Source organism: Paramormyrops kingsleyae, chromosome 13 (assembly GCF_048594095.1).
Source record: "Paramormyrops kingsleyae isolate MSU_618 chromosome 13, PKINGS_0.4, whole genome shotgun sequence".
Taxonomy (NCBI): Eukaryota; Metazoa; Chordata; class Actinopteri; order Osteoglossiformes; family Mormyridae; genus Paramormyrops; species Paramormyrops kingsleyae.
In genome coordinates this window covers 15713820-15769461 of record NC_132809.1, presented here as the reverse complement: position 1 = coordinate 15769461, position 55642 = coordinate 15713820, and the positions used below count along the sequence as shown (strand labels likewise).

Genomic DNA, 55642 nt, shown 5'->3' with positions numbered 1-55642 from the left:
CTGAAGTACATGGAAGAAACCTGGTGATGACATGGAGAGGACATGACAACTCCACACACAGAACCTGGGCAGAGACTCGAACCTACGTCCCGGTGGTGTGAGGCAACAGTGCTAACCACTGCACCACCATGTCACTCCCATAGACATATAGCACTATTATTAAATAACATTTTTAAACATTAATTATGTTAAAATGATGATCAGGTGTTATTGTGCTAACATTGAGCTTTTTCTAAAATATAAACCATGGAAATAACATTCCATTAACGTTACAGTAAGAACATTCTCTGCCAATTTTGAGAAGACCTTTAAATAACATTGGCTAAAGTTCTGGGGACATCCCCTGTTACCTGGGATGGCCTCATAAGTGAAAGTGTTTGTTTGAACACAGGTCAAGCATCATTACTTAGTGGAACAGAAGGTACAAGTCAGGCCTTGGGTGTTAATCAGAGCCTCGGTTTACATTCTAGCACACACATTACGCGGCTCCCCAGAACATCTTAGGTGTAACATACTTAGAAATGCAGCCCAAGGCAGGGTACACCAGGCACGCTCAAAACAAAGATGGCCGCCCATCCATGGCGCTCTTGGGCATTTGACTTTAGAGCTGGCCTGTGTACGTTCTGCTACATAAAAAAGACACAGGCCCTGAGAAGTGGGGGACTTACGCAGGTTAAATATTTATAGCTGCTGGGACCACTGGGGTGTGTCTCTGGATGGCCAATTATAACACACATCGAGAAAAAGATAGAGAGAGATGAAGGAAAGAGCGAGAGAGTCTGCAAGGAGCAGGGAGAAAATGAGAGCACCCCAATGCACAGCAGAGCTCTCCTTGGGCTGGGGCACCGCTGAGTGATTAGTGTACTTTAATTAAGGCTCCTGCAGCCATGGTGCGCTGGCCAATTACTCCTTCCAAAAGTATTTTCAGTTAAAATTAAAATGATTTAAATAATACAGTACAATTTATTATTTCCCAGAGACACAAAAATCAATACTAGATTTAGGAAAAAAAGTGTAGTTTGCAAGTTAATGATAGAGGGCATGAAAATGCAGACCAACTTGAGGTTTACCTTCCTCAGCTGGTTTGTTTACAACAGCCGCATTTTGAAGAGGTCCTTTTCACCGAGATGTAGGAGCAGTGTCTGTTGTGAGAAATTATTTAGGTCAAGGTGCTGAATTTGGCCCATAATAGGCGAACAACCAGAGCATAACCACCATCTTAGTGTTTAGTTCACTTTTACCAGACCGGTGAGCGTAATGGGTTTGCCCACCTTCCAGACTGAGAAGTTTTGCCATTTCTGTCTTTTTCCAGATGCTTATTAATCTCTCTTTGAATGACAGGCAATTGTTCCTTCGTTTCCATCATGATTTGATTGCGGAATTGACATCATCATCATCATTATTTAATGGCACTGCATTTTTATGTCTTCAGAATCTAGGAGATTTCACAGATTTATAAGTGTGCTGTGAATCTCTCCTATTTCTGTCCATACAGGAATAAAGAACAGGGACTGACCTCGGGGTATGTGGCAGCGGTCTGCTCCTTAGCCATCGATCAGGGTTTAAAAACACAGATTAAGTCACAGGACATAGACAGAAACACATTCTGCAGTATGTTCTCAGGTCTTTTGGGCACAGCCACAAGTGTTTAAGGATCTGGCGAAGGTACTGTGTTCCAAGTTCTTCACAGGCAGGTTATGCAAATACCAGCCATAGCAGGAGGAAACGCCTGGATGCAATGCTTAAGCCGATTTCTCATCTTCAGGGGTACATCTGTTATTTCTGCCCAGGGACAGCCTAAGCCAGCGTTTTGGTGCCGGTCTGGTCCAATCTCTCTGGCGCTGCTTACCTAAAGAGCAATCCTGCATTTCAGCCCTACATTTGAGCCAGTGTCATGCCGGTCTGCACTGACCTGAAAAGCCGGCGGATGTGGAGCAGCAGGCATAATACCAGCCAGAACTCCATGACCTCATGCATCTTTCATCGGGATGTCAGGGCACCAGGGAGTCAGCAGGGCCAGTTTTATCTCCACTACAGCAAAACTCTCCCAGAGATGAACAGCTTAGGTTCCAGTTTCTCTTCGGAGAACATCAGGTTCCACTTTCTGGAGAACTTCAGATGCAGTTTTTTTAAAGAACATCAGGTTCCAGTTTCTCTCAGGAGAGCTTCAGTTCAATTTCCAGTATTAAACACACATGAAATGACTCCAGACCTTGAACCAAATTACAGTGGGTCTGACTCAGCACATTCCTAGGTGCTGTTACATTTTGTCAGGTTTTGCCTTTAAGAAAAGACCTGTGTTGAAACAGGGTCCCTCTGAGCTACGAGGGTAAATGAGAAAAAGATCATAAGTGTTTCACCTACGGTTCCCTGCTAAAAACAGGGAACATTTATACTCCTTGCCTGCCACCGGGACAATTCCTGAGTTTGTGTTCCATAAAATTTCACCCTTCGGTTACAGACTTAATCTGATATCTCATTACCTGAAATGTAATCTTCACTCACAAGCTGTAAACAAAATTAAACAGGATTGCGCCTGCTTATTTGAATAAATGACATAAGGAGAGGAGTAATGCAATTCATAAGATACGATGAGATCATTACTGAGGCCCCTCATATGATGCCTTCTGGACAGTGGAATTTGCTACATCTTCCCTTAATGACAGGAACCCTGAAGGTTTGTATTTTTAACAGACTTAGTCCAATAATTTTCTGTCCACTAGGATCTGTATGCCATCTAATACATTAGATTACCAACCCCCTTTTCATAAGGGCAAGTTTAGTGTGATTTATCCCAATAGCTATTTTGCAAAGGTGGTTTAATAAAAAGGACAAATCGTCATCACCTAAGTCATCCTGTCTGTCCCTTTCAGTTCTCTGTTCAGTCTGCCATCCCATCAGCAACAGCCAGTAAGTGAGCTTTGGGGTAAGAGACCTAATGTCACAAAATAGGTCATCGCTGCTCACCTCTTACAGCTTCCTGTCCTCCATGGTGGGGCTGATCCTGCTCTTTAGTGGGGGGGTTGATCCACAGGGGTAGTGGGGGGTGGGGGGCATGTTCCAGAAGCAGGTCCGACCTGACTGCCTGGACAGGGCTTTCAGAGGACCTGAGTCAGCACTCTGTTTTCACGCAAAGCAGCATCATCTGAGCTGACCTTCTGAATTTTAAATAAAGTGATGTCATGATCATTTTCCTTTTCTAGTACAGTAAAAGGGGAGGTGCAGCTACTGCTTGGCCGTAACCACTTCTGCATCCGGCACCAGTTAAAAGTGACACATCGCTATCACAGCCCAGATACTGTCAGCACACCGTCCCTTTAAGTCTCTAAGCAGAAGCAGAAATCTAGAGGAAGTAGAGGTCAGCGCTGGATCGGCTAATACTGTCTGATGTCAAATCCATGCTTCCATCTGTGATTGTAAGTCCAGGTTTTCATAATGCTTTTAAAACTTTTATTTTGACTCAGCAAAAACCATCCAAAAGCTGACAAACGAAATACATAATTTGATTACTATCAGAAAGTACCGAAAATCCAAAAACAGCAAACAGGGTCCTGGGGGAATGATATCCAAATGAGCGTCCTTAAAAATCCAGCAGAACCTGTACTGAAAGTGCCACTCATCAGGAAGAACTGAGCGCTGGCAGGTTTGTGAGGCCAGGTAGCAGAGAACGCGCTCAGCAACAACAGTCAGAACTTTTATTGTACTGTTCCACTTACAGCAGTTTAGGTAACAAGCTGAGAATGCTACGTTAAGTCACAGCTCCAGGACCCATACTGGTGGCAAAGGTGCTGGAGCCGTCAGGTCCCTGCAAATTTTTGGAGTACAACTTTAAAGGTTCTCCTACTATCACTTCAAGCGAACCCTCAAAGCATCCACCAAAGGCTGACGATTCGCATCTTCAAACTGCATGTCACCTAAGATATTTAACGCACATATAATTATTGTATATTAATCATCATAGTAAGGGCACTGGGTTGAGTTATACCTTTCAATGTGTGACATAGACTCAGATTCGTAGTCTGTACATTGTTTGTGTTTCTATTGACAGATTGACATGCTAAATCCTCTTCCACCCATTTGGTTCCTGTGTTTTAACTCTGATTGGTGTTAAGCCGCCCATTTCCTGTCAGTCAGCTGGAGAATCGCTATGAAAAAACACCGGCGTCCATGGTCAGCCATATTGGCTCAGCAAATGAGCATCGGTGTGTCTGGTACAGATCCGGCGGCCCGTGGGCAGGCACTCCTGAGCCAGTGGAGACACGTCGCGTTGTGGTTGGCTGGAGCTACCCTTAACCCGACAGGGGTCGAGCGCTCAATAAGGCCAGCCGAAGCAAACCTGCATTCACTCTGCTGTGAGCCGCACCAGCTAATGGCAGAGATCGCATGGATAAGGGAGCCATGTGTCCGGCTTGCCCAGTGTGGCCTCCAGCCTCATCCAATAGGGGGCGCTCTGCCTCAGCTCACAGACATTCTGGTCAGAGCGTTGCCCGATGAGAAGGACGTATGGTGTGGTTTTTGTGTTGTTATCGTAGAGTATGCGATGTGGCTGAGTAATGAACCTGTACCAGTTGGGGATTTTCAAGGAAGCTAAAATAAGGAGCAGAGCGGAGCTCACTGTCGCCCACTGGCCACCGAACAGTGCTCCTACACTACATACATTCACTATTGCCAAGGCCTGTGAGGGCGTCTATGTGATTTTAGCCTTTGTGCTGTTTGCCATGACCTTAGCCATGCCTATTAGGAAAACACAGACCACAAGCCTAATCAAGACGTCATGACAAGCCCAACAGAAAAGCGAAAGCCGAATCACGCCTGCTCGCGTTCCTTCAGTCCGTTAAAAAAGGTTCTCAATAAAATACATAAGTACAAATGATCAGTGGAGTATCTCAAAAAGATCACAGAATGCTTAGAAAACAAACCTTGCACAGTTTTCACACAATACGATACACCCCAACAATCCTTAGCAGAATGACAATTTGTGCTGTATCCTCTGAGGAGCCGTGGAATGCGGTAACAGTACAGCTATCGAACACCTTGGAAGCTCCTGAGCATCAGTACAAATAAACACATTGATAAATTACACTCCTTCCTAGCCTCACAATGAGTACACATGCACATTACTCTGGGCATTGCCAGCGAATGATGAGGGATTACACATGGGGGGGGTGGCTGGCTGGCTCTTGGAACAACTCATGACTTCATGGTGCACATGGGCACCACGATGACCAGGATCACAGTGCAGGCGGCCGCTGCAATCAGCACGCCTATCTTGCAGGCCTTGGCTCTCCGGAACTCTGCCTCCTTGCGCTTCAGCAGCGAATCGTAGCCCGGTGAGTAAATGTCCTCCATCCAGTACTCCAGGTGGTTGGGATTCAAGGACTCCTGTGTCTGCAAGAGACAGGAAAGAGGGTAGACGTGGCTAGGTGAGACATATCTTGGAGACAGCGCCCTCTACTGTTGAAGCCATACAGGTCCACTGCCTGCAAAACCGCTGTCCTGAAAAAGGCTGTCATTCTGACAGTCTAAGAAAAACATTTGACCTGCCAACACATCTGTCAGTTTTTTTTTTCTAAAAATGTGACAAGGGAGGGTGATATAGAGGGGGGGGAGGGCTATTTTTATAATGGAAACATTCATTTTTTTCTGCTGGATTCTTTCCTTGGTAGCTGCAGCCAAATGATGTTTGCAGTTATTGAACCATCAACTTTGAAACCATTAGCAATATGCCGAGATGTAATGTATTCCAATGAAGCAATCTGAACTGGATGCCAGTGGAAATGTGTGTAGATTAATGCACTATGCCAGCATAGCCAGCATAGCCTGGGGCAGGGAGGCGTTCCAGTGCTGCAGTGCTCCAGTGCTCACTAGTCAGGCTTAAAAACGGTTAATTTAACCAGCTGCAACCGTTAATAAACCAAATCCGGGGATGAAACACAAGGACCACGATCGTCGTTTAGCTTGAAAAACCATCTATGTTTTTTTTCTGTTCTGTAGGCTGTCGCTCATGACCTTCACGCTGTTGAAGCTGTTGAAAATTTACAGTGCGACCCCAAAGTCACCTTCATGCCACCAACTGCATGGAGCAGTACAGCTTGTCAGTTTGGGCTGCGTTTGGTGCTGTACTATGATATAATTACTTTTCTGCTGTGACCTGCACGCTTTCTCTTGCCTGTTTCCGTGGGGTCTAACAGGACTGAGCCATAAACGCAATGGTGATCATGAGAGTTAATACCCAGGCAGATGCTGATGATCTCTTGTCAGCAGCGAGTCTCTCACAATACAGCTCAAACACTAGCATTCATATAAACAAAGGTCCATTCAGGTGCATAACAAGGCCGAAAAATCACTGGCGCTATAGAGTCATCTGGGACCCCTCGAGCCCAAGCTTGGAGTCGTGTTATCATAATGCCAGAGCCGAACGCCTCGGTGCGATAATCTTCCAGCCCTTGATCTTGTCACATTCGATTTGCAGTCTAGCACCCCCGGCTGTGTGTGCCGAGCCAGCAGCAAAGGCGTTGCGATTGCATCGGGAAAGACTTTAAGGAGGGTGGAAATTTAACCGTTACCCTTCCAAGCTTGAGCCTGGCAGACTGCGATTCAGCACAGCCAGGCTGTGGATGTCAGCTGTGAGAGCAAACGAACGGTCTGAACTAATCAGCATGAGACGAACTCTGTGTGTCATTTGGAAAAGGGTAGGAATGTTATAATGTAAGTCAGAAACCTGCACATCTAGTGAATCAAGAGCATGTAGGACAGAGTAACAGAGGCAAGCAGCTGTGAAAATAGAGCTACAGATACGTTCTGGGTCACTTCACTGACACTCACGGAACTTCATTATCACAGCAAAGATAATCAAAGAAATTTCAGGGAAGTTCTATGTACTCAGACACGTTTCTGTGAGGTTACCTACAGAGTCAGCTCAGGGAAACTCTACCAAGGCTACAAAGTAGGTCTTTTTCTTCAATGAAAACTACAGTTCTCTTTTTACTTGACCTTGATCATTAAATTAAATGACCTTGGGCTGTGGAAGAGGGTCTGTTAGCGCTCATGTGCCTTATCACGTGTGTAACTGAGATGTACTGAATTGCACTACAGAGTCAGCTTGGTGCTTTAGGAGATCACACACCCCAGCAGACTGTCGTGATCGACCGGCAGCCGGGGCAGATGGAGGATGGGGTCCGGGCCGCACTTGCCTGCAGTTCCAACGTGCTGAGCTTGGCCTTTTCCACAGAGCTCTGCTTGAACTCCTCCAGCGGCCAGGAAGGCGGCTGCGTCCTCTTGCTCTCGGGCCGGTCGACTAGCCGCATGCCCGCATAAACGGGGCTGCTCCTCATGGGAAACTTGGCCGCTGGCGGGAAGCGGTGAGGAGTGAACACCTGCTCCACCAGGTATGGCTCCTTCACCTGCTTGGACGGCCGGTGGGCTTCGCACTGCCGCTCCGCCTATGGGCGAAGGTCAGAGGTCAAAGGACATGCTAAATAGCCAAGCAACAGTTGGCTCTCCATTTATTGTGCCATAAAGTCTAATCAAACATAATTTTTCATGAACAACATTCCTGAGATGAGATCCCACATACTACAACCATTTCTTCCCGCTCCCCAGGAAAACGTCATTAATCTGTAGTTACAAAGTGGCTTCGTAATTCCTCTCTGAGTCACAAAACACAAAAATTAAAACATACTCCGTCTGCAGTCGCATCCCATTCTTCGGTCTTGCACATCCACTCAGCTGCATGATCATTTCTAATGCACTTAATTTCAGCCCTGGTTTCCCAAATGTCCCTCAGTTTGACACACAAACATATATCCCAGCATACAACAATTCAGAGTGTGTCAAATGGATAAATTATTCTCTGTTTTCTTTTGAATCACTTTTCTGTGTAACTGAGACACCTCAGGGGGCCTTTGCCCAGAGTTATTGATAAACATCTAGGCTATACTATGATTTGTTGCGACTAGAGGTCTGTTTCACAAAGCAGAATTTCTTGCTTAGCCAGACAACGTGTTGGATTTGAGGTAGTCTGGGCGAAATGGACTTTACCTTTGTTCGCTTACATTTAGCCCAGGGGGGTGTTTCACCAAGCCGGATTTCTCAGTTAGCTGGGAATTTATTTAGTTATTTATTTAGCTAGAAGTCACAACTGTCCAATAGGAATGCTCTTTACCTAAACTCTTATTGGACAATCATGATTTCTATCTTAAGTTAACCCAGCTAACTGAGAAATACTGCTTTGTGGAACACCCCCAGATTACATTAAATCTGTCAAGTTTTCCGACTCCGCAAAACAAATCCTACTTCCTGAAACAGGCACCTGGGAAAAATGCTTTGCTTAAATATACACTGTCAACATCAACGCTATCAAGGGGCCCTAGAAAACCAATGTTAGAACAAGAGACTGTCTCTCGTTCTCTGGGAGGCAGGTGTCAAGTGGACCATGCTGAGGTGAGTCCAAGGGCATCGGGCTTCAGAAAGCCACAAGGAGTTCATTGCCACGGACATGGAGCAGCACATATTCGTTTACTTAGCAGATGCTTAAATCAAAGGGACACAGAGTTGAGAAAGCAGGGTCAAACAGTCGCGGGAGTAGCTGGGCTCAAGAGCCACTCTCAAGGGCCCAATGGTAAAACCACTCAGCCAGCTGCAGGATTGGAACTGGTAACCTTCTGATCACAGGCACGGTGTTCAAGCCCACAGAGCCACACACCACCCCAGCACACTAGAAGCTAACGTAGGTCATGCGGAGGTGCTGGGGGTTTAATAGGTGTTCTGTGACATGTCCTCTATACCACAAGTCTACCATAATAATACATTTGCTATAAGAGATGGGACTTTTATTATAACCCTGAGACATGTCAGTCTTCTATCCTCTCCACCCCAACTTCTTCCCTTCACAGATTGCTGTTTATTCTTGCATGAATAGCAATGTATCCTGCATAAGCGCATAACTTTGGGTTGAGCATTGGGAGGGCTGAGGTCTCCACCCATTTAAGGGGGTCCAGGGGTTGTATTGGCTGGTTTTTATTATTGAGGGATGGGTACATCCCCCTCCACCACCCCCATAATTTACTCCCCTGATCCTGCAAATTTGCAAATAAGAAGACTCAGGCTCATAATTGCAGGAGATGATCTTCTGCTATTGTCCAATTTCTGTTATGAGGTGTCATTCCTATCCATTAAACATTTCAACAATGGTGGACATTTCAGGTCCGTAGAGTAAGAATCCAGACCAACATTTTGTTTCGACCAACCAGTTGCACATAAAGAGTCACAGTTACAGAGTACTCAACTGGTTGGTTGAAACAAAATTTTGGTCTGCAGTTTTAACTTTCTGGACCGGAAATATCCACCTCTGCATTTAAAGGAACTGTGTGCTCCTCAGCTGCTTTCATGGAGGACCCACAGCAGATCTCCCATGGGACCAGGAGTCCTGACCCCATGCCTCGTTCCCAAAGAGTTCCCTCTCTGATTCCTCTCAACACGAGCCAATGACAGACTCAGTGAAAACTTCACCTTTTCGGTTCAATCGACTGCAAAATATTTAACAACGTGGAAAGGTTAACTACACTAGCTTCTTTGGATAAAAGTGTTTGCTGAGCAAATAAATAATGAATTAAATGAATTACTGTGGCCTCGGGCGTCCATGGAGACACCTATGGAGCTAAAGGTCGTCCTGCAGAAGCTTAGCCTATACCAGCTCCATCTGGCAGCTCAGGGAGAGGTCAATGGAGAGGACTCATCAGGGTAACCCCTGCTGAGGGTAAATGACATTTCAACACGTTTAATGTCAGGGAAATGTGTCAGTAACCCAGGAGATGGCAACCTAAAGGGCAAAATTAGCAGCACCAGACAGACTTTCCACTTTTACATCCTTTCTGTACCTTTTGCAAAAGCCAACAATTTCATTTTGTGACAAACTTGACATGTAATTAATCAGTCTTACATAACTTCTGCTTTCCAGCGAAGTTCATTCACCCACATTCCCTCCCCTTATTTGTACATCTAATTCAAGGATATTAATCTCTGTGTGCCCTTCTGAAAAAATGCCTCGTTGCTCAGTAAGCTGGAGCATGTGGCTTGGAAAGCTTTCTGCCACTGACATCTGTAATTCCAGAAATAGTGTGAAATCCTGTTGCCGTGCCAGTCGCTTCCCTGCACAGCTGTGGAAGTGGATTTATCCGTGCGTAGAGGAGGAGCAGGGAACATGATGAATCATCCCAGCTGGATCGTGGCTCTTCACGTTCTGGGTGTGGTACCAAACAGCGCAAACCCAAAAATAGCTTTGGCTCTTACCTGCCCATTTGGACTTACTGTGCGAAAACAGGGGTTCTCCTCACATGAAGTTCACACCTAATCATAGTTTACACCTGATCATGGTTACATAGAAGCAGACGTAAACTAATAAATGAAGGTCAAACTCTTAACAATACTTTAATGCAGCGGTTCTCAACCCATGGTCAGCAAGTTCTGAAAGGGTTGCGAGGCAGAGTTGGAAATGTAAGCATTTTAAAACCAGCAAGCTCCTATGCTGATCCACGATCAGATTCCCCAGCCCCAACCCTAGAATTAACCCATATAAACAGGTCTTGGGTCTGCAAATGCTTAGCGCAAAACTAGTGAACATTTAACCAATCCAAGGAGCCAAACCACAGATGCTTAATTTAAAATTCACTGGCACATTCAATCAGATTTGTGCGATAGGCATTGATTGGCATAAACTGCAGAGTGCACTGTGTGCTTGATAATAGTGTTCATTTAAACCTATATTTGATATAGTCGCATCTAAGCCAGCATGGTAAATATTGGGTTGCGGTGCAAAAAGGGTTGAGAACCACCGATGTAAAGGAGCTATACTGCACAACTTACACTTACTCTGTGTCCCTACTAACATAACAACAGATTATTTTAGCAAATTGAACCCGGTCAGTTACCTCTTTGGATTTTCGGTGTCGGTCCTTGCTACCACGATCCTTCTCCTTTCCATCTTCTCCAACGTGACTGGCACAAGAGGACCGCCAATTCCTAGGGGAGTTGGACATGCTACAGATCTTCGTCTCGGTGACTCCATTTTCTTCAGCCAAGGATCTCGATGACCTCCTGGTGCAAACAGTCTTTTTTAGGGCTTTGACTCGCAGACTGTCAGTATTGCTAGCACTGGCGTCCGAGCAGCACCAATCTGGACCACCAATTCCACTGGTGTTTCCAGGGGGCTGGCACCGAGGAATGCCAGGAGAAGAGCTGCTCTCTGGGTGAGTCTCATTGGCTGTGTTTGACTCACTTGGCCTGGCACCGACCTCTGGCTCCTGTATCTTTTCATCCAGCTTGTTCAGTTTGGATAGAACCTGAGAGATCTCCCCACGTACCCCGGACAGGGACTCCAGCTTCTTCTCAATCTCTCCGATCCGGAGCACCAGCTTACAGACGCTGGCCTTCAACTCTCCGTCTGTGTTCTCCAGTGACTGGAAGAGACGGTCAAGTTTGAGACCTGCTTTACTGAGCTTTGCAGCATTAGTCTCTGGAGAACTGTCTTCATCTGACTTCGGGGCACGTGTGAGGGATCCGATGCTATTGTACCGTGATGCCTGAAGGATTCCCAGAGAGTCAGACATGCTCATGTCATCCAGAAAGCGGAAGATGTCACTGATGTCATCACTGACTATCTCAGAGTCCTCTTCAGAGAGCTTATATGAATGTCTTTCCCCATATTTGCTGAAAGCAGGGAGGTCTTTAACCTTCCTCTGTTCAGACTGATCAGTCTGTGTGCTCACACTCAGGGGAATGTCTATGCCACCTACCTGGATGGAGGGACAGTTGATGCTTTTGTCTTTAAATCTCTTCACACCTTCTCTGTGATCTACAATCATTCCATTATCCACAGGTCCCATGTCCTGTGACTTCAATTCATTAGACTTAACACTATATCCTGATGGGGAACCTTCCAAATCCTCTTTGACCTCTTGGTAGTTCTGCTCACTCTCCACACTGCCCATGTCATGGAGATGGCATTCTTTAGACCGCTTGGAATTTAGAAAAGTGTCTTCAAAATCTGGTCCCTCATCCGTATTCAGGCTCAGACTCTTCACAGGCCAGGGGGATGGCCTGCTGTGTCTCCCCAATGTCCTCCTGCTGCTTACACTCTCTGTGATGGTCGTTGGCCCAAAATAGGTGGAAGCCTGCAGGTCATCTAGACTTTCGTGCTTCGACCGTTTTTTTTCTTGGAAAGGGGGACTTACTGAATCAAAATAAGGGTTACTATAAGGCAGCTCAAAGCTGTGGTTGAAGAAGGCATGTTTCTGAGAGTCCTTACGCTGGAACATCCCACTCAAGTCATCTCTGGACTTGGATTCCACGGTGATCACATGGGGAGAGAAGGCCACAAAATTGTGGAAGTCCTCCTTAAAAATATTTCTCTTCTCCACACAGGAGTGCACAGAGAACGGTCCGGCTGTCGAGGGAAACCTGTTTTTTAAGCCGGGCTTTAGCTGCAAAGACTCCTGATCGGTGGTGGATTCGCTGTCTATCTCCATCGGAAAGTAGGTGCTCTGCATATCGCAGGACGGCGAGCTGCTGTGTGGGTACTGTGGGAGATGCTGAAGCTTCTCCAGTGAGGCTGCTCTGCATTTAAAATCCCTGCTGACCCCCAGGAGACGGCCAGGGTTGGAGGACGGCACGAACGGCTGGCACTCACCAAAATCCGATTTCGAACACGGCGAAACCCGCGAAGTCGGCTTGTATGACACGTCATAGGCCCTGCTATAGTCAGACTGCTTGTACATGTCAGAATCTGACCGACATGACTCAAACGACTGGTTCTTTTGAAACTTGGGCCGTTGGGCTATGGGCAGTCTGTCTTTTGCAGTACCACTGTTCATCTGGATCAAGTTGAACATGGTGACGATGTCCGCTGCCGCCATCAGCTTCCTGGACTGCTGGTCTTCGGAGGTGTTCCGCATCTTGTCCCGGAACAAGGTGGCAGGAAAGCAGGGGTCCATGCAGGCAGTGTAAAAGAGGAGACTCCGCAGCTTCACTAGGTGGACCAGGTCGAACCTGGCACAAAGCGACTTGCAGAGGTCCTGGTAGGACATGGCATTGTGCTTAGCATCCAGCTCCTCCAGGATCCTTCCCAGGAAATGGGAATACTCCGGCATGGGGTCCATAGCTAATCTGATCTCTCAGATGACTTATTCTATCAGACAGCTGTTACCCTGCAGGAAATATTAGTGGAAAATTGCTAGCTGCACATTTGCTTCATACACGCATTATTATAATAATATAGTCTAATTTTTACAATTAGGGCCAACCACAAAAACAGCATCTTACTTTCCTGTTCCTAAATGTGTGACAAGAGATTAATAGTTTTTCAGCCGGTTTTCAAATTCAATAAATATGTAGGCCTATAGAACAGTAATTTAAAAAGATTTAAATATGTATAAAAGAATGAAGCAGAAAGCGAAGAAAGCATTCAGAGAACTGAAAAAACTAAAGCTCTTGGCAGTCGTAAGAGAATTCAGTAGATGAATACCTGCGCGAGTTTTTGCACGAATAAGCACTTGTACAAAATGTTTTATTATTAAGAAAACCGAGTAATCATGCTTTGCGTTTTGCAAAACATTATGTTCACATCGAGTAACATACCTCGAGTACGGTCCAATTCGCAGTCATCCATGTTATTATTAATAAACTCCTGTCTGTGGCAAACTAACAAACCACCGAAGCAAAGTTAACGAGCCCACTAGTCCAAAACTGAACATAGCTGGTAAATCGCAGAACATGGCAGAGTTTAAACACATATTTTATATCCAGTTTGTCTCCCGGACTGTTATTTTCGGATGTTTTCCTCCTCTAGCCTTTAACATCCACACGGAAAACGGAGCGCTGTCCGCGGTCTGAGCCGACTCCGCTTCTGGATGGAGGCAGGCGGCTTTGTCTCCACCGAGAATGACGTAATTAAACCTTCAGACCAACTGCAGGGGAAGTTAAGCTGCCTTCATTTATCGGGACCACTATAACATAGCGTGCATTTTGCTGACTAATCAAAGTGCTATAATGTTTTCACCTAAGTAAACTACTGAGGATGTTATCCATATATTTTATACATTTTTATAAAAAACTAGTTGTTACACTAAGCCTTATCGCATAAAGTGTATTTTTCAGACGACCCAATCATGCCAGAATACTCAGTCATTTGAACATTAAGGTGAAAAACCCATTTTAACGAGAAAGCACTCACTTAATAAAAGGGCAGGGGAGAGAAGAACAAATGCACAGCCTAAACAAATTAATCAAGGCGGCAGCTTAGTTATAATAATTAGCCTATATATATATTGTGTGGTGCGCGTCCTTTTCTCGCACGTGAGGAGCAGAGCTCGTCCGAGTGAGCCTGACTCCCGCGCGCCTGCTGCAAACCTTTGCCTTTGCGATGGGTTAGTCACCCAACTAATTATACGTTTTTCCTCGTACATCGGCAAGCATGATCGGACTGACACGTCTGAGTCATGTCTGAGACATTGCACTAAGGCATATGATATGCACGCATTTATATGCAATGCGAAAGCATCAGATAACGATGTACGGACTTCGTTCACTCGTCGGTTATTTTTTTTCACACAGACAAGCAGATACTGTTTTGTCAGAATTACAGACATATGGACAGATGTACTCGGCTAAACTTAGTAGTGTCCGATTTGCTAAGACCGGTTTCGGTATTCTTTTACAGTAATGTGTCGTATTCGCAAATGCGAGCGCAGTGGATTTCTGTTTTATAGTCGATTTCAAATTCTATGTAACATAACGATCCCGATTTTCATGTTAATCACTGTGACACGATTACGGGAACATCGCAAAACCTTCGTTATATTTTAAAGCCACATCTCTGTAAATTTTAGTGTTAAAAACGACTCGGTGATCTTGCAACTGCAACGTCCGAGGTTTTAGAAAAGTCTTTAAAAACACGCGAATTTCCCAACCTCGTTCTTAATTTGTGGTTTAAAAAGATAGGACACCCAGGAAAGGAGAATAGACCGGCTGACCTTTGATTTGATTGCAGAATACTATTAGGGTGAAACAGTGATTACAAATTAATGGAGTTTATTACTGAAGTAGCAATATATGGCACAGAAAAAAGCGGTCTGTCAGCCATCCTCTATTAGCTTAATCAAACGGTACAGTGAGACATAGGCTTAAAGAGGCATTAACGTCAGTTTGCGACTCAGACTAAGAAAATACCCGGACATCTATAGCCCATCAGCGCAAATGTGTCAGAATGTCACGAATTTTCTAGTTCCTTTTTTTCTTGCGGGGTGGGGCGCACATTTTAAAATGTGCTACTTGGCATCTTGTGTCCCATATGCTAAGCACTGGGTCTGAGTCTAGGACATACTGGCCTGCATACAGAGACAGAAATAATCTTTATTGTGCTGGGCCTCCCCAAAGCCCAGAGAATTCCTCTTCTTAATTAAGAAATATATAGAAAGGCAAAACTAAAGGCTAATTGATCTAAACCTTAATACTCATAAACATATAAACTCTTGTTAGGTACTCCGAGGGTCCAGAGGCTCACTGTCGTTTCAGCTAAACGGTTAACTGTTTGTGAGTGTAACCAAAATAAGGATGAACAAAGCCATGGGCGCACTATGTACCAGTAAACAGTGAATGTGGGTGAGAACGGTGATCACGGTCAGACTCATTTCACGTTTCACCTGCCTCTGTGAGCTTTGACTGGAAGCAGGGCGGATGCAATCAGCTCACTCAGTGGGGTGGAGTCCGTCCAAACACCCGGAGGCATGTGAATGAAAGCGCACAGCACCCACCGAGGGGGCACGCTGTTGATTAAGATGACGCCCGCAGGGCAAGCGTGGGAGCGGGCGGGAGAGGACAAGGAGACGGCTTCCTTATTGGCTGGGGGTCACATGGTCGTGCTTGGTGGCCACCTGAAAATTTCCATTCGCCAGGAACGCAAAGGGTAAAAATGCCACAGCACTAATCACACCGGCTACCAAAGCTGGTTCCATGCCATGTCTTGTGCAAGTATACGCTCACACACTTACGGGACTAAAACTCAGACCCTACCATTTTTCTCCCACCGGCCACATCTCTCTGCTCCTTGAAAGACCGCCCTTCTCCCTCACATTGTCTCCTCCTCAGAGTCTGCCTCTGGACAGCCTGCTGTTGCAGCACATCACTCCAGGGGTGCTTATTATTGTCCAACTGCAGAGAAGTTGAGGATCACAGCACCAGTCCCCTGTGTCACCACAGGATCTGAGTCAGCCACGGATGTGAGTTGCCGATGTGCCAGCATTGAAAGCAAAGTACAAAAGCAACTAAAAACTAACTAAAACTACCTAAAAAAACAACTCAAACTGAAAACTAACTAAAAGTCAAAAAAACAAATCGAAAAAAAGTTCATGTCCAGTTGCCCCGAGGGCTTTTGCCAGTGTCAATACAGACAAATAAAAGTAATCAGCCATTTTATGAAAATGTATGCAAATCATGGGGAGCCTTAACTGTTTATAATTGGTAATTGTGGAGGTTTGGCAGATGGTCTAAATTCCTGTATTACTTGAATAGTTTAATACTTTAATAGTTTAACACGGTTGTCTCAGATCAGCAGGACTTGTGTGACTTAAATCCACAGTTGACTTAGATCCTGCAGTGAAACCCCTGCACTACATTAGACAGAAGACGCACGTTACCTGTGCATTAGGGATCCATAGTTGTGTTGGCAAGATCCACCAACAAGCACTTCTGCTCCGGTACAGGCTGTGCAGAGCATTTCCCAAAGGGCACAAATCAACTTTTGTTTAGACTTTTAATGGTGTCCCATTTGCACGGTGCTGAAAACTGTTTTTCTGTGCTCAAATCAGCCCATTAAAATGAAAGCCCCGTTTCTTAGTGAAAATGCGACCTCGTTGAGCGGCAGACCCAAAGAGCTGACAGGGAACACCTTTGAATTTTGCCTCACGAGTTTCTTCTGCATGATTTTGTGATCTTGCAGCCAGTATGCAAATTGAACAACTCATTCCAGGCTTAAAATGCCAAGCCTTAGAAACACATGCACATCTATGTGGGGAGAGAAGTGCAGGGCAGAGAGACTCAGATATAAGCATTCATGAGCCTCGCCTTCTGAGGCAGGTCAGAGGCAGCCAGCTTCCTTTCCTCCTTCCCTCTGCTTTGCTCCCTGCTGCTCACCTTCATCAGATCCAGGATTAATTTTAGATCTCACTGCAGCAGTGGCACTTTTACAGGAAAGGCCCGCGCTCGGTCGCTTCATGCTTGACGGGGGGGGGGGAAAGGAGTGATACGTCGCAGGGTCTCCTTCCATCGTGGTTCTCATCTATGCAATTAGCATCCTTAAAATCCTGTGACATACAAAATATAAGATATCTTTGTTGTCACCGTACGACTACAATGAGATGACGTTTGGGCCATCCTATAGAAGCCAAAAAATATATAACAACTTAATAAATAATAAAGAAAATTTAAGGAAGAAAAAACAAAATAAAATTTGATAAACAAGCGAAGCCAATGGACATTTTGATAATTTTGCCAACATCAGTGTCCATCTGTCCTGGTTAAAGGTCCTTCTCGCAAACACTGTAATACAGCCATTCGTATGGCATAAAAAGCTGACTATCATAGCCGCTGCATCACGAGGGGCCGACTCACTAAAAATACCACATAATAGCATGTTAATAAGACGCTAAGTGTAGTCAGACCAGAGATGAGACAAGTCAAGATGCTGTATATTACATAATTTAATAGTGCCGAACTATTAAGCTAACAATGGGTGTCAATTCCAATGACAGAAAGAGTGTAAGAAAAACATTTCCATAAAGCAGTAACTCCGACAATCAGCTGCATCTGTGGATTTGTCCTCATTATGGCAGGACAAGGAGTTTCTGGACATTGTCACCCGACAGAGCAAGGACGGCGACATTCCATTCTTGTCTCTGACACACATTGCTGGCACCTGTTTTTATGTTCATGCACGGAGGAGGGTTAACTCATAACAAAGCCATCCAAAGGGGGAGCCGGAAAAAAGGAGAGATATTTACTGCAGCCCTGCATGCTTTCGGAACTTTGAGAGGACACACAATCCTACCTTGGCCCTGCTGAAGAACATTATTAGCGAGTAAAATGACTTGAATAACTGGCCAGTGCGTCTTTTCGGTGTAAGATATGTGGCAGAGAGCGTCTTTTCTTCTGCTTCTTGCTGTGGTCTACGTAACATACAAAAAGGCCGAGTCACTTTATGATTCAGACCCAATAGACAGGGCTGAGAGTCACTGCATTTTATCATAACAGCTTTGTTCCGTCTGTTTCAAGTTAATAGTCAAACTGCATTCCCAGAAGCTGGGGAGGGGGGCAGTTTTCCAGCCACATTCGAGCAAAAGCTTGAGGCTGTGAGTCTCTGGGCATCACCTTGCCGTTCTGGCCCCTTGCCGAGGGCGATTTCACCTAACACAAACATATGACGCTTTCCCTCCACCAAAGCCTGGAGAGATCTGTCCAGGACGCCTCCGTCATCGTCCCTGCGGCCCCGGTCTTATCTTCCAGGGGCTTGGTGGACTCACAGTTCGAATTATCCAGTGTGTTCTGCATACGGGTTCGAATTATCAGGTGTGTTCTGCATACAGGGTTGAGAATGACTCCTTCGCAAAAAATGCACATTGGGCCGGAACGCAGAGAGAGCAAGAAGGCTGATAACGATTTAGTGTCCCTGTGCTGTTTCAATTACAGCCAAAGAGGGAACGGCGCCCTCAGCACAAGTCATCTTCATCTCTGCTGATGACGGAAGACAGGTCAATTTGGGACTGGAGGGGACGGGGTAGAAGTGGGGGCCACGGAGTTCAACGGCACTCAGGTAATCAGGGCTACGTGTCAGTCAGGGAAGGGAATGTTCGCAAGGGCACCTTAAGTGGCACCGGTTAGACCTTGCCACACCCTCCATTGGTGACATGTCCCACATTGCTCTCCACGGGGCTGTACCGTTTGCTCCTGCCCATTAGCTGTAGATATCACTCCATCCAGGAAAGTGCAGGGTGGTTGTGCAGGAAGGCCGGTCCACATGCTGCCAGTAACCCTGTCACTGGGGGAGAGGCTAAGGTGGCACCATGGTCACTGCGGTGGCCCTGTCACTGGGGGACTGGCTAAGGTGGCACCATTGTCACTGCGGTGGCCCTGTCACTGGGGGACTGGCTAAGGTGGCACCATGGTCACTGCGGTGGCCCTGTCACTGGGGGACTGGCTAAGGTGGCACCATGGTCACTGCAGTGGCCCTGTCACTGGGGGGAGAGGCTAAGGTGGCACCATGGTCACTGCGGTGGCCCTGTCACTGGGGGACTGGCTAAGGTGGCACCATTGTCACTGCGGTGGCCCTGTCACTGGGGGACTGGCTAAGGTGGCACCATGGTCACTGCGGTGGCCCTGTCACTGGGGGACTGGCTAAGGTGGCACCATGGTCACTGCGGTGGCCCTGTCACTGGGGGAGAGGCTAAGGTGGCACCATGGTCACTGCGGTGGCCCTGTCACTGGGGGAGAGGCTAAGGTGGCACCATGTTCACTGCGGTGGCCCTGTCACTGGGGGACTGGCTAAGGTGGCACCATGGTCACTGCGGTGGCCCTGTCACTGGGGGAGAGGCTAAGGTGGCACCATGGTCACTGCAGTGGCCCCGTCACTGGGGGAGAGGCTAAGGTGGCACCATGGTCACTGCGGTGGCCCTGTCACTGGGGGAGAGGCTAAGGTGGCACCATGTTCACTGCGGTGGCCCTGTCACTGGGGGACTGGCTAAGGTGGCACCATGGTCACTGCGGTGGCCCTGTCACTGGGGGAGAGGCTAAGGTGGCACCATGGTCACTGCAGTGGCCCTGTCACTGGGGGAGAGGCTAAGGTGGCACCATGGTCAGTCCTACTGCTCATCTCCAATCCTGAACAAGGCTGAGTAGAAGTGCGTCATGCACAATGTATCATTACATTACATAAATCAATGGACAAATCAAGTACTGCACTTTTGGCGATAAAATAAAATGAAAAGCAATAAAAGAGCTAAAATGAATTGCTGTTCTCACCTATAGGCTGGGCAGAATGCACTCCCTGGGCGAAGGTTGCTGCTGGCAAGAGTCAGCTATGGGTGATCTCTAAGCTGAATGAAAGGGTTTTCAGATCAGGCTGTTTCAGTGGAGCGCCCCCTCGTGGCCTTCCTCACATGATAAACAAAACCTCCCAAACCCTTTGCATTTATCCAAGTATGAGTACAGGTACGTTGGAGTTCTTCTCTTTTGCCTATCCCATTTTGCTCTCCATTGTGGGGGGGAGGGGGGGGGGACCCTGGCATAGGTCTGCCAAGGCTGAGGCTTGAATCGGCAACTTTCCAATCACAGGCACAGAGACCGTGGAGCCTCTCACCAGCCCAGTGAACATATAGGATGTAGCTGAAAGCCCAATGGCCTTGGTGGGGGGGGGGGGGGGCGGGGGTGCAGGCTTCACCACGCGTGTCACTGCTTCAGCATCAGCTATTCGCATCTAACCTTAGCGAGGCAGCAGGCTGCGCGCTAACGATGCAGTAATTACACCCGGAGCTCACTGCGGAGCGGCTGGGGGCACCAGCGGGGGAGAGGAGGGGGGAGGAAATATCACCGCAAGTGGGGTTCACCTTAAATACACATCCACCCCAATTTAACTCCTAATAGAGCTGGAGGACTCAGCCATGGGGGCTGGGAGCTGAGGTGCGGGGGGAGGCGGAGCGAGGTGTGGGGGGAGGCGGAGCCAGGTGCGGGGGGGGGTGGCGGAGCCAGGTGCGGGGGGGGGTGGCGGAGCCAGGTGCGGGGGGGGGGAGGCGGAGCGAGGTGCGGGGGGGGGAGGCGGAGCGAGGTGCGGGGGAGGCGGAGCGAGGTGCGGGGGAGGCGGAGCGAGGTGCGGGGGGAGGCGGAGCGAGGTGTCCTCGGCCGGGAACGCGGGGTTGGGCTCCCAATGGCAGCATTCAGGGCTCCTCCTAAGAGGAGCGTTTTCATTCCAGGAATAACATTCGCGGCATCAGTGAGACGCTTTCATCCCCACTCTAGCGAGATCCTTGCGAGCCCCCCAGAGGCGCTCAGCTACAGGAGGTGGATCTTCTGTGCTCCATCCAGATTAGCCACCATCACGTCCATCATGGCGGCCACTAGAGGGCAGCGCGGGTGACTGGATTGGTTCATTACGGTCATCCTCAACTTTTAAAGGATCTTAAATCATGAAGAAGGTGGCAGCCATGCAGAGATGCTGCAATCATGTTCTGGTAAAACTGTTGGATGAAAAAGAAACAGGAAGGGGGGAAAAATCAGATAGCATTTTATTTTTTTTATTTCCATCTGGAAATAAAGGGATAATTTGAATGGAAAGCTGACAGGTACCAGCTTTAGTCAGAGAAAAGAACAGAAACAATAATTGTGTGGGAGCAGCATTCGCTGTATAACTCAGGCCTGTGTCACACACTGTGCAGCTGTGCTAACACTCATCAGGGTTTAACAGCGTACCAGGAGACCGGTCACAGATATCTGCACAGATCATGCAGTCATGCAGCCGTGAGATGTGCAGTCAAGCTCACAGTCCAGGATTTTTCCATTTCAGGAAATCAAAATTTGGATGGAAATTATGGATACAATTAAAAATCCCCAAATCTGAAAATACTGAAGATACTCTTATCTGATTATTGCAGTTCTTTAGAGCAGCTGCATTCATATTCCCATATTTTATGTTTCTAGATTCTCCTTGATAGACGTAACTGCAGCTTGACACTCGCAGCTCCTCAGATCGCGACAGTAATGATGCTTTAAATAAGATTGTTTTTTTCCTGTGGTATCGGCCTACCTGCTTTGCAGTTTCGTTCAGAACATGTGAGCAGTTTATTCGGCGAGTCGTTTATTGACAGAAGCGGATGCCCAGGAACACATCAACGGTCAGGGCTGCGGCTTGGCAGCAAACAGGGCACCGCTGAGAGCTGCGGGGCTATAAACATTAAGATGGGGAAAGTATGGAGGAGGATCGTTAGCCGCTTGGGCGAGAGGAGACGTTTTAGTATGCAAATGAGATAAATGAAAGCGCTGAGACCCTCTGCGTGGGATTTAACCTCCGAGCTTTGGACATGTACTGCACTTCAGAACGGGCTCCGTGGCGCTCGACCTCCGGGCTGCGTACAGTATGACGCACCGAGGGGAGGCAGAGTTGGCGGATTCGTGGTCCTTTAGAGCTCCGGGACGCTGTCGCTGTGGCGGGCGGCGGGCTTTTGAATTGCTGCTGGCGCCGCCCCACTGGCGGGTAACAGGACAGCAGCTTCCGAAGGGGGTAGGGGGACACAGTGCAGATTCAAATCCTTCTCCTGGGTTTATTACGTCTGTGTCCATATTATAGCATCTCATAGACGTGAAAATTCCCATAGTATCCATCACCTCCGGCATAAGTGTATTTCCTGCGTTGCAGGACCTCACAGGACATCAGTTACTGACTTAACATTTCCATTTTCCTTAGGAACATCCTTTGAACCGGCACAGCATTCATTGAAGCCCCAATCTGCTTTCCCCTTTGACTATCGTGGTTAAGAGCTCCCTCTAGGGGCTGAACTAGGATACAGCACAATTACAACCATTTAAACCACTCACAGAGGTATGATGGTTCTGATACACAAGCAATTAAAGAATCAGTGATTACATCATGACCGTTTCAGAGTCATAACCAGCTCCTGACTGACTTCAGGTCAATATTTTCTGCCCAACTTCCAAATCAAAGGTTTGAGGTCACCGTAATAACATTCTCCAGCTGGCCAAATCCAGTCCACAGTGGCAAACTAGCACCCTGATGGACTGCGTAGGTGTCCTCATTACTAGCCAGAACACGGCTGGACATTCAGCACAGGAGAGGCTGAAAAGTCAGAGTGATGGAGAAAAAAAGCAAATGAGAGGTAGCTGGTTGATGATCTACAGATCTTGCTTTTCACTGGTTTCACTGGATACATCTGAAGTTACATACTGTGGACCAAAATGAGAAGCAGAAGGAAACACATTTGCCCATCCGATGTCTGCCAAGCTCGTGTAGGGTGTTTGTCTGCCCCGAGGTGATGTGTTTTTTAATGTGCTTGAAATTGCAGCAGTTGATGCTGCCAGCCTGTAAACATCCTCTTCTAAATGGCAATTTAAAGCGCAGGAGCCACTCGTGCAGCTGCTGTGCCGAGGACGGGGCACCACGGAAACAAGCGGAACGTGGCATTTCGTTGTCTCCAGCAAGGAATAAATTAACGGGCATGATTAGCACATGCGATGAATACCCCAGCTGCCTGCCTCGCTCAGACCCGTTGCCATGGGGCTGAAGCCCGCGCTCAAGGCCGTCGCTCACGCCGGGCCGCTAAGAGACGGCCATACCGCCACGTGAAGCCGCAGACAGCCTTCTTCACAAGGAGCTCGCCAAAGTACTTGTGAACGCGTGGGCGTGCACGCGCACCTCCGTCTGTCTATTGATGCATTCATGTGTTTCTTGCTAATTGCTTTTTTTACTTAGCCTCCGTCTGGTAAAACCACAGCACATCACCGCACGGGCCCGGCGGGTTCTCTCCAGTCGCGGGTCACCCGTCTGGCCACACTGGAAGATGGTTGGCTGGCTGGAGTCACATGGTTAGCTGGCCCTAGCTCGCCCCGTCACTCTCTCTCACCAGCATCCTGGAGAGCACTTCTCTCATCGACAGCCAACTAGGATCACTGAAGGAGACAGATGTCACGGGGGGTGGTTGAGGTTTGAAAATATTACAACAACGTATTGATTTCCCATCACCAGCTTAGAAAACAGTCAGATATTTGACCTCAGAGAGCCAGTATTACGGAAAGAAATCATCCTAGGACACAAATATTTAAAGTAACAAACGGGTCAGAAAACAAAATCCATTAATGACCTTTTCCGGAGCACCTGCCTGATATGCTACACAACGAAGTGCTGAGATGACTTTACTATTAGAACCACAAAATAATGAAGCGTCAGATGAGTAGAATGTAGGGTTTTCCACAAAAGGAACCTGGAGGTTCAATGCAAGAGGGGGCAGCCGTGAGAGTTGCTGAAAGCAAACGGAAGCTTCATCCTTCTCCCGCTCCACGTCGTCCTCCTCAAAGAGCTTTGCTTTTAATTTGCCTTGACTTCTTTCGCCATGTTCCGCTATCGTCGCATCGATGAGACATAATTAATGGTGACTAAGACTCTCTAAAGTGTATGTTTGTTGTCAGTCTAAATGCAGTCTGGGAAATGAGGTAGCCAATCAGCATTGCTGCGGGCATTTACCTCATTCCCTGGTGCTGATGCAGCGTAAAAAGAACGCTGGATAATTAGTCTTCCCGTGTCACTCCGTGTCTCTGCGGAAACCTGCCACCAAGAAACAAGAACACTGTGCTGCTGGGTGACCAGGTGACCTGCTGAGCAAAGCCAGACCCCAAAGCACTTTCACCTGCCACACCCATCATAGCTGGGCGTCTTGGCTTCACAGTGCCCCCTACCTCTCAGTCCATTACCCCCCCCCCCCCCCCATATAATTTTACCTCTGAAGGATGCTTCACTCCAATCTTCTCATCCACTTCTGACCCACCACAGGTGACAATTTCCAACCTTTCAGGAAAAAGAATGACAGCTTTTTTCAGTCCAAGTTTCCAGTGCTGCAGGAGAACTAAAGCAGAAGGACAGGTTGAATGGGTGGCCCACCAACATACCAGGGCTGGTATATACCCTCCATCAGAAATCTACAGCATTTTCACATCTTCCAGCCACTGTCCCTGCTAATGGAGTCAGAAAGTAGTGAAACAAGTTTGCAGGGTCAGCTGGATGCCCTAAAAGACCAAACTGCTGTAAGGAAAACCCTGGAACACCCCCAGCAAAGCTGCTGGAGCAGATACAGCCCCCAGCCGCATGCTCAACACATGCACTGACCAACTGGCAGACGTCTTTGTGGACCTCGTCAGTGTCCAGGCTCCAATCTCCATCTGTTTGCCGCATTTTCCCAGGTCCAAAGAACAATGCAATATGTTGCAGAGAGTTTTGCACCATTGCAGCAGTGACTTTAATACTTTAAGAGTTGCGTGCTGCTCACGCCACTGCTTTGGAGCCAATCACAGTGATGAGTCTGCATGCAGAGAGGAGGACGACAATCTGTCCCTCAGTGTCAGTAAGACAAAGACAGCTGCCTGACTGCAAACTGTGGCTTCAGAAAGCTACAAGCCAGCCACCCCCCTCTGGACATTGACAGGAGGGTAGTGAGGGCGATCAACAGCTCCCTTGAGGTTCACAGAACAGCCTGATTTTGCAGAGTTCGACATGTCCCTGGGTCAAGGGAGGGGCTTGTGCTTCACTTCTTTAACCAATCACAGTCACGGGTACTTTACTGGTTTTAATTAATGTGGTAAAATCATACAATGAAGACTGTGATTGGTTAAAGAAGTGGAACGCAAATCCCACCCTTGATGACCCAGGGACATGTCGAACTCGGCAAAATCAGGACATGTGGGTTCGCATCATTGAGGACCTCATATGGACCAAAAATACCTCTTCTCTGCTAAAGGAGGCTTCGACTTCATTGACTTCTACACATGCACAGTAGCTGGTATGAGAGCAGCACAGCCTCTGACTGTAAGGCCTTGCAGCGGCTGATGAAACCAGTCCAGTTCATGACTGGCTCCTCACTCCCACCCCTAAAGGACATTTAGCGCTTGGGGTGTGAGAGGACCGCTCACGGCCTCCTGAGTAAAACACCAGCTAAGGCACGGACTTCTCGTTCCCCTGCCATCTGCAAAACGCTACGGAAACATTCAACTTGTTAGCAGCAGACATAAAAACAGCTTCAATTCCTAGGCCATCAGGGATCCAACCTACAATACAGTGTTTCCCAATCTGGTTCTCAGGGACCCCCAGAGAGTCTGCGTTTGTGCTCCCTCCCAGTAGGGAGCAAAAATGTGGACTGACTGGGGGTCTCCCAGGACCCAGAGGTAAGGAGCATGCACTGAGTACAGTGTGTTGCCACACCCACCACACGACAAACCACCTCAGGGACGAGAGCCTGAGTGCAGCTATGTGGCGGGTTATACTTCAGCACCACACTAGTCCAAATGGACCAGCATGAGGTTTTTTCCGGTTGCTGGGGTGTCAATCCTGCCACCAACCCCCAAGTTTTTCCCCTGTAAGTTGGAGGATCTCCTTATAGGGCTGGATGTAGATTAATGTCATACCCAGGACAAAGCAGGTTAAGGGCCTTGCTCAAGGGCCCAACGGAGCAGAATCACTCTGGGCATTCAAGGGATTTGAACCAGTAACCTTCCAGTTGATGCCACAGATCTCTAGCCTCAGAGCCACCACTCTGTGCCAGGACCCAGTAGGGTGCAAAAAAGTGGTATGTCCGGGGGTCTCCCAGGATCAGGTTGACAAACACATACCACAGTGATCTACTGAACACAGGACTGCAAACTGTGCTTAACACTTCATACACCTCTGAACATCTTTCGAAACTTGAATTGTTGCCCATCCACCTCAAGCTAGTTACTGACTTTAATATATTATTACACTATGTATTACACTACATGCTATAATACATATTATGCTGCACCGTCACCCTGCTTTTGGTAACATGTTGCATTATGTTTCGGCGCTGTCATGCACTGTTTAATACAGTAAATATCACTGCTTTGTGACTTTAGTTAAATGAGGGAACATGACCTACGTGAAGGCCGTCACTGTACACTTGTCAGGTAAGATGACAATTAAACTGAACTGCACTGAAGACACAGGGTGAGACAGAGTTCAGAAGCAGAGCTGTGCTTCACTCCCTAAACCTCACATACTCTGGGCTGACTGAGTGAATGAGCCATTCCTCACTATTTAAACAGCCTTAAAACACTCACTGATGCTGCATTGAGGCCTTGGAATGCTGCATGGAAGCTGAAAATCAGGGACAGTGATGCTTCCTGCTGGATGGTGCCACGTCCTGTTATGCGCTCGGGTGTCAGAAAACTCCGATTCCATTTACTCAGACGTTCTTGCACTTCAAAGCTGAGAAGTACATCTGAATCAAAGTGACGAGACGCCACAAGAGCACACTCACACTCACAATCACACACGCAGACACACTAATGGGCGGATACACTCGGTACATACATAGACAGATGTACTCTATATAAAGCACTAATGCAGGAATAATCTGTGAGCATCTCACAGAAAAGGGATTAAAACACAACAGAATAGGATATTTACTGCTTCCTAGGCTTTCTCTGCCTCATGCTATCAGCTTCCAGAGACGGACTCACTTGTGCAAAGTGCCACGTCTCCTAAGAGCTTAGCTGAGGTTTGAGGAATGAAGCGGTAACACTTTGCTTTTGGGGGCACAAATACTTAGTAATAACTCAGTTACTATTGCAGTACAAATCATGAACAAACAGTTGCTATTTAACGTATGTTATTCATGACTTGTTGCTTCAGTTGTTTACAAAGGTTTACAGAATTACCAGATATAGTAACAAATATAAAAACTGCTTGGGATAAAAGATGCGTCACGATACATTAATGATGAACAAACATGAGATCAGTATTTCACTTGTTATTCATGACTTGTTCCTTCAGTAGTTCACAAAGGTTTACAGGACAGATACAGTAACATATAGCAACTGCTTCAGGTAAAATATGCATCACCGTTCATTAATGATGAACTAACATGAGATAAGTATTTAAGACTTAATTTGTGGTTAATTAATACATAAGTAGTAGCATAATACTATATTATTTGTGTCCTGTCAAGTAAAGTGTTACCAACAAAACTAATAACTGATTTATTTCCTTCATGCTCCCCCATTAGCTGCTTAGCGTGGGCTCCTGGAGATACGTCCAGAAGATCATCAGGCTACCAGTAGACCCCATGCTGTAGATAGCTGGTCTATGTGGAAAGTTCTTGTCTGAAAGTATCATTGGCTCTAACTGTGCTCTAATATCCAGAGCTTTCTTTCAATACAGCTACATCTTATTTTGGCTCTCATTGGATGACTAAGGAGATTTTGTAGACCTGAGACTGAAAAAAAACTCATCTGACTTATACAAAGCCAGTACTGAGCCCAGTCATCAGATCTGACAGCAGAGTCACAAAACTGACTCACATTCATCTGACGCCCTCTTCAGGACAGACGATGTATAACCTTAAATCCATATGCAGTTGGCCTTCTTTTATTCAGTTTAATTATTTGGTTTTGTTTGTGAATCTTTACATAAGTGAAAGGAAGAATACACGAGTAGTCATGCTTCACTGAATGACAGGGATACATCCAGAGAAATGTGTCATTAGGCATTTTCGTTGCTGTGCAAACATCATAGCGTGTACTTACACAAACCTATATGGTATAGTCTAAATGACTGTAAAAAGTAGTGTAGTAAATACATAAACCAATAACATAGTTTATCATTATTATTATATACTGTACATAATTGTATGTGCTATCCTTTTACACAACTGACAGTGCAGGTTTGTTTACACCAGTATCACCACATACACGAGAGTTGTGTGCTGTACTACGACGTTACGACGGCTACGACGTCACTAGGCATTAGGAATTTTTCAGCAATGTCATAATCTTATGGCAACCCTGTGATACATACGGTCTGTCGTTCACCAAAATGTCGTTATGACTGTACATCTTACTTGCCAACACAGTATGAAATTGTCTTTCTTTGGTGCAAACACTGTCATGTGGTTCCTCCAGGTCATGCCAAGTACGAATTGCAGGGTAAGTGTTCAGGAGCAGAAGCAGAGGACAAACAGGAAAAGCAGTGGAGCAAATCAGCTGTAGCAGGCTTCGATTTGTCTTCTGGATGCTCACATCAGCAAGGTCAGCAGGATTTTTAACGGAAGACTGATTGATTTCGCTCCAATAGGCTGAGCATCACTGGAGGTCCAACCAAAAGGAGTCGATCTCCTAGACCTGAAGGCCAATCAAAAGCAGATTTAAACATCAGATTATCTGCTTAAGTTTTTTCTGCTTGACACTTTTCAGCACAGTCAATGACATTACAAGGAATGCGAGCCTTTGTCTGTGTGCAGTCAGAGACTTGGAACACATTAGTGCCTTTTTACTGCTGAATATGCAAGAGCACCCCCCAAGAGGCTGGATTGGATTAATATGGAGAGACTACACTCCTGCGGTGACTTCAGGAAGCCGACCAATGTCAGGACACCTGGGTGGCCATCAGTGTAGAAGAGAGATGAAGGTGGAGGCCTGATCACAGCAGGGTGTGCGGACGAGGAGTAACGGCAGTGAGAACAGGGACAGGGATCACCAGAAAGGTAAGAGAGAGGGGAAGACGAGACAAGCAGGGAATAAGGGAAAGGGAACACGGGAAACAAGAGGGATCTTTTTTATGTTTTTTTTATTTTTTACAAACACCAGATGTAACAGACTTTGGGAGTGACAAGGCCAAAACAACAAACAAAACACCACTACCGAACGAACCCCAATCTAAACTAATCCTGCGTGAGATAAACAAAAACAATACTACCACCTAGCTCCCTAACCAAACCAACAATAAATTGCCACGACTCGCAAAAACAAAAAGGCAGTCACTCCTTACACACACCTGGTATGAACACACACAGCAAGCACACAAAACACAAGCAATGGTACCGAAGGGAGAAGGCAAAGAGAGTAGCCCGAAAACAAGCGAGAGATCAAATAAACCAGGAAACAAATCAAACCAAGTGAAAGTACCGAGGGGCGAAGCGAGAAATCAAAATCCGAAAACCAAAAACTGTCATACACTAATAATCAAAAACCAATAAGCAAACCAAATACACAAGAAATAACACCCCACCCCGCACAACACAATCACAAATCCCCTCCAAAAAAAAAACACCCACCACAAACAAAAGGCGACTAGAGGACAGACATTCAGAGTCAGAAGTCAAGCTCGGGAGAGAGCATCGGCCACTAGGTTAGCAACCCCTTTCTTGTGCCTTATTTCCAGGTTGAAGGACTGGACAATCAGTACCCAGCGCATGAGGCGCTGGTTAGCATTGCACATGCGTTCTAAAAACACTAGAGGATTATGGTCAGTATACACCACCATGGGTTGAGCACTATCTCCAAGATACACTTTGAAGTGTTGTAGGGCCAATAAGAGGGCTAGTGCCTCTTTCTCGATGGCACTATAAGCTAGCTGGTGTTTCATGAACTTCTTCGAGAAGTAGCATACGGGGTGATCGAGTCCGTGGCGATCCTCCTGCAGCGTCGTGCCAGCTTGAAGGGCTTGGTTAAATCTGGGGCAGCCAACACAGGGGAACTGCTAAGCAATAGCTTTACAGCATCAAAGGCGGCCTGGCACGCGAGGGACCAAACTTTACATTTTTGAGAAGCAACTGCGTAAGGGGTGCGACCACATCTGAGAAGTTCAGACAGAAACAACGATAATAACCAGCCATTCCCAGGAAACGTTTTAACTCCTGCGGGGTCTGCGGAACTGGGACTGACCCGATAGCTTGGACCTTTATATCCAGGGGCTTTACCTTACCGTGACCGACTTGTTCCCCAAGGTAACTAACTGTACCTTTACCAAATTCACATTTTTCTAGGTTGAGCACTAGTGAAGCCTTTTGCAACCAAATGAACGCCTGCTCAAGTGAGCTCACATGCTGCTCCCACAAGTCTGAATAAATAACTACATCATCTAGGTAAGCCTCACAGTTAGGGACGTCACCAAGCACTTTATTCATTAATCTCTGAAATGTAGCCGGGGCATTACGTAAACCAAAAGCCATAACGGTATACTGGAGGAAGGTGTCAGAGGTAGCAAATGTGGAGATATCCAAAGCACGGGGGTCAGTGGAACCTGCCAATAGCCCTTTAATAGGTCTAACTTGGTCACATATTTCACAGAACCGATGCAATCAATGCAGTCTTCCATACGTGGAAGAGGGTAAGCGTCTGGATGAGTCACGGCATTAACTCTCCGATAATCCGTGCAGAACAGGAACGTGCCATCCGGCTTGGGAACAAGCAGGCACGGGGAACATCAGGGACTATTGCTAGGAATAGCGAGACCGGTCTCTACCAGGTAAGTGGTCTCTCGAGACAACAAAGCTCTTCTGGGGGTTGACCTGATAGGGATGCTGCTTAATAGGGACATAATCACCAACATCGATATCATGTTCAATAACAGGGGTACGCAAAGGGACATCGGCGAATAGGAACCGGAAGCGTCCTACTAAAGACGCAACGTCAGCTTGGCCGGATCGAGGTAAGTGGCTGAGCCGGGACGTAAGGTTCTGCAGAGCCTCTGAATTAGGGAGGCGAGCACAGGGAAGACAATTTCTACCGAGGTGCAAATCATCACTCTCCGGGGAGTACTTGCTAAGAGACACAACGCCTACAGGAGTGGGGACCGGAGCAGAGACGGGCGGAGACCGAGCGATCAAGGTAAGGCTTCAACATGTTTATATGACACATGCGAGTTTTCCTCCTACGGTTAGGAGTCTCTAACACGTAATTGGTGGGGCTAATCTTTTCCTGTATCACATATGGACCCGAGAAACAGGCACGCAGGGAGGACCCGGGCAACGGCAGAAGGACTAGGACCCGGTCACCTGGCTGGAAACACCGGGACCTTGCAGACTTATCAAATTGCCCTTTCATTTTCTCTTGCGCGGCTCCCAGAGACTTCCGAGCCAATTCCCTAATCGCTGACATCCGGTCACGAAGGGAACTAACAAACTTGGACACATTCTGCGAAGGGGATGATACCCCTGGAGACAACCATTGCTCCTGTAATGCCTTCAAGGGACCTCGAACAGTGTGACCGAACACCAGTTCAGCAGGACTAAACCCGGTCGACTCTTGGACAGCATTGCGTATTGCAAAAAGGAGAAGGGGTGTTCTGTCATAAAATACTACCTATCGAGACGTGCTATCGAGCCTTTCTGCGCATGTGCAATTCCACCATTTTGGGATTAGGGTTAAGGTAAGGGTTTTACGGGGTTTTGGGGGGTTAGGGTAAGAATTAGGGTTAGGGCTATCGATTAGCATTACGGTAGCATTTTTCGACAAGGCAGCATATATCGACAGAACAGGCGCACTCCCTCATCCCACTCTCTACCTGCGTCCAGACAGTAAGTACGCAGCGTATTTTTAAATGATTGGTGAAATCGTTCCAACGCCCCTTAGCTCTCAGGGTGATAGGCGCTGGAAACTGTATGACGCACCCCCAATTCGCGAACGACTTGAGCAAATAGTTTCGACGTGAAATTGGTACCCTGGTCTGACTGCACATGTTTAGCAAGCGAGAGATCAAATAAACCAGGAAACAAATCAAACCAAGTGAAAGTACCGAGGGGCGAAGCGAGAAATCAAAATCCGAAAACCAAAAACCGTCATACACTAATAATCAAAAACCAATAAGCAAACCAAATACACAAGAAATGAGCAGAGCTCCCGAAGTATGCGAACCGTGGCCTCTTCTTCTCAGGAACAGGAAATGACGCGCGGCGCATCGGAGGAGCCGTGGGCGGGGTCTGGTCGGGGAGGCGGAGCCAAGATGCAGCCGGCGAATGACGACGAGGGAGGGAGGTCCGGAGAACCTGTAGGCTTCCCCTGGAAACTTACGGCACGTAACAGAAGGTAACAGGCTGCTATGCCTTCGTACCACCACAGGGGAAGGGGGGCGGACTTCACCCTGTCGGTCAAGAATGCTAGGACCACTGTAGCAAAACCCACAAAGCGGGTATACGTTATGGACAAATGTATGTATGAAATATACAGCTCAATGCACATACTGTTTTTATACCTGCAACTAACACGTGAGGTAAGATTTCACCACAACTAATAAATGGCTGGAAATAAAACTGTTTCATAAGCAGATCTCCATAATAACCACCCCTCCAACTGTGCTGATGTGTAATCACTACTCAGGGGGTTCTTGAGCATATTTAAAAGTACATAAATCATCACTGCTGTACCCATTTTGCATAAAACATAATATTTAAAGGGAAAGTAAATGCCGTTCTGTAGGCATGGGTACAGCTCAGAGGTCAACGGAAACTTCAGTGGGCTTCTGTCACTCAACTTCCCTTGCAATCACAAAAAGGCAGAAAATGTCAAGTCACGTAGGCAGCCTCACTCCCTAAAAGCTTCTGCGTGATAAAACCCTCAACCGCAGGCACTCTCCCACGGCAACCCATTTCGGGATGGCCTGAGAGGAGGATTCAGGGCTGTCTGCGGCAGCCTCGGCGGGCTCCGGATCTCAGACCCCTTCGCCTCCCCCGGAGGGCATCTTCTGAAACTCTTCACGACCACACCCAAACCGCGAGAGGTACTTTCAAGGATGGAGACGAGGGACTAAGCTGGGCGATACCTCACCGGCAGCGAAAAAAGCCGCAGGGAAGCGCACTTTGTCTGGGCTGCTGTCATTGTCCCGCCCCAGTAAAAGGAGGAGATGACAGAGGGATTAATTACACGCCAGCCTCATTGACAAAGCCTCTTAAGGTCCCATTCGTGGGAGGTTTCAATGATAAAAAAAACGAAGCAGACCAAGGAAAACGCAGACATTGTCAGGAGCTTCCCTGTAAGGCGATACACTGTACATCATGTCGGCGACCACAAAGCCTGTTCATTATATCACTGTGTCGGGATAAAAGCCTGACAGCTCCGTATGTCGCTTGGTCAGTAATTTGTGCTAAAAGGCGCTAAGCACGAGTTTCCGACGTTTTATCAAGTTGTCTGAAGGTTTCTGTATTAAAATTACATGCATTCATATATTATTACGCCACAACAGCTGCAGTAGTTTGAGCTGCACAATAAACAACGGTGTGGGTGCCCTGGTCGCCGCGCCGGAGCGGAGGAGCGCTGCGATTAGAGTGACCAGATAATCCATGTTAGGAAGGACACTCTGAGCTAGGACAGGAATTGTAAACTACCATTTCAATTAAAAGGACCCGAATTTCACTTGAGCAATGAGCTCTTGCTGTGTGCTGATTGGTCAGTCTCCTATAATCATGCATGTGTCACTAATGCTAATGTGAAACAGCTGGATGAGCACAAGAAGAACTTAACTATTTAGCCGAGCACAGGAGCCTTTCAGTTTGAAAGTAGTTTGTAAAACCCGAAGCAGCTCAAAGTGTCCTCCCTGACATGGATTATCTGGTCACCCTAGCTGCGATCAGGACCGTGTCGGTGTCATCAGGACGCGGTGATGAAGGCACATTGACCCCCTGCCCCCCCATTCCAGCGAATCCATTCGCCTCACTTTGACCCCCGGACCAGGTTATCATCACTGTTAAATACCCCTCAAACCGAAACTAGCCGATAAATGCGACTGATCAAAAACAGAAAGCAAAACTAATCTGTTCCGAAAGAAACAAAATCTTATTGGAAGTTATCGCCAAAAAAGACTATTTTTACATAAAAGAAATGCTACGTCTTGTGTAGGCCTGTCATCCGAGTACGTTGTATATATAACAACGCATACAGACGTATAAGTACTGCTATCGAAAAGCGAAATGAAACTGAAATACACATTGTCCCTATGTTGTACAGAAATATAACTAGGCGGTGAAAATGCCGACTTCTGCTGATAACTTCATAAGCATTTTGGGGAAATTCTCACCTACAGGAAAAGAAATTGGATTAATAAGCTCTTACCTAGATGTGACGGTGTAATACTTAATATGTTAAAGTGTAGTAATAATGCATCATACGTAATTAGTTCAAATTAGTTTAAAAAAATAAACAAAACTTCAGTGCAATCCAGAAGATGGCAGCACTGAACCAGCATTAAGCCCTCGAGGATAGTCCCCAGAAGGCAATAGGCAATGCATTCGAAGTGTGTGATATTGTTATATTGAAATGGTAAGCGGAGGCTTCCCTGGTTTCCCTTTTTGAATAGTATGATTTATAAAAACCAAATCAAATTTTACTCAGAATGTGAAACATCAGCACACCTGCCGCAAAGCTCTGCGTCAAAGTCAGGTTCCATTGAACCGTTTACTTATATGTTGTTTTTTCTACACTTCCGCAGATGTTTAGAAACCCGTTATGACACGATGATCGCCAGCATAATTATAACAGCTGGGACCGACCTATGCTGTCTGTTTCTCACTGATCGTAATAATTTTAATGCACTTGCTATTTCCTCCTGATGGGGTTTCATCAGCGTTGCATGTCCTGGACTCCTTCTGTCAGAAGGTGAAGCCTCAGGAGAAATAAAATCCTTTACTAAAATAGCATTCTGTAGCACCTACGGCCCTCCTAACTCAATCAAAATTACTGTGTCATTAGTGCCAGATAAATATGCCTGCGGAGCAACTAAGTGTGAAATACAAATTGATCCTAGCAGTAAGGCCCCTCTTCCGCATTACCACCTGAGGCCTTGGACCTTTATCCCCCTTTTATTTAAAGTTTCCCACCTGAAGTCAAAGGTTTGGTGAAGGGCAGCTTTTAATCCATCACCTATTGAGGAGCAACCAGCAGTGGGCAAATTCAGTCAGTCACCCTCATCCACCCGGCCGCCGCTCAAGCAATCCAAGAATTTTTTTGTATGACCTTCGACTTGAGCCAGCAAATGCGGAGATGGGAATTTCCCCCGTAGAAATCCCCAGTGATTTAGCTTCCTGAGGTGAAGTCCTTCCCTTTAGAACACCGTGTCCTAATGTTTACTTTATTTGCTTCGCATTACTTTCACATTAAAGTAGAACACAGTTAAATAACTTGCAGTATATAGCTAAATACAAAATTGATATATTTATACATTACTCAATATATTAAGTATAGGTTGTTACCTACTGATTAAAGCTTGGAAGCGTTTAATTACAAGCTGAGGTGTTTAACTGCTCCGTTACCTGCCAGCACGCCATGGTAATTTCCTCGCAGCCCATATTGTAACAAGCTCCGCTCTTTGCATACGGCTGGGACGTTTCTAGGATTTTCATTTAAGGGGGGCTCAGCCCCCATAGATGTTTAACACATATTTGGCTTGTTCAGAATCAGTACTCAAATGAGTCTTCCTGATTCCTCATAAATAAGACAGTAGGTTCTACATTCAACCCCTTAAAACTTTATATCTACTAGGCTATTTATTCTAATTCATTAATATAGACAAACATTGTTTTAATGTAATTAAACAAAACATCTTTTTTTTATATCATTCTTTTTTTGTTTCTATTCATTAAAAAAGTAACTTTTCTAAATCAAAGTGACAAAAACCCTACTCTAAGGCTAATAAATGTTTTTCACGATCTGGGACATTATTTAATATAATACAATATTTATTACAAAAAAAAAAAAACAGGATTTTTCTATCTCAGTAAATCACACTGCTATGCAGTTAAAACGAGTGCATTGAATGCTGTCTGTCACTGTTTTTAATCATTTATGTGCATAACTCTATGGCAGTTAATGCCATGCACTGTGTAATGTTTTATATAGACAGTTAGGGTTTCTAATTAAAACAGCAACAGCATCATTGTTTTATAAAGTAGACTATAGGTTAATATGGTATGTATTAAGGCCTCATTTTCGCTATAGGAAACAGCTGGTGTGATGACGTAACACAGCGAAAATTTTGACATTTTTGTAAACTGTATTTATGAAAAAGGACTGCACTGATGCAGATATAACAATTTATCGAAAAACACACACCTTGGCTTAATCCTCGCTCTGTGATGCCACTGTCTGTGATGCTTCAGTTGAAGACCGCGCTGAAAGACGGGACGGAGCCGAAGTCTGCCGCCGTTTTCATATGAAATTTAATGGGGACGTGGGCGATCACCAATTTGTGTAAAGTTTATGGAGAAATTTTTTTATTGGCCTAGCGACGCCTATGGCATACGGAGAGCTGAATATGGCTTGGTACAGCCCTCCCCTGCCAGGCTTCTGTCTTCTTGATCATTCTGAGATCACCTTGACAGTGCTGATGTGAAAATGGCAAAAGCTTATGCGATGTTTCGCTTTGCGAATGGAGTGGGAATGTTCAGACGTGCGGATGACCGACAAGGTGTCTCTGGGAAGATCACTTACCACATGTGTCATCTTGCTTCGCCTCAGTGAATTTCTGGTGTGAAAGATCTTGTGCATTAACAGCTTTGCAAACTAATCTGGGACATAACGGCTCCCTGACTTCGTTTCCTCGTGTACTTATTAATGCTTGCTTGCAGGAAATTGCATGTTTCTACTCTACACAAAATATTGTGAAAATCTTGCGATCAGTTAAATATGTTTTCCCCTTTTACTTAATTCAGTCAACAAAACGAAGACCTTCCACCTGTCTTCCACTGCAGGGTCTCAAGGAGCCTACTGAAGGAAGCACAGGGCCCAATCTGGAATATGAATACTGATCATGAATACTGATTCTTGGACGTCTAATATCTGAAACCAGAGAAATTTCATTTGATCATCAGTTACACTTCAGTATATATTTTATGAAGGTTAATTGTTTTATATTAAAAATTATATATTATACTCCTATTCCACAGGCAAGGCACTTGTTCCTCACATTCTCCCATAATTCCTTGCAGCATGTGCCAACGTGACACGAGCTGTCCTCGCAGCATCAGCCAATGGGTGACAACGTGATCACTGACCTGTTTTCCACTATATTATTGCGGAGCAATGTGCTTGTGGAGGAACATGAGCACAAATGTCTCTATTATGTTCCAAGTAAATAAACATTTACATCTCTCCGTCACATTTTGTAAAGCCACGAATATTAAATCCCCCTTTCATTCTTGCGTTTTATCTGGGTGATTCTACAAAGAATCAGATCTTTATTTTCATCGGGATGCTGATGCGACCTTTACCGCGGCAGCTCTCAGAAGCTGAAAGGTTGCCACCTACTTCAGTTTCAAAAGTATCCAGTGAGTCAGGCAGCAGAGAGAACAGCTAGAATACAGCTTTCTCTTTACTTTTGCCCGCGCTCAAAAAAACATCCCATCAGATGTCATGTAATCTCAATAGAAGCATATAGATTTCTAAGCAGGCGCACCTAGAATTACAAGGATTGGCACTTTGTCATAAGCCGTGTATCGTTGACTTTACAATGGGTGTCTCTCCTTTCTGTCCTCTTCTCAAGAATGCAGCGAGGAACAAAGCGGTTCCTGCTTCGCGTCTCAGACCCAGCGCCAAAGCGCAGCCCAGCACCAGCCGGGCCGCCAAGGTGCATTTATGTATTACTTTACAAAACACGAGGTGCTTTCAGTGAGGGAATCACAGCTAACGTTACGTTATAAAACAATAGCATTTCTCTGCGATCGCATAGCCTAGCCAGACGGACGGAACAATGCTACTATTGTGGTGATCTTATTTGCTTTGGAGGAAATCTGCTGTCCTTGTCGGAGGCTCACATTAGGCGCCCGGTTGTGGAAGCTGCCAAGTCTGCGGACTGAGCGGCACGATCTGCCCTGGAGCTGTACAGAATGAACAGCGTGTAGTTTCAAAGTGTTAGACGATTTAAGGTAATTAAACTGATTATGCGATAACCATGCCGAAGATGATATCTACCGCTCTCCGAGTACCCGCCGCGCAGCTATAATTAGGAATCTATAATTACGAATATAACTTAATTTCATCACACCTCGTAGTGTGCCTAAATGTCATATTAGAACATTTTTTTTAGAAAGCTTGATAAACCATTTCCCAGACGATTGTATCAGGTTTTACTTTCTGGTATCATATGGCCAACCTTTCGGTCTCTGTCACTACTAAGAAAGCCCCGGCATTTATCATAAAACACCCAATCAGCTACCAGTTATCTTGTCATAAGCTTGTCTATATGGGCACCTTTATATTGCTTATTAACACATGATTTGTCATTCTATACATAATATTTTTATGGAATCGCAATTTTGATATGTTCAATAACTTCCTTTTGAGTATATAACTACGTAATGTTGGGCAGCATGATTTTTTGTCTCTGTCCCCCTGAAAATTATTATTCTATAACAAAGCCCCCAGAGAGTCAAGTCCTAGATTCGCCGCTAGTGGGCACACAGTACGTTTCGGACGAATGCATGGTGAAGTCAAGCAGGGCTCATAACCAATTCGCTGACCCAAAAAAGTTAACAAGTGAAGCAGGGGAAATCAGTGGCGTTTCACGGTGATTTTACGACGAAGCAAATAACGAGGGAGCCGAGCGCCCCGAGCCCACGCGCTCTGCTGCTTAGGCTGGAGTTATAGGAAATGGGGCTTCCATAGACTAGGCGGGGGGAAAAACATTACTGCTATTCCTGTCAGACCGAATCTTTCGTTGGAATGTCACTGATTGTGAGGATCTTAGTCATTTATTTTTTATATAGAAAGCCCCTTGTTCATCAGCCAGATGCAGGGGCAGCGCTGATGCGTAACAAAGTAGGGGGCAGCCAGCCCCCTAGTCCGGCGATTATCCCGGCAGTGGCCCCCACTGGCCCCACACTCCCTCTCAGCGCTAATTAGTCAGTGCGGCCCCGGTTAGCGGCCGCTAGCTGCTAGTTCTAATCACGTGGCATCTCGGAAAAGGGCATTTGGCACAAAGTTACTGGAAATTGATTAAATCAACTAACAAAATGTCAAGGTCGCCTCCCCGCAACCAAACCTTACCGTGCACGGAAAAAATATCTTTCTGTAGTCGTACACAGCTTACGGCAACTGTTTTAATACCTTAAGACCAAAAAAAAAGGGTACTTTAGGGATGTCGAAAATTAAAGAGTTAATCTAATCTAATTTTAAAACAAAGGAACAGCGTGTTACCTTGTTTCACAGCCAAACCAGCTGCGTTGTATGAGTCCCGTAGTCAGGTGTCAAAGAGGCAGGCATAAGATAGGCGGAGGAAACTGGGCAGTAATGCTGCTCGGCTGGCGCGGTAATTACACAGGACAACATCTTTTTTTTTTTTTAAATCATCAGAGACTAAAACACATATTTTTCCAAATCAGCTTTTCACGCTGATTCCATATCTGTTTTCAGTTTTTTTTTCTGTCACGTCAACTTTTTGATTTATGAGTAATGCTAGTTAATACCGTAATTGCAAGTATTGTGTACTAAAACAAAAGCATCACTGTAGTATAGGGTAAAATATCTTTAGAGCAAAATCAAATAAACAGACAGTGGGCATAAAGAAATTGAAAAGTGTTTGTTAACCACCATTGTTTCTTCAAAAACGCTTCGAGTTTGATTTTCTTGTGTACACCTTGTCTGGATTGTCGCGGTACAGCATCCAGCAGTAGTTGGCCATCATGCTTTCACTGTAACCAGCTGCACCTTCTCCGCACTCCTCATCACCTTCTACAGAATCAAGACCATCATGTGGCGGTACAGGAACATATAGCTTCATCACAAAAACTTGACATGCCAGAGAAAAACTAAACACAGATCTGAAATCAGTACGAAAAATACTACAAACCCCACATAAAATTACCTCTGATGAAAATGACCTGTTAACCTGTGTTATTAAGCCATGTAATTAAATAAATACATACAGCTATTTTAAAACAACACAGAATTAATTCATCATTCTAATTTCACATTATTACTACTATTCACCTGCATCCTTACAATGATGTAATAAAATTGGTATAATAAAATATTATGCATGTAACCAGTATGATCTTGGTTTTAGTCACTCGAGGAGATTACAGTTGTAAACTTGGACATATATCACCTGCATTGTTTCCCACTTACTCTACTATTCAGTAATATGTATGCCTCAGATTGTCTCATCAAGTCATTTATTGATTGATATTGAATTGTCAGGGACTCCTGTTTCCTCCTGCAGTCAGAGAGCATGCGGTTAGGTAACGGATGTTCCTTAATTATCCATAGTATGTGGTTGTGAGTGTTTGTGTGGGGGTGAGTGCCCTGCGACGGACAGGCATCTCATCCACAATGGGCCCTGTGCTGCTTGGGATAGACTCCAGGCTGTCCCATGACCCTGTATTGCTGGAGTATAGAGTGGAGGTTGGATGGATGGATATTGTCTTTTTCTCAAAAGCTTATTAGATTTTCTCTAATGAATCAAAGTGTCCGAACAGACATTATGTACCAGTCTGCTGAAAAGAGGCCCTGAATCCCAGCTTGTGGGGCCAGTTGGATGAATAGGCCCAGATGCTCATGGCCAGTAAGCCCCAGTACATTAACAGAAACACTAACCTTGGATCATGACTGGCCTTGGGCTAGTGTTGGTTCAGGGTTAGTAAACACCCACATTCAAAAAACATGTGATTTAGGAGAACCGGTGTCTCTAAAAGGCCCATAGTGTGTGTGTCTGGACTTACCTCCTGTCCAGGAAGTTCAGCGCTTCATGCCCTGAGGCCCTGCGTTAGGTTCCAGGCTCACAGCAATCACGTACTGAATGAACTGGATGTATGGATGGATGAACCACCTACATACAGACCAATCCCAATGTGGGGGTCGACACTGGCGGGTGGTCATGAGATGGATTTTAAAAACTTTTCATTGTGCCCCCCCCCCCCCCAATCAGCCAAATGGGGGTTGCGAGTTTCTGTCACTGTTATTTTGGGGGGTCGTGGGTTGAAAAGTTTGGGAATCCATGCCTTAGTGTAGTGTTTCCCAACCCGGTCCTCAGGGACTGCCAGCTGGAAGGGAGCAGAAATGTGGACTATCTGTAAGGAAGTTGGGAGGGAGCAAAAACATGGACCGTCTGGGGTTCCCCCCAGGACTGGGTTGGGCATTACTACCTTGGAGAACTATAGGGTAGGTGCTCCTGGTCTAAGACGTTTTTTCCAAACATTTTTATTATATCTATTTCATTCTTAAAAGTAGTGCAGAAGCCAAATCCTGCTTAGGACCTTTGTTTAACTGCTGAACATTGTAGAAGGTGTAGTTTCTTTATTCATTCTACTACACAATAGTCACATACACGTGTGAAAGACAGAAAGGCAGGAAGTGCATCGAAAGGCCCACTTTTTTTTAAAAAACTTTGTGTTTGACCTATTGCTAAATATACATGCATGTAAAACAGTTTGGGGAAAGTAGGGACTTACAGAGGGCTGGTCTTGTAGGAACTTAAGCTTATCTAGAGCATGTCACTCACTTTCCATTCCCCAGCCGAAAAGTTACCTTCACATGACGTCTAAAAGTGACTGATAGCACCCAAAGCTCTAGTCTCTCCATGTAGCCACCAGATGATCTTAGCATACTTACCTACCAGCTGTTTATCTGCACATAAGACTTTCTCCATCCGGTCCTTGGTGACCCCCTCCAGACGCTCCATGTTTTTGCTCCCTCCCTAAGGAGACTTAGGTCTGAGACTGTTTTCCTCTGATGAGGAGAAACATCTGTGATTTTGATACGCATCATAATCTGAAGTCCATTTTGCTGTTGTTTGATAAAGGTTCTGGGATTAATTATTGGCAAAAGTTTTTATGTTCATTTCATCCATGAAAAATTCATGCTTCCCATTCCACACATCCCACCTCACCATGTTAGTAAATATTGTAATATACGTAGCTTGAAAGATCTTTTTGGAGCTGACTGCTACACTTTTGCTACCTGGGGCTCAGTCCAGCACAGTGCTCCATCCAGCCGGACCCCTCCCGGGTCGTTTTCATCAAAACTGAAAGTCGATCTTCCGACATCGAGGGTTGGTGATGATGGATTCCGCATCTGAGGTCCTTTTATTTGAAAGCGTCCCTCAATAAGCCTGCAAATTGCTCTGATCTTAAGCACAAAGCGCCCTCTGACTCCGTTGGGTATCGGAATCGTCGGTGTAAGCTGAATCGGTGAGAAATGATAGAGATAAGGGGCAGAACGGCGTTTATCTCGACCTGAGCATGCAAAGGGGCACAAAGTTCACATCCAATTGCCCTTTCTTTTCATTGTCGATTCAAATATTTTTAAATAATTTGATATTAAAATATTCCTTTTCATCCTCTGTCTGGACTGCAGTTCCTGCCTCTTTTAAAACACTTTAGTTTCCCTGCCCATGTCGAGAATCTGCTCAATAATTAACTCTCGCTGAAAACCCCGCAGCGCTGACGACACGGAGGATTTTCAGGCTCGCATTCTGCCGTCACTCAGTAAGGTCACACAATCCCGGCATTTTTTTTCACGCATGTGGCAATGACGAAAGCGATAGCGGCGTGTAACGCGTGCTAATCTGGAGTCACCTTTTCCGTGATACGAAGCCCATTTGGTATACAAATGTCGATCGCGCGTTTGGGGAAACAGGACAGCACTGCCCGGCAGCAGATAACGGGCGATGGCACAGCCCGCTTTGCGTGACTGGTTCCGCCGGTGCTGTTATCATGTAATTGGGTTTGGCTCTGTAATTCCCTGTCATTTCCATAACGGCATTATCAAGACCACGTCCGCCTCGGCTTCACTGTGCCGCCATCTCTCTGTGCCTCCTCACCTCAACACATTTTCCCACCGTGACCTTTCACTGCATCATTTCTCCTCCCTTCACCCACCTCAACGGCCACCCAAAACCCTGACTCATTAAGGTGTGTTAGATGGGGGCACAGACACCCGTTGACCCTGCTGGCCTTTGACGGCAGGTACCAGTCACGTAGAATCTACACATGAACCGGGCCGGAGTACAGAGCCCCCAGGGACAACAGAGCTGGTCTCCATGATTTCAGGTCTGTCAGTCTCCATCAGAACCAGATGCAGTCTAACTCGGGGGGGCAGAGAAGGCCTCAGTGGGTCCCTGTAATGGTTTAAATATTGCAATAAAGAAACATTCACAAATTATACTCCAATTCCGTGTTGATAGTCAACAGGCACGGTCATCCTTCTTGATGTGCGGTGGCATTTAGGTGAGAATAAAAGAAGCTGTCCCCACCCTGAGAGTGTGTTAAATTATACTGTGTGTGATGGGGTGTGTGTATCTTGTTATAGTGAAACCACATTATCCATCTGGATGAGTGAGAACAGTCTGCGGTGATGAATAGCTTAAGAAGTAGTCAGCACGGATATTCCAGACAAATATTACTGTTTTAACTGTAAGTGGAATTGAGAGGAGGGGGTGGGATCCGAGATATGCCAACAGAAAAGGAGGGGCGGGGCTGTTTTATTCTTATCAGTCATCCAATACGAGGGAGGATCTTAAATAAACCGTATAAAGCCCGTTGTATTGGTTACGAGATTACACACCAGAGTGCTGGGACCTGGCGCGACCCTGGTAACTCATTTCCAGAGAAAGATCATGGCCCAGAACGGGACTAAAGCGAATGGGCTGCCAGAGGAGAAGGTTTTCCCACGTCCGCTGAAGGATGTGGAAGTCAGGCACACTAAGGTAGGACGCCGATTTCCACCGCCGATAATGAAGCTGAAATGGCCCATATTGTAGTGCGATGCAGAGTCAGGACGATTCAAATCTGCAATTCAGCTATATACCAAGCGCGCTGCTGGACACATTTATAATAACGTGTAACAGGTGGAGGCAGGGAGATGTTTACGCTTTAGCAGTGATTTGATACTAGTTCAACAGGCTGGGCTGCTTCATTACGTTTGCTCAGTCCGTCGTTTGTTGATTTACGTCTCGCCTTATTTATGTATAATTGCTGTAAGTACAGAGATGTATGTATACCTACTGGACCCTGTATGTATGTTGAAATGTAATATAAAAGAAACTTTAAAAAAATTTTTTTTAACCGTGTCACGTGAAGGTGAGCAACTTAAAACATTAAATTTATATATGTCTGTTTTATATGTGTATATTTCACCGTATGTCCTGTGTGAAAAAGTATATGGCGATTGATTTGACACAAAGGTTTTTTTAAATCCTGAGCCTCATAAACGCGTCATTTCGGTAATGATTTGTTAAACGATGTACCGTTACGTAGGAATACTGCAATTTCTTGCCGCTGTCTTTTCCATTCCAGATTTTTATCAATAATGAATGGCACTGCTCTGTTAGTGGGAAGAAGTTCTCCACATATAATCCCGCAACAGGTGCGAAGATCTGCGACGTGGAGGAGGCCGATAAGGTGTGCATCTTCTCATGGAATTCCCTTACCCTACCGGGAAGAAGCCTTTTACAGATGTCTGTGACTAATTTTGCTTTTAGGTTATTAAAAACGACAAATGGCCAGGCTAAAAAAATGCAATGACTAAAAATGAAGGTTCTCGCATTTTCTTTAGTACAGTCACACAAGAAAATTTCAGCTCACTGATGGTCTTGGTAAATGGACTGAACGTGTGTCCCCAGGCCGATGTGGAGAAGGCAGTGGAGGCGGCCAAGGTGGCTGGCCAGAGGGGGTCTACCTGGAGAAAGACGGACGCATCCAGCCGTGGGGGCCTGCTGAATAAGCTTGCCGATCTTTTGGAAAGGGACCGCCACCTACTGGCCGTGAGTTGCCACGCACCGGGCGCCCCCCGCCTCCGTCCGTCCGTCCGCTCGCTCGGCCGCTTGGCGTTGAGGTTGCAGGGTAATGTAGCTGAATCAAGCGCTGAAGAGGGACTGGGGCTGCCTGCTTGGCAAGACAACCGCAGTGGATCGATTTTTAACCAGCAGCAGCCGCATGCCGCATAATATCAAACCTGAGATTTCACAAACAGCCTATGTGGAAAATCATGTTTACTGGCAGGCCATCGGCTTCCCCGCGATGAAGGAGGAGATTACATGCAGTTTATCATATCTTAAGCGCCAGGATGATTTAATTTTCCTTCATGATATGGAGTAAAAGAGTCATTTTAGTATAAACATTTCATACTCATCACAATAAGCACGAGTGATGTCATAAGTTTGATATATATCATGTTCTTGTACTTATTTAGTGTAGGACGGAAATAATTTTACTCCTAATTTGCTGAAGCAGGACAACCAGGATGGTTACAACAGAGTTATGACACTTTTGGGAATAATTAGTGTTGGGGAATAAGTTGTACCTCACCATGCACAATGTACCCTCTGGCCCTATCGATGTCAGTCATGCCAAAATTTTGTTTTATTAGAACAGGGGTGACATCATTTAAATTCCCCCGGCTCTTTTACCCGAGTGTCGTTTTTCTTTAAATCGGGCACTAATTTGTGTAATCAGAGCCCTGTTTAACGTATCCCCTTAATTGACCTGCCAGATTGCATTAGGAGATGCATTTGTAAAAGCTGCGATAGCATGTGAGCGCTACGCGCAAACACGTCGGGTGTCCCGTGCGTCAATGCGCGCGCGGGCAGAGTCTGCTCCAGCTGCGCGTGCTTGGAAAAGGCACTGCGTGTACTGCGAGCCTGACCACGTCCGGTGCATTTTACGTTTCTTGTCAGTACTTTGGGGCTACCTTGGGACTTTCTCACAGCTTAATGGCACCTGTGACATTTGATAAATCGCCACTCAGTTCTGCACTCTCACCTTAAAATGAGTTGGTTTTTTTGCTGCATTATTAAGATAATGAACCCAGAACTAATCTAAGTAGCTATAACACACACAGAGGTTTTTCCAGGTTTTCTTAAAACTTCCTAATATCCTGATAGCCTGGGATGTTTCTGCATGGCTACATCCTCAGTTCCACAATGCAGGCGCAGAAACCAGCCGGCAGCCTGTCAGGATTTCTGATGGCCTGATGGACCAAACAGCGCTTTGCTAATTCACTGTACCGCCTGTGTCTTTGTTTCGCCTCAGACCATGGAGTCGATGGACACGGGAAAGCCCTTTTTGCACTCCTTCTTCATCGACCTGGACGGCAGCATCAAAACGCTGCGATACTTTGCTGGATGGGCCGACAAAATCCAGGGCAAGACGATGCCCGTGGGTGAGTGGGCCTCTTCTGACGGGCATTGATTGCCTATAAATAACCACCAACCTCCGGTGGGTCCTGTGCCCGCCCATCTCACGTCAGTGCACGTCCGAGAACGTTCTGGTGCCTTTTTCTCAAGTGTGCACAGGCTCTCCCCCAGAGTTCACCCCCCCCCCCCCCCATGTCGACAGTGCAGCGTTCCAGCTGATCTGGGGGGTATATTTACCAGAGCTGGTCTCCCAGTTTTCTAGTGTTTAAATTCAAATCCATAGCTGTGGGGGCGAAGGGGAGGGGTGCTGTCTGTAACCAATTAGGGCCAACTGTCAGGGAAAGTGTCATAATCTCCGCCCCAGGGACAGCCTCCAGATGCTGACCTTCCTTAATTAGACTCATTATGGTAGTAATTAGACTAAAAGCCGATAGAGTTGGGCCGGTGGCACAATGGAAAATGTGTCTGATTACGGATCAGAAGATTCTCCTTCTGACTCCTAGCTGGCTAAATCTTTCAAATATTTCCCCCTGGGACCAATAAAGTTTATCTTAGAGTTCTGACTCTTTTGACATATTCCAATAGCGTGAGGGATTTGTGTCTATATCAGTAACAATATAGAAAAGTCTTTCGTATAAAAAAAGTCCTTCATAATATATTGTAATTTAGAACGCCAAATTAATTAAGCCTCACCGGTGCTCAGAGTAAGACCTGCTGCTTCCATGCTCAGATAATCCTTATCAGCCTCTCAGCAGTTTACAGCAACTCATCCGCAAATCACACCATTTGCTATGCAAATTTCACCTGTGACAGCCAACCAAAGCAGCCACACATTATCTGGCGTGCAAGTTTTACCTGCGGGATTGCCCGAGTAGATCAGGAAAAGCTGAGAGCCAGCGGCTGCCTTGATGAGGAGACCCGCAGTCTGCATGCACAGCCAAAGAGCAGCCCTGGCAACAGGAAAGCACCAAGACAGAAGCCGGATTTAAAATTCAGCGAGGAGTCCGCAGTGTGGGTCACCTGCTCACTTTTCCCGTGGATGGATGACTGATGTCATAGGGACTTGAAATGTCTGTCATCATGACTATAGGACAATAGTAAGATCAGTTACAGACATAATACATGACTCTGATAGGCCTTTTTAAGGGTCCAAAGCAGGTAGGGCTACGGACCATTATTGTTATTATTATTTAATTATTATTATTATTATTATTGTATTATCATGTTTATGCAGATTTGAAATTGTGTAGCCGACTAAGAGCTGAATACTTATTAAGTGGAACCGGGTTCCCTTCTCAAAAGGTAAACACCATTCCGCTTCCGGAATTTGAACCAGCCTTCTAGTGACAAGTTCCATTCTATAAGGCCTGTGATACCCACTGGCAACCTTGATCACACAGACAGCGATACCTCAGTTAGCTTAGATCTCTTTTGACACACAATGTCCCTACGTGCCGGTAATGGAGACGACTTCTGAACTGGGGCACATGCCTACCCAGAGGCGGAGGGGCTGTCACGATTTGAGTGTTGATGAATAACAACCCAGCCCTCATTTTTGCAAAGACTCAATTTGTTTTCGCCCTTTATATATAGCCACGCCCACTAGCCATGTGGCCACGCCCCCTTTTGAAGCCACATTCTTTTCTCACTGTATTATTCTCCCTGTTGTGGCAGGCTGTGGACCTGCAGTTACCCTGCAAGCCTTGCTGAGATGTCCTGCGTGTTGTGCTCGGTTTTTGAAAATCTAATCCTGGACCAGTTGAACACAAGACCCCTGATTCATGGTCTCTGATTCACACCCGTTCTGACATTTTGCAGATGACAGCTTTCTGTGCTTCACTAAACACGAACCAATCGGCGTCTGCGGGGCAATTATTCCAGTAAGTAACAAAAAACACCTTGATTTTCCATCCCGCCTTGGCGTCGGGCGCTGACTGCATCTCTTACACTGCACAGTGACATGTGGAAGCTGTGAGCTCAGATAAAGTGATGACATTCGTCACCTCACAGTGCACGTATTTTGATGAACGTGTGCAGACTGTTGCACAGGCATCTCTGTATTTGTAGCATCCCTTGATTTCTGTATGACAGAAACCTGCCCCTGTTTTAAAAGTGTGAGCCTGTCTTTCCCCTACAGTGTTCAATGAATTAAAGGCTATTTAGAATCAGATTTACTCTGAATCCTTACTTCCAAATGACAGAACTATGGAAACATTTTGGCTCACAGTCACAGACACAGCACTTGCCATGCAAGCGAATGCTCAGGTTTAAAGGAAAACTAAACACTGCAGGAAATGTAATCTTAATCTTAACACTCTCTAGTCATAGCTGGGCCAAACTGTAATCTCTCTGAAGGGTAATATTACTAAGATCAGAGAGAAATCCTTCAGGTGGAGGATACTTTTACAGCAGGAATACTTTGGAGGTGATCTAATCATTTTTGTTAGCAAATAAAGCAATACAGGCAGTACAGAAGTTCACATTAGCTAACAGTCTTTGTAATGGCTGTAATTAAATCTATTGCGTTGCACTAATAGAAAAAAATATTTTACACTAGTAGGATGTACAGTCTTAGAGGATTATCAGTTAAAACTGGCTGTTGGGTCCTTGATCCCCTTTGAGACAAAAAAAAGTCCCCAGCTGTCAGACTCAGGGAATTACATCATAGTGGCAGAGTGACGTCGTTGGCAAAAGCCGTGGGACACAGAGTTGGTGAGTCATAACGTGAAAAAGGCAGGGAGCTCGGTTCCAGAAACCAAAGACCTGCGGCCAAGCTGAGATCAGAGTTTTACAATCACGTTGAGCCAGTGAGTCTCTTACATTTGCTGCCTGGTCTGAAGACTCTGCATGCGCTCTCAGGGGTCTTTACTGTAATGCGAGTCTTTGTTCTGAGTCACACCATGTGCTGCCTCCCCCGTTTCCATGACTACGTTCTGACTCCACTTTCCATTGGCTTGTCCGTTAGTGGAACTTCCCCCTGCTGATGTTCACGTGGAAGATCGCCCCGGCGCTGTGCTGCGGCAACACCGTGGTCCTGAAGCCGGCCGAGCAGACGCCGCTCACAGCCCTCCACATGGGGGCGCTGATCAAGGAGGTGAGAACACAAAGCAGGACTGTCCTGCTCGGAGAGAATCACTCACATGTTGACTGTACTTATCTATCGCACTGGAAAGTCCCCGCTGTGCTCAATTTCTGTTACGCATTTATCCTTCTGTGGAGTGAATTTATCTTGTTGACCATCATTTACCCCCCGCGTATGTTCCTGGAAGGCCGGATTCCCCCCGGGGGTCGTAAACATCCTGCCTGGCTTCGGACCCACTGCAGGGGGCGCCCTCGCCTGCCACACGGACGTGGGCAAGGTGGCCTTCACGGGGTCCACTGAGGTGAGCCTTTCCAGTGTGACAGCAAGGGGGCGCTGTCTCTGCTAAGGGGGTGGGCATTTGTGCTGAGAGACGAGGGTTAGCATAACCCTGAAGCTCACCAGCGCCCCCTACATGTGACGGTCTTTCACGCCACAGGTCGGGAAGCTGATCCAGCAGGAATCGGGAAGGAGCAATCTGAAGAGAGTGACACTGGAGCTGGGAGGGAAGAACCCCTGCATCGTTCTGGCCGACGCTGATTGTGAGCGCTGGGGATTACGCCCCCCCCCCCCCCCCCCGCAGCATGGCGGGGGGCCAGGGGGCCCTCGATTCGGGAGGTGGGGGGCAGAGCAGATTACAGAGTGTGACAGTGCTGTCTGCTCTCTGCAGTGCGGAAGGCTGTGGAGGAGGCCCAGCAGGGGGCGTTCTTCAACCAGGGCCAGTGCTGCACTGCCGCCTCGCGCGTCTTCGTGCATGAGGAGGTGTACCAGGAGTTTGTGCGCCTCAGCGTGGAGCGCGCCAAGCGCGTGGTGCCGGGGGACCCCATGGACCCACGGACATCACACGGGCCGCAGGTGTCTGTCCCTCCACTGACCACAGACTGACCGCAGACTGACCGCTGACATTCCCACCCCCCCAGCCCGTGCTGACAGAGCTGTTTCGTCCCAGATTGACCAGGAGCAGTTCGACAAGATCATGGAGATGATCAAGAGCGGCAAGCGGGAGGGGGCCAAGCTGGAGTGTGGGGGCGTCGCTGTCCGGACCCAGGGCCTCTACATCCAGCCCACCGTGTTCTCTGAGGTCCAGGATCACATGCGCATCGCAAAGGAAGAGGTGCTGCAGCAGAACGTGGACCTGCTGACTTCATAACATGATAACCTAAACTGAGTTGGGGGGGCAGGACCTGGATCCCGTGTGTTACCGTTAGAGTAGCAAGACCTCACCTTGTTTTTCTGCTGGACATGTGGTGCTGATTGACATGAATTCTCCAAGGCCTTCAGGAATGCTGAACTAGGGTCAGGGTTGGCCAACCTTGTCAATTGTTTGTAGTCAGATGCGTACTTTAGGTCTAGTACGAGGCACAACAACGCCACCTGCTGGATAGTGTGTAACTCTGCATGAGGAATCACGTGTTATGAGCACTTAACGGTGGTCTTCTGTTCCTCAGATCTTCGGCCCCGTGCAGTGCATTCTCAAGTTCAAAACCCTGGAGGAAGTGATCCAGAGGGCAAACAGCACGGAATACGGCCTGGTCGCCGCGGTATTTACGCGGAGCGTGGACCAGGCGCTGTGCTTGTCCAGTGCTCTGCAGTGTGGGACTGTTTGGTAGGTCATACAGTATCTGTTCATCCATGCATGACGTCATAACATCTAAGGAACACAAGGAATAGAAGTTTTGGCAGTTCAGCTTTTCTGTGCACTAAAATTAAATAGTGTTACTTATCATGGTAAAACATCTTTCATCTTCTGGTTTAAGTGATCAGAATGACACATCACCAGTGACCAAAGCTAAACACACCCAATGCTAACAGCCAACATCAGGTCACAACATCAACACAAGAAGAAAATGAACAGAACAAATAAGCAGTGAAATGAAAGCCAAGGCCTGCTATAAAGTCCCCTTTGTGCTCCACGAGCCTGACACCCTCCCCACGCTGCCTCCCCCCCCTCCCCCCCACGACCCTCCTGTCCCACAGGGTGAACTGCTACAACGCCCTGCACGCCCAGACCCCCTTCGGCGGCTACAAGATGTCCGGCTTCGGGCGAGAGCTGTAAGGTCGCCCTCCTCCTCACTCTCTCAGACAGGCCGCTGCAAGATACGCTGCACTGAGCTGCTCCACGTTCACGCCTGTCAATGACAGTGACACTGTTCCGATCCCCATGGGGAAATTCTCATTTCGCCTCTCCCCTCGTGCTCTCCATAAAAAACACGTAGGTTAGAGCAAGTTTGGTAGAGAAGGGCAGCCACCTTTGGTTCCCGCCTCACACAATGGCCCACACATTTAACTATTCTGCTGAGGCTGGGCTCAGACTAACAACCTTCCGTTCACAGGCACAGAAGCTTAGCCTGCTGAGCCACACATGCTATATGGCTATACGCCGTATTTCTGACTCACTAGGCAGTAATACATTTATACAGTGTCATCTAGACAAAATCTGAATTTTCAGAGTAATTTTTACAGGAACTAGTCAGTAAGGGTGGAGTAACGGAGCAGAAATAAGTACAAACCCACTCAATAGTTTACAGCAGAGATGAGTAATCTTCATGCTCCATAAGTAGGTGCTCCTCACTCTACTGTTGCTGGCTAATGATGCAGCTTTTCCCACAGTAAGTCACATTAAGGGCCAACGTCTCTCATCACTGACACACAGCAGCCACATTATTCACTGACAAAGAGGTTTCACAGATATTGCTGAACGCATGTTAAATATGTAAAAATTAGAGACTTATATTTTAGTAACTAAAGAGGATGCCTCAAATCGGCTTCTTGCCTCTGCAGGGGTGAGTACGCACTGAGGGAGTACACCGAGGTTAAAGCCGTGACCATCAAACTGGCGGAGACGCCGGGGGAGACCAGCAGAGACACACTGCCCCTGTAGCAGCGGACCGTGCTTGGGGGGGGGGGGGGGTTGCCATGGGAGCACTACCCACCAGAGTTGTCACCGGGGCCCAGCCTGGCTACTCTCCCACCTGTCTCAGTCCAGGTTGCCAGGTGGCACTTATAAAGATCCCAAGCTTTTCTTGTCAGTAATCCGGAAAAAAATGGCAACTTCCTTAAGCTACATTATACTTGTCCTAATACCTATGTCAAAGGAATGCTGTTTGTCACATGACCACAGGGGTAGCATTTAAATCCAATCAGAGACAGGCTGGAAGCTCATGAGGGGTCTTAAGCATCACTACTATTATTCTTATATACTGAATGACTTTCCTGTTATTTTCCTTATAGTATGTTGCACTTAGGGAATTCCAGTATGTGTATCCTTATGTGTCAGGCCTCATAAGCTTGCTATAACATCCAGTGAATTCTGCACTGCGTTTGCAGTGCTCAGTGTGGAGAAGCTGTAAGCACCCAGCACTCATCAGGTGAATGTTGACTGACAAAAGTCTGACGTTGCAGAGTCATTGTTGGACACTTGGGCCTTGGCTTCCATGAGGAACAAGAACTGGTTCTCGTCTGGTGTTACTGTGTCCTAAACTGTTAGACCATCTGGTCACTGAGGTGATTCATAAAAGTGTCATTTTACACTGGTGGGAACGTGGGCTATAAAATTGTATGTTGTACGAAAAATAGTTTTTGTACAAACTTAAACATGTAAACTTAAATGTTTTTATTTTCTCAATTTAATAATTTTGTAACAAAGAAACATTACAGGGAACTCAAATATTTTTATTTCCAAAAAGAAAACGCGGAGCTGGGAATGTCAGGATGATTGCCAGATGCTTCTATTACTTGTAGCCAAGAGGTTGTATCAATCTGTTTTGTACTCAGTTTTTAAAGAGTGCTTTTTAACTCCATAAAAAATAACTATGCCTTTTAAATAAAAGCTCTATATACAGAGATGCTGTGTCTGTTGATTTATGCATCTTAGGTCTGATATAACACATGCAATGTTAGAGGAATGTGACAAAGACGGATAAGTTCTGATTAACGATGACCAGCTGGCCATTTCGCGTCTGCGCTGTTAAGCCATCATTCTTAGCGAGCTCTGCATGCAGTGGTGTTGGAGCAGCCCATCTCTCAGACCCCCTCAGCCAAACCAGGCTTGCATTTATGCAGAAATCCCTCTGATTAACTGAGACAAAAACAAAGGGTTGCAACAGTGTTCTACTTAATCCAAGTCAAAGGTCAGACTGTTGCATCCCATCTAATCGCTAATCCTAGTCAGGCTGGTAGGAGCCTATGCCAGGCAGTGTAGGGCACAAGGCTGTGGTACAACCTGGACAGGATGCCAGTCAATCGCAGGGCGTATACATCCACTATGGCAGGGGTGGCCAATCTTATCTGCAAAGGGCCGGTGTGTATGTGGGTTTTCGCTGCAACTCCCTAATTAGATTACTAATTAGAGGATTGATTGGCTGAAGAGTCCTCACACCTGGGTTTGAACAGCTGACCTAAAGGTCACCTCAAAAACCTGCAAACACACCGGCCCTTTGCGGATAAGATTGGCCACCGCTGCACTATGGGCATGGCTGCAAATTATGGGAGTGGGTGGGGGGTTACAACCCCCGCAATAATAATAATTAAAAAAACAGCCTCCTGGACCCCCATAAATTGGTGGGGACCTCAACCTCCCAGTACTCAACCCAAAGTTATGCCCTTGGCTCAGAGGTGCCTTTTGCCCATTTTGGATAGTTCAATTAAACCCATAATAAACGCAGCTGAACAAGATTCAAACCCATATCTGTGATGTGAGGCAAGTGCTACCCATTGAGCCACCATTTGTTAATACTAACTTTTTGAATCTCCTCATCTGATGATTCAAATGAACCAAACATTGTGAGATGGACTTAGCATATACTCTCATCCGCCACAAGGTGGTGATGTTGCAACTATCTGCCAACGTTGAAGTAGCAAGCAAAGCACTTGAGCCTACAGAGCCTCTGGAAACCCCTTGTTCTGGCTCCCAGTAACATACATGTAATTTCCCTACAGTATAATTGATACTTCTCACTTTTTCCTGGAATCCTCCTGGGTACATACATCTTTTCAGGAATTGTGTATGTTTGGAGGGAAGCCATAGTTAGCACCACACAGTTTCCCTGGAAAACCTATTTCCCAGGGCCCGAAGCCAGCCCAGCAGCCCCAATCAGCAGGGGCCCAGAGGGGGCTCCATGGTACAGCTCTCCCCAACTGCCACTTTGCTTCCACACAAGCAGAACCAGCAGAAGCTGCCAGAAAGCCATGATGGGCCATGGTGGCCAGCAGGGGGAGCTGAGGAGGCAGGCGAAACACCAAGGGACACTCTACACGTGATTAAGAAGAGCACAGCAGCATAGCGGGTGTCTGGCCAGTGCACTCCCTGCCATAGGCCATTAGGCAGGTAACGAGGAGGCCATCTCTGTGGGGGAGGAGGAGCAGCCTTCCCACTATCCAGCTTCCCACTGCTTTATTGTTTATGGCAAATGGGGGGGGGGGGCAGATAGACAGGGCTTCAGATTCAGATCACATGGGCCAGCCGAGGAGGAACTGCTAACTGCTAACAGCTTCCATCACAGCATGCACGCGGGGGGAGCCTCATTTTGGAATCCTCCATCATCGCCGGGGGGAACACGGAAGAACTTAGCAGCTAACCTCGGAATACGATGCTACACACACCTGGCTCACGCTTGGGCCGCTTGTCTGTAGGTGCACCACCCTGGCCATGGAGGACGACCACGACACAACTGAAGAGGAACCAAATGGTGCTGCTGCTGTGGAACTTACATAGTAAGCGAGGTGTGAGCGATGCCACCTCATCCTGCGGACGGTGGGCGTGGCCAGGCGCCCTGACCCGGAACTCTCCAGTTCTAATCCTGTGTCTGGCAGAATGCTATCACTGGCTGATGGTGCTCTTTCACTTCTGCATCACTTTGGTATCTGCTAAGTAAATGTCAGCTACCAAGAATGCACAACTA

The 55642-nt window shown here is 46.5% G+C and overlaps 2 protein-coding genes and 1 long non-coding RNA gene across 5 annotated transcripts; 1 reads left to right on the top strand and 2 right to left on the bottom strand.

Annotated features, from left to right (window-relative positions):
• Positions 1 to 3382: 3382 nt before the first annotated feature.
• On the bottom strand, positions 3383 to 14293 carry LOC111859906 (major intrinsically disordered Notch2-binding receptor 1-like). 2 transcript variants are annotated; one of them, XM_023843048.2, is made up of 4 exons: positions 13633 to 14293; positions 10929 to 13202; positions 7127 to 7442; positions 3383 to 5388 (listed from the first exon to the last, which is right to left on the bottom strand). In XM_023843048.2, exons 2-4 carry the CDS (start codon positions 13152 to 13154, stop codon positions 5096 to 5098), a joined length of 2835 nt encoding a protein of 944 aa, XP_023698816.2. In that variant the 5' UTR covers positions 13155 to 13202; positions 13633 to 14293; the 3' UTR covers positions 3383 to 5095. The 2 variants fall into 2 exon arrangements, with proteins under 2 accessions (XP_023698816.2, XP_023698817.2); XM_023843049.2 differs by having other exon boundaries at positions 3385 to 5388; positions 7194 to 7442.
• A 6649-nt stretch (positions 14294 to 20942) lies between these two features.
• Positions 20943 to 39801, bottom strand: LOC111859907 (uncharacterized). Of its 2 annotated transcripts, none has more exons than XR_011982232.1 (4): positions 39730 to 39801; positions 24544 to 24610; positions 24290 to 24370; positions 20943 to 21275 (listed from the first exon to the last, which is right to left on the bottom strand). It is a non-coding gene; the product is annotated as an uncharacterized lncRNA (long non-coding RNA). The 2 variants fall into 2 exon arrangements; XR_002841925.1 differs by lacking the exon at positions 20943 to 21275 and adding an exon at positions 23480 to 23718.
• A 4255-nt stretch (positions 39802 to 44056) lies between these two features.
• On the top strand, positions 44057 to 53585 carry LOC111859929 (retinaldehyde dehydrogenase 3-like). The gene is made up of 13 exons (XM_023843097.2): positions 44057 to 44236; positions 44826 to 44930; positions 45152 to 45292; positions 46560 to 46689; positions 48482 to 48543; positions 49629 to 49757; positions 49933 to 50046; positions 50182 to 50284; positions 50413 to 50597; positions 50692 to 50856; positions 51191 to 51348; positions 51720 to 51794; positions 52524 to 53585. Exons 1-13 carry the CDS (start codon positions 44147 to 44149, stop codon positions 52621 to 52623), a joined length of 1557 nt encoding a protein of 518 aa, XP_023698865.2. The 5' UTR covers positions 44057 to 44146; the 3' UTR covers positions 52624 to 53585.
• Positions 53586 to 55642: the final 2057 nt, after the last annotated feature.

Excerpts from the sequence above, each read along its gene's own strand:
- LOC111859906 (XM_023843048.2), bottom strand. The coding sequence starts at position 13,154 with ATGGACCCCATGCCGGAGTATTCCCATTTCCTGGGAAGGATCCTGGAG. Across the intron at positions 7,443-10,928 it reads GACACCGAAAATCCAAAGAG|GCGGAGCGGCAGTGCGAAGC; the intron begins GTAACTGACCGG and ends CTTCGCCCATAG. Across the intron at positions 5,389-7,126 it reads GATCACGACAGTCTGCTGGG|ACACAGGAGTCCTTGAATCC; the intron begins GTGTGTGATCTC and ends TGTCTCTTGCAG.
- LOC111859929 (XM_023843097.2), top strand. The coding sequence starts at position 44,147 with ATGGCCCAGAACGGGACTAAAGCGAATGGGCTGCCAGAGGAGAAGGTT. Across the intron at positions 50,598-50,691 it reads GGACATCACACGGGCCGCAG|ATTGACCAGGAGCAGTTCGA; the intron begins GTGTCTGTCCCT and ends GTTTCGTCCCAG. Across the intron at positions 50,857-51,190 it reads TGCGCATCGCAAAGGAAGAG|ATCTTCGGCCCCGTGCAGTG; the intron begins GTGCTGCAGCAG and ends TCTGTTCCTCAG.